The sequence below is a fragment of the Nelumbo lutea genome, chromosome 1 (assembly GCF_056320005.1).
Source record: "Nelumbo lutea isolate HS-2025 chromosome 1, American lotus-T2T, whole genome shotgun sequence".
Classification (NCBI taxonomy): Eukaryota; Viridiplantae; Streptophyta; class Magnoliopsida; order Proteales; family Nelumbonaceae; genus Nelumbo; species Nelumbo lutea.
The window spans coordinates 150211333-150283421 of record NC_142684.1 but is presented as its reverse complement, the minus strand read 5'-3'; the positions used below and the strand labels follow the sequence as shown (position 1 = coordinate 150283421).

Here is a 72089-nt window from a genome sequence, read left to right as displayed (position 1 = left end):
GCTTGCTTGCAGATACCAGACCTTGACCCGGTGGTACGACTCACTACAACAAAGAAAGGTGATGAGGGCAGATTTGGCCCTCCAGTGGAATTGTGACATGTGGCACCTCGTGCCAACTAAGTATGGCCTCCAGGCAGCTCGCCATAGGCAGCTTGCCACAGGCAGCCTTCTATAGGCAGCTTGCCACAGGCAGCTCCCCATAGGCAGCTTGCCACAGGCAACAGATTGCCATAGGCAGCTCGCCACAGGCAGCTTGCCACAGGCAACAGATTGCCATAGGCAGCTCCCCACAGGCAGCTTGCCACAGGCAGCAGCTCGCCACATGTAGCTCACCATAGGCAGCTCGCCACAGGCAGTTCGTCGTAGGCAGCTTGCCAGAGGTAGCTTGCCACAAGTAGCAGCTCGCCATAGGCAGCTCACCACAGGCAACTCGTCACTTGTAGAGAAGTTCGGTACAGGAGTAGTTTGGCATATCGCAGGAAGATCTCCTACCTGACGACCTGACCCAGACACTGACCCGCCAACTAACATAGGCACCGACCTGACAACCTGGCCCAGACACCGACCCGCCGGCTGACGCAGGCGCCACCCTGACAACCTGGCCGCCTGACACAAGCGCCAGCCTGGCGACCTCGAGGAGTTCACCACCGTACCCCGGTTCTGATGGGATGTGATGAGTCTTACCGTTTGGAGGCTTTTCACCCACCTAACCCGCGAGGACTCCGGTATATAAAGACCTCACCCCCCAAAGGGGAGGGGAGATGGAAAAAATGTGAAGGTAATCCCTGCCCTTTAGCTCTCTCGTTTCTCCAATATTATCTTCGAAGCTCTCTACAATCAGAGTGCTAACTTAAGCGTCGAAGAGCCCCCACCGGGAAAATACCCTCGGGTCCTTTGATTTAGTTCTTGCAGGTCCCTCAGCTCCCACCGCCTACAAAGAGGAGGAAAAGATGGAGTTCCCACAGGTCCCTAAGCTCCCGCTACCTACAAAGAGGAGGAAAAGATGGAGTTCCCGCAGGTCCCTCAGCTCCCGCCGCCTACAAAGAGGAGGAAAAGATGGAGTTCTCGCAGGTCCCTCAGCTCCCGCCGCCCACTTCATGCAGAGGGCAGTCGAGTTGCGCTGCACCAGGGAACTCCATCATTCTCTAAGTCACAAGTCACCTAGTAGGGAGTTCGCCACTAGGTAGCTCTATGCCAGGCAGCTCACCACCAGGCAGTTCACCATTTGGGAGCTCGCCACCAGGCAGTTTGCCACCAAGGAGCTCATCACTAGGCAGTTTGCCACCAAGCAGTTCGCCACCAGGTAGTTCGCCACCAAGTAGCTCATCACCAAGGCACGTCACCACCAGGTCAAATAATGAGGTACTTAGCCAAAAAATTTTACATCACAAAACATTGGTACGTGGCCAGAAACGGTTACATCAATTGGCTCCATCTGTGGGAAAGCGCTACAAAAAGCTAAGTTCTCATCCTACAAAAGCTAAGTCCTCTTCTCCCAGAAAGCTAAATCTTCACTTTTTAGAAATCGAAGCTATTGCTTTATAGTTTACATATTTTATGAACTCAAAGACTATGCAGGGAGCTAACAGACTAAGTTAGTTTACATCTTTTACTTTCAATTCAGATAATGCCTCATCAGTCCTCTCTACAAGGTCCCCCCTACAAAGATGAGCTCTTCATGGTTTTCGCGAGTGTTGGCGGCCAACCGACTACATAGGCGTCCTTACCGGTCGAGCCTTCCAAGGCTCCCATGTGAGCTGGCGACCTAAAGTTGGTAGTGCTGCCCCCGAAGGTCAAGCTCCTAGTAGCTTCTTGTAGGAGTGGGTGACCGACATTACGGAGCTAATGCAGCACAATCATAGCTCGACACCTCACAAGCAAAGCCTACGGGCCACATTACTACTTAAGACCCGATTGCCTCTCTGGCATGGGCAAAGCCAAAAAAGAGTAGACTACGAGTCACTCCCAAAGCCTACGGGCCACATTACTGCTTAAGACCCGGTCGCCTCTCCGTCACGGGCAAAAGTCAAAGAAGAGTAGACTACGAGTCACTCCCAAAGCCTACGGGCCACATTATTGCTTAAGACCCAATCGCCACTCCAGCACGGGAGAGTAGACTACGAGTCACTCCCAAAGCCTACGGGCCACATTACTGCTTAAGACCTGGTCACCTCTCCAACACGGGCAAAAGTCAAAGAAGAGTAGACTACAAGTCACTCTCAAAGCCTACGGGCCACACTAGGAATTGGATCAACACTTACTAGCTCGTCGACTTACGGGCCAAGAGAAATCTACTCCCTTCGCTGAGTTACTCTCATCTCGGGAGTGGGGGGCAATTGATGAGGGCAGATTGGGCCCTCTAGTGGAATTGTGACACGTGGCACCTCGTGCCAACTAAGTATGGCCTCCAGGCAGCTTGTCACATGCAGCCTGCCACAAGCGGCCTACCATAGGCAGCTTGCCACATGCAGCAACTCGCCATAGGCAGCTCGCCACGGCAGCTCGCCATAGGTAGCTCGCCACAGGCAGCTCGCCATAGGTAGCTCGCCACAGGCAGCTCGCCATAGGCAGCTTGCCACAGGCAACAGCTCCCCATAGGCAGCTTGCCACAGGCAGCAACTCGCCATAGGTAGCTCGCCACAGGCAGCAGCTCGCCATAGGCAGCTTGCCATAGGCAGCTGCCAGAGCTTGTCACAAGCAGCTCGTCACTTGTAGAGAAGCTTGGTATAGGAGTAGTTTGACGTATCGCAGGAAGATCTCATGCCTGATGACCTGGCCCAGACACTAACCCACTGACTGACATGGACGCTGACCTGACAACCTGGCCCAGACACCGACCCGCCGACTGACGTAGGCGCTCCCCTGACAACCTGGCCACCTGACGCCAGCGCCAGCCTGACGATCTCTAGGAGTTCACCACCGTACCCCGGTTTTGACGGGATGTGACGAGACTTACCATTTGGAGGCTTTTCACCCACCTAACCCGCGAGGACTCCGGTATATAAAGACCTCACCCCCCAAAGGGGAGGGGAGATGGAGAAAATGTGGAGGTAATCCCAGCCCTCTAGCTCTCTCGTTTCTCCAATATTATCTTCGAAGCTCTCTACAATTAGAGTGCTAACTTAAGCGTCGGAGAGCCCCCACCGGGAAAATACCCCTGGGTCCTCTGATTCAGTTCTCGCAAGTCCCTCAGCTCCCATCGCCTACAAAGAGGAGGAAAAGATGGAGTTCCCGCAAGTCCCTCAGCTCCCGCCGCCTACAAAGAGGAGGAAAAGATGGAGTTCTCACTGGTCCCTCAGCTCTCACTGCCTACAAAGGAAAGAAGACCACCTCATGCATAGGGCAGTTGGGTTGTGCTGCACTAGGGAGCTCCACCATTCTCTAAGTCACAGGCTGCCTAGTAGGGAGTTCGCCACCAGTTAGCTCTCCACCAGGTAGTTCACCACCAGGCAGTTCACCACCTGGGAGCTCGCCACCTGGGATCTCACCACTAGGCAGTTCGCCACCAGGGAGCTCGCCACCAAGGAGCTCGCCACTAGGCAGTTTGCCACCAGGCAGTTCGCCGCCAAGTAGCTCATCACCAAGGCACGTCACCACCAGGTCAAATAATGAGGTACTTAGCCAAAAAATTTTACATCACAAAACATTGGTACGTGGCCAGAAATGGCTACATCAAAAGGAATCAATCATAAAGAGTTCAAGTGGCATGTGGTAGCTAACAAACCAAAGGACATCACCGAGTTTCTTAAGTTAGCAAATCAATTCATCTGTACCGAGGAGGAGATCAATCAAAAGATCAAAAACCCGTTGTCGGAAAAGAGAAAGAGAGAGAATGAAGGAACGAGTAATGGGGGGCAGAAAAGGAAGAAAAGCAAATCCCTGAGTAGGGGAAGAAGCAAGTCAAGAAGCCAGTCCCCCTCGCGAAATCGCAAGTCAGGTCGGCGCTCCAGGACCCCACCTGTGGAGAGAACGAGCTACATGCCTATGAACGCTAAGCAAGGAGAGATCTTAATGGCTATTAAGGACTTCACATTCGTTAAATGGCCTCCCAGGATAAGGGGAGACCCATCAACAAGAAACCTAAATGTTTACTGCCATTTCCACCGAGATCATGGACACAACAAAGAGAATTGCAAGAATCTCCGCAACGAGATTGAGGAACGTATTCACCACGGATACCTGAAGAACTTCATCTTGTGATAAGAGAGGGGACAAACAGATTAGCAGGTAGATCAATAGGGGGACCAGAGGAAGATTGGCCTTGAGGTCAACAGGTAGAATGAGCAACCACCGCGACAGTTGCCAAAGGAAAGACCGATCTACGGGGTAATTAACATGATCATCGGCAGGTCCATCATCGTCAAATGTACATCAACAGCCAGGAGGGCTTCGGTTTGCAAGTTAGAAAACAAAGAGGAAAAGCCACCAAATCGTCCTCGACTCAAAGAACCGATATACTTCGCTGAGGATGATGTGCGCGGGATCCAGTACCCTCACGATGATGTCCTCGTGGTGAAGCTAAGATTTAATGACTTCAAGGTAAAGCGCATCTTGGTATACTCAAGCAACTCAATAGATATACTCTTCAAGGAGACCTTCGACAAACTATAGTTACAGTAGAGCGACTTGAAACCGGTAGATACTCCTTTGGTAGGATTCAACGGCGAGGAAGTCAGACCTCTTGGTCGAATCACAATACCCGTGGAAGTCAGCACGTGGCCAAACATCGTGCGATTTGAGCACACGTTCCTGGTAGTCGCAACTCACTCCCCCTACAATGCCAAAGTAGGTCAAGCAACTCAGTAGATATACTCTTCAAGGAGACCTTCGACAAACTATAGTTACAGTAGAGCGACTTGAAACTGGTAGATACTCCTTTGGTAGGATTCAACGGCGAGGAAGTCAGACCTCTTGGTCGAATCACAATACCCGTGGAAGTCAACACGTGGCCAAACATCGTGCGATTTGAGCACACGTTCCTGGTAGTCGCAACTCACTCCCCCTACAATGCCAAAGTAGGTCGGCCCATCATGCATGTTCTATGTGCGATAGTGTCTATTTACTATTTGGCGATGAAGTTCCCAACTGATTACAAAGTGGAAGTCGTGCTAGGTGACCAGCTTGAATCACACAAGTGCTACGTGGATACTCTAAAAGGAAAAACAAAGCTAGCAGAGGATGTCGAGCTTGAGCGACCAGTGGACTATACCGACGAGTGAGCTGCCCCAAAAGAGGAGACGGTCTACATACTAGTCTCTACTGACGAACCGACCAAGACTCTCTAGATCAGTGCCTCAATCAATGAACCACTTCGCTCTTGGCTAGTAAGTTTGTTACTTGAAAATTTAGACGTTTTTGCTTGGTTCGTGGTAGAAATGTCTGTAATTGATTCAAAAATTATAGCTCACAAACCTGATACCGACCCTTTAGTCAGGCCAGTAATGCAAAAGAAGCGGAACCTCGCCTCAGAATGTTGGAGGGTAGTCGATGAAGATGTTGGGAAACTCCTCACGATAGACTTCATCAAGGAAGTCCATTACTCGAGGTGGGTGGCTAACCCAGTTCTGTTGAAAAAAGCTAATGGCAAGTGGCGCATGTGTGTCGATTACACCGACCTGAACAGAGCATGTCCGAAAGATTGCTTCTTGCTACCCAAGATTGACCACCTAGTGGAAGTGACCTCAGAGCGTGAGTTGCTGAGTTTTCTGGATGCCTATTCCGGTTATAACCAGATTAGGATGGATCCTGCTAGCGAAGAGAAGACCGCCTTCATAATTGAGCTTGGGTTATACTGTTACAAGGTCAAGCCCTTCGGATTAAAAAATGCTGGGGCAACATTTCAACGCCTTGTAAATAAGATTTTTGAGCCGTTAATCGGCAATAAAGTAGAATGTTATGTTGATGACATGGTCGTGAAGACCTAGTTTTCAAATTCTTTGTTGAATGATTTAAAGAACGTTTTTCAAATTTTACGAAGATATAACATGAAGTTAAATCCAAATAAGTGCGTCTTCGGAGTCACCTCGGCTAAATTTCTAGGCTATATAGTCAACCGACGTGGCATCGAGGCCAACCCAGACAAAATAAAAGCCATTCTAGATATGAGACCACCCCATAAAATAAAAGAGGTTCAAAGGCTGATTGGTCGGATAGCTGCCCTGAGCCGCTTCATGTCCAAATCAGTAGACTGGTGCTTACCCTTTTTTAAAGCCATAAAAAAGAGTAAGGACTTTGAATAGACTGAAGAATGTCTGCTTGCTTTTGATGAGCTGAAAAGATACATAGGTATCGCCCTAGTTTTAACTCGACCCGAAGAAGGGGATGTGTTAAAGTTATACCTCTCTACGAGCGATGAAGTGGTTAGTTCGGTACTAATCAAAGAAGTAGATCAGGTCCAGCAACCCATCTACTATGTTAGCAAAATTTTGCAGGATGCAGAAACTAGATATCCGGAGATTGAGAAATTAGCATACGCACTAATCATAGCATCTTGAAAACTTCGCTCATACTTCTAGGTCCACACTATTGTCGTTCTCACCAACAAACCCCCAAGGAAAATTCTGCTCAAGCCCGAGGTGTCTAGGAGATTAACAAAGTGGTCCATCGAGCTGAGCAAATACAATATCCAGTATGAGCCTCGGCCAACAATCAAAGCTCAAGTCTTTGCCGATTTTGTAGTGGAATGCACGTTCAGCACAGCAACCTCCGATCTGACCGAGCTCGCTCACACGACGGAAGCTTCAACCAGTGCGGAACTAGTCCCACTCAGAGTGGAACCGACCTAGGACGAGGAGCCATGGATCCTCCATGTCAATGACTCGTCCAACCAATAGGGAAGTAGTGCAAGACTGATATTGTATGGCCCAAGCGAAGTGAAGGTGGAATATGTTCTCTGGTTCGGATTTGATGCATCGAGCAATGAGGCAGAATATGAAGCGTCGATCGCTAGGTTAACCTTAGTAAGGGAAATGGAAGCAAAGCACCTCATCATATCTAGCGACTCACAACTAGTGGTTAACCAGGTCATTGGTGAGTACGAAGCCCGTAACCCCACTATGGCAGCTTACTTGGCCAAAGTCAGAGAGATCCTGTGTAGCTTCGTTTCCTACTTTATCAGACAAATTCCGAGGTTTGAGAATGCTGAGGCCAATGCCTTTTCGCGACTAACTAGCACGAGCAGCAACACCATGCGAAATTACATAGAGATTTACCTCGGCCCAACATTCTCGGGGGGCAGAAGAGCTCACTCCCGTATCACAAGCGGAACCAAGCCGGATTGACCCACTCGTAAGTTATCTACTCCACGGAACCCTGCCTATAGAACACAACGCGACCCGAAGGGTAGAGCGCTAATTAGATAAGTATGTCCTTATAGACGTACAATTGTACAAAATATCTTTTACGCTCCCTTACTTGCGCTGCTTGCGACCCTTAGAAGCAAAGCATGTACTTCGTGTCACCCATGAAGGCTTGTGCGATGGACACTTGGGGGCAGAGCTCTCACACAAAAGTGTTAAGGTAAGGCTATTATTGGCCACGATGAAGGCAGATGCACTCGAGCTCGTCAAAAAGTGTGACATGCGTCAAAGGCATGCTAATCTTCACCATCAATCTGCTGCTGATTTGAAATACCTCACTAGCTCATGGCCCTTCACGTAGTGGGGAATTGGCATCCTTAGTCCTTTCCCGCTAGCAATAGGGTAGAGGAGGTTATTGGTTGTAGCAGTAAATTACTTTATGAAGTGGGTGGAAATCAAACCCTTGGTAACGATCACAGCCCGCAACATACAAAATTTCTTCTAGAAAAACATAGTATGTCGCTTCGGACTACCTCGAGTGCTGATATCCGACAATGGGAAGCAATTCGAAGATATTAAGTTTCAAAACTAGTGTGCCAAAATGGGGGTTCAACAAAATTTTACTTCAGTGGCACACTCCTAGGCAAACGGGCAAGCAGAAGTGACTAACAAAGCGATACTTCGCTGATTGAAAGTTCGCTTAGCCCGAGCCAAGGGATTGTGGGTGAGCGAACTACCCAGTGTCCTTTGTGCCTACCGAACTAGTATTAAGACCGCGACCGGTGAGACCCCTTTCAACCTCACGTATGGTACAGAAGCGGTGATCCGACGGAAATAGAGGTGCCCACATTATGATTAGAAGCTTATGATGAGGAAACGAACGATAACGAGCTTCGTACTAACCTAGACCTAGTAGAAGAGGTACGAGACCTGGCTTACATTCGGACTGCAGCTTACCAACAAAGAGTAGCCTGATACTATAATGCCTAGGTCAGAAAATGACACTTCCGCGTTGGTGACCTGGTTCTTCGAAAGGTTATGGTTCTTGAGCCCGGCGTTGGCAAGCTTTGACCGAATTGGGAAGGCCCATACTAAATAAAGCAGGTATTCGGGAAAGGCATGTATGAGCTCGAGACTTTGGAAGGGAAGCAGATACCCCAAGCATGGAATGTCGATAACCTAAGAAGGTATTACTTATGAACCTATGACATCAGGGCGAAATTTCTCTAAGTCTATGTGAATACCGAACTAGTTGAATAAGACGACTGATTGGAGAGAGGACTGCGAGTCACTCCTAGAAGCCTAAGGGTTATGGTGTCGAGTTAACAAAAGACTTTGACACTACGAAAAGTCCTAGTCACCTCTTTGGTTTAGGCAGATAAGTCCTAGCTGCCTCTTCGGCATAGGCAAACAGTCCTAATCGCCTCATTGACAAAGGCAAGCAAGTCCTAGTCGCCTCTTCAGCATGGGCGAACAAGTCCTAGTCGCCTCTTCAGCATAAGCAAACAAGTCTTAGTCACCTATGAGGCATAGACAACTCAGGTGTAAACCCTACGGTGTCTAATTCACCTCAGTATACAACAACATAAGGTTAATCTCACTTGGAGTCAAGCTAATTAGCTCGGCACTTAGGGATAACCAACACTTAGGCAAATAAGCAACCTAGACATAGATAGATCGGGTATGTACCCTATAGTGTCTGATTGCCTTGGCATACAATGGCAATTAGATCATTCCTACTAGTGTCGAGCTCACTGGCTTGGCACCAACCTATACTTAGAAAAAAGTTCGCTCCAAATTGGTTTAACTCACCAGCTCGGGAGCAACCTATACTTAGAAAAAAGTTCACTCCTATTTGGTTTACTTTGCCAGCTTGGGAGTAATCTACACTTAGAAAAAACTTGCACACAAAGATTGCAAAACATTTGTATTTCATTGATATAGAACTTCAAGTACAAAAAAAACTACTATAACTGAGCTCAGAGGCCCGAGATATACATTGTATGTAGGGGGGTCCAAATAAAGAGGTAGGTCTAAGCATCAGATCTGCCAGAATCCCCTCCAGCAGGTAGGTCAGTTTCCATGTGGTCCTCCTCCACGTCCTCTCGCCCTGCCTCCCCTGACGGCCTTGCCTCGAGAATTTCATCGTCACTCTCCTCTTCGGAGGAGTCGAGTTCCTTGTCAACCTCCTTCGCCATCTTAGGAGTGATGATGGACATGGAAACAGATCCAAAGTCAAGCTCGGGAAACTTTCGCCGCATCAGCCACTTGCAAAGCTTGAAGCTTGACTGGTATGAGTTAGATCCATACTCGACCTAGAGTTCGTGAAACTTAGGGGACTCCTTGAACTCCTCAACGGCGTGATCTATCTCTTGAACTTGCACATCCTAGATGGCAGTGTCGAAGATCTTGGTGTGCTCCTTGATCATCGCCTTGAGGTTCTCATTCTCCTGGAGGAGAGTCTCCTTCTCCCCTTTGAGATTCTTCTTCTCCTCTGCCAGTACAAGGATTAGCTCCTCCTAGCTCCGAGCTCCCTTCTTGGCTCAAAGAACCTCACCCCGAGCTAAATCCAACTCGCGGTAAAGATTTTGAGTGTTTTCTTCAGCCTCCCGAGCTCGCTTCAAATGGATCTTGGACTGGTAGACAAGTGAATGGATAGCGGAATTCACCTAGAAAATAGCAAGCAGGCGTAAAGTACCATTAACAGAAGAATAAAAAAGTAAACAAAGGGGCAGGTTAATCACCACCATACAATAACTTGCTGCTCCTCCTCCAAGCTAACTCGTTGGCATGTCAGCCCATTCCGCGACCTTCGTAGAGAACACGACATCCTTGCTCTTAAGAAGCCCGAGCCATGGAATCATTATGCTCTCATTCGGGGGGTGAGGATCGGGCATTGAAGTACCCTCAAGCTCGTGAGGTGGGGCCCCTTCATCCTGGTCCTCCTCCTGACAGGACCTCTTCGAGGCCTTTCTCTTCTTTCCCTTCTGAACATTCTGCAGAAGGTTAGTTGCATCAACACCCATCATAGCTTCTACAAGAGAAAAGGAAAAAAGTTAGTCACGAACTGAAGTAAGTGTAAAAATAAAAAAGGAAAAGCGATGTGTGTGCCAAGGTGGAGGCCTACTAGGAGGACTTAACCTAGCTCGTACAAGTTTTTCCTCAGCCAAGAAATCTTTCATTTTAAGGCTAAGGTCCCTCTAAGAATTAATGACCGCCTTAGTCTCAGCATCCAGCCTCACTTTGGGGTCCTTAATGGCCACTTGCCAGTGAGTCGGGAATGGCCATCCCTTAGGATTCCGAACAAAGAAGTACCTCCTCTTCCAAGCCGGTACTTTGTTCAGGTTACCGAACAGAACTTTGAACCCAGGGTGAGGGGAAATGTACTTGCTCTGTCAGATGTCCTCGTGCAAGCAAGAAGAGTTATTCTTGATGGAGCAGATCGAACTAAAGATATCTAGGGTAAGAGGTCGGTTATACTCGTGGAAAAGTGAGATTGTGCCAACAATGGTTCAGATAGCGTTCGGGTGTAACTGGTCAATGGTGATGTCAAAGAACTTAATAATTTCTATGATGAAAGAGTGGAGCGGGATGCACAACCCAGCTACAAGCTGCTCCTCAAAAACTGCGAGCTCGTGGTGATCGTGAACCCAAGGGTATTGACCCAAAGGAATACTGAAGGTAAGGGTGTCGGGAAGACGCTAATGGGCTACCAAGGACAACAATCTGTCTGAGGTCATCGTGGAAGGGCCGAAGTCGTCCGGAACCTGACTCCGAGAAGAAGATGGGACCCCCTCTCCGGAGGTCGACCGCTCTACCAGAGGTTCAGGTTCCTCATGCCAAGATGGACCAACGTCGGGTAAAGGTGTTTCCCCTAAAAGGTGTAAAGAGGAGCTCTCTAGCGAAGAGCTTACCTCACTGACGGGAGCCGAGGACCGCACCTCGGCACCCTCGGGCTCACTAGAATCGCTAAATAACCTATCTATGCTAGCACTAGACATATTGGACAGGAAAAAGGAAAGGGTAACAACTAATGAAAGAAGACGAACTCACCAAAAGGACGCAATGACCTCAGACACAAAGGGAAGAGTGGCGAGCTGAAGGACTCCGACGTGATCTCAGGAGAGCTCAATTACACGATTTATGGCGAAGGTTGTGGACCCATCGGCCCCCTATTTATAGTCCACCACATCTAGCAATCAACGACTGAGACCTATATGATCTGACGACTTCCATGAAAACTGGATGCACGCTACCTGAGGACGAAATTGGTTGGCTCCGCGGAATCTATAAATAGTGTGACGTCTGCACGTGCCCAAGATGCAACCTGGGCCATTTTGTGGTTGAACTGGCCCAACCAATGGTTTGCCCTCCAAATTGACTAGACCTCGCGCCAAATCCACCTGGACTCTTCATAAACTCCCCGCACCGGGTTAGGACCCTTGGCACAAGGAGTAGGGGGCAATTGATGAAGGGTGATTTGACATGACCTAGAAAGAAGGGGACATGTAAGCGCGACCTGATCGAAGTTCGGGTATTCATCCAACTCAGCCCAAAAAACCACCTCGGTGTAGACGCACCTCGATACCCAATCCAGTTCGAAACTAAAGAATCGAAGTGCCAGCTCGGAGCTAATGAGCTGAAACGCCACTTAACCGACTCCAAAGGCCTCCCCAACAGATCCCGAATTTCTCGAGATCACTATGGGAACTCGTCCTAGCTCTGCCTGAATCGAAGGTAAACGATAAACCTTATCTACATATTACTCCCCTTCAAAAATGGAATAAACCTCATCTCCACAGCCTAGAGATCTTAGAGATCTTTCGTAAGGCCCACGACTACTCCAGTATGCAAAGACATGAAACCTCAAGGCAAAGGTACATGTGATTACTCTACTCACTAGCACTCAAGCTCTCAATCATTCAGCTCGCATTCAAAGCATATGTACTAACTTAAGCATCAAAGCGACCTTGCCGGATTAACTACCCTAGGTTCTCCGATCCACTGTTTTGTAGATTGATCCAGCTCGCCGCTATATTGGAGTTTGGATTGGCCTTCAGCTAAGAATAGCTAGATTGCGCACCATTAGTAGGGAACCCTTTACAAACCTTGTATAGATTTCCCTTCCTTTCTCTATTTTTTTTCCTTCAAACCAAATACAGCCTTATTAAAAGTATTGCTAAAGCCTAGAGATATGATTGTTTGGGGACTACTTTTCTTTGCCTTTTCTTTCGAACCAAATACAACCTTGTGTCAATTTCTAGAGATTATAAACTTAGAGATTATAAATCTAGAAGGCGAGGTTCAAAATATTGCAATGTATGGGTGTGTATTGATCCATATGCATTGGATTATAAACCCACTGATACACTAAATAAGGGGATTTAGGACATGTGGCCACTTTTGAATACCAAAAAGACGCTATCCATTCCTACCCAAAAAGACAGTACAGCCTTATGTTATATCAGGAGTCATTCAATTCTACCCGAAATGCATTGGAATCAATTTGGCTCACCCTCAAACTGAATTGTCGGTTGGATGTTTAATATTGCAACCAAAATTAAGAGTTTTGTGTCATGTTCTGTGTTTGTAATAATTAAATGGATCAGAAACAGTTGATACAAGTCCATTTATATAAATGGTAAGCATGGGCATTGCTGTGGTTATTTTGCATCTAAAAGTTTTTGGAAAAGTATGAATAGGTCTAATGCAGATTTTTTATTTCCATTACATAATCATAAACATTCAGAAGGTCTAAAAACCATATTTTATGCATCCATATGGTATCAATTTCGAACTGGCATCTACCCCAAGTGTACTTTGAGCCTACAAATTCTGACCCTAAGGTTATCAGTCATTTTCTCAAAAATTTTAGCATATATAATATCAATAAAAGCCCTTAGATTATTTTTTTCTGCATAATGCTTTTCTTTTTTCATGTTTTTCTATCTGCATATTGTTTTTAATACCTATTTGAGTAGTTATCAAACACCCCCTAATTGACTAGATCATCAAATGGTCCCATCTCCACTGGGTTTCTTGCACATTGTCTCGTATCATCTTTTTCTGTCTATCTCTGTGGCCGGGCTCCAGCTATAACTGGGCTATTCTATGATTTCTGAAGTAAATTTATTCTAATTGTGTGATTCTAAGCTCCAGATTCCGACCCCATTATGACCTTATTATATTGAAATATTAGCTACCTTATACTCGACCATTTAATATAAAAGGTAAAGGCAGAAGTGAGTAGACATACAAACAACAATAATAGTAAAAGAAATTCATGAATATCATTATTGTTTGAAAATTGACTAATGCTATTCTTATTGTTCCAGTCATCAGATCAAAAGCTAGAGGCGTATTAGTCAATTATCAGAAACAATAGGAATAACTTGATTGTCAGAAACCCACCCGACCAACCCATTGGTAGGGGCGGTTGGGCGATTGGCGGAGTAAGAGTGTAAGACCCACCCATTGGCCTGGCCACCCGGCCGCAATGTGAGCTATCTATCTGAATCTGGCGCAAGAGAAAAGATGATGAAATGAAGCCCCGTCAGGCCTGGCCCGTCCTGGCCCCAGTCTTCTGTAAATGTAATCTCCTTTTCTTTTTGAGGATTTGCCTTTGCCATCATCCCCCGGTCAGGTCACCTTCTCTCTCTTTCTCTCTCTTTCTTGTTTTGCCAAGGCAAGAGGATTCCGCAACCGCAAATAGAGAGACCTGGGTAGTCTTTCTCTAACATCATGGTTTGTTTTGTCTGCTCCAAGTCCAGGCCCAGGGGATGTCATGTCACCGCACGGAATCCACAGTGTTATGTTGCCATTGCAACTTCATATCATCCATCGTACAACTTTGGATCTTACTTCTTACCCCCTCTCCCCAATCATCTTCTTCTTCCAAGCCCACCCGCACCTCCGGGCAGTGTTAGCAGCTCATCAGTCATCTGTAGGACCCAGGACGAGTCCCTCTGCAGTCATTTCATCAAGTACCTGCGGCTTAGATCTGTTACACACAAAAGACACTTAAATTTGGGATTCCCTTCTCCGGCTAGGAGTTAGGACTTATTAAGTTGCTGAACCAATGGTCCCACTATCCACTTATCCAGCAAAACAATTCATCGTTCGTTTTCTTTGTCTACGCCGCAACCGCAAGTTCTCTCAGCCACTTAGCAGAAATTTTGGAAAAAGCTAAGGGGAGAAGAATGGTCTATGATATCTTGCCATGTGCCCCTATGCCCACATACAATGGGGGAGTCGGGGACTCCCCAAGATCAATTTTGCTTTATCAATATCTGGCTAATCTCTATGATTGAGTTTGTTTTTGGTGTAAATATAATTTTACTTTCAGTCGATGTAAACTCCATTCACGGTAATGTTTTATATCAGTAATTGATATAAAAATAATATTAATAAAATTTATATAAATATTTACATCGATAATCGTACATTTTCACTTTCTACGGTTCATTCATTTAAATTGATCGGTATTAAACTCTGTAAATTACTTTTACAGCAATAAATATTTATGCCAAAAACAAACTTACCCTATAAATTACTTGGCGATACCCAAGACTTTTTCTCACTTACTAGGAAGCAAATGGTTAAAGAATAAATCACCTCTTCATGGCCGAAAGTGAGGTTGGGTTGATTACCATACCTTTGGCATTCAATATTTTATTTTTTAATGACTCAGCTCAGTCACTTCAACTCTTATCAAAAGGCCCCTTACGCCTTAAGTTTCTTTATTTTTTATTTTTATTTTTGAAAGCCCCAAGTATCTTTATAATTTGTATTTATAACTTTACAAAAGGGTGTATACATTTTGATCAGTAAAACAATTATGTTTCATGTATAAAGACGTAAAAAAAATAGCTTCCACTCATAAAAAACGTTGCGGGTGTTCACGAGTCGGGTTGGGTCAATTTATTGGGGTTTTCCCAACCGATTCAACCTGATCGGATTGCCTGAGGTGGAAACCAAAACCGATTCACTGATAGGCCAAATTGACCTGATCGGTTTGAGTCGGGTTGGGTCGGTTTCGGTTTTGTTCCTATACAAAAGGACACCTAATTGAATTCTAATTGTAATTGCCTAATGGGTTGCCTATTTGGTGTAAAAGATTATAGAAAGTTAGAAACTAGAATTGATTGCTTACTCTAATTGTAATTGCCTAATGGGCCTTCTATTTCTAGTAAAAGACTAATTATAGTTAAGTAGGAAATTACTCAAATTAGGAACTACGGAACTAGTAGAAGACTAATTTGGTTCAGGTCGGGTTGGTTTCGGTTTTCACACAAGAAAACCGAAATCGACCCGATATATCGATTTATATATTTTCCCAACCCGAAACCGACCGATACTGATGAAAACCTGACCAACTCGGATTGAATCGATTTAATCGGATTAGGCATTCTTATGAACAGCCCTAAGAAACGTTAAAATCATAGAGAAACATTAACATGCATGATACCATTAGATCTAAAAGTTGGGCCTAGGCCCAGCCTCAATTCATAAATGGGCTTAGTTCTGAAAAATTCAAGACTAAACCTAGTTACCATGTTCAACCAGTCAACCTCCATGTTGGAAGTTGCAACCAGTTGGGTCCATGTAACACCCAGCTCTCTTTCGGGAAAAACTTTTGCTGGGTGCTTTTTAATATTTTTTTGGACTCTTGGTTGCTGCCTTGTTGGCAATATTCTAATTTCTAAAAGGCAAACAAGTTTAGACATCAGCTCGAAAAAATTTGGCCAGGTTGCAGGCTTGGTGGTTAGCATGATATAACTATCAAACTTCAAAAAAAAGCTCAGAACTAGTTTAATTAGTTATTCACCTTATTAGTTCACCTCTCAGATGACAGATTTTAAAATGTAAATCGGAAATAAGATGTCAACTTGTTTCAGATCACAGAGTTAAAATGTAAATCGGAAATAACCTGAGTTCAAATCTTGGTGGAACCTTTTCATCTGTTTTTCAATGATCATTTTAGTCATAAAAATTTATTGAATAAAATATAAAAATTTCCTCTGAAGCTTCGAACAATCGTGAAAAACCTTCTCCCTTTAATTTGACTTTAACAAAAACCTCTCCTAAATTTTTATGGAATTTGACAAAAACCTTCCCTCACTGATCCAGACGGAAATCACATGAACTTACAAAATCGCCCATTAATTGTGAGGGCATCATTAAAATATTTTAAAATGTCAGAATTGCCCTTACTTGGCTAATCTCTCTTTTACACTTTGTTATAGGGGTTTTTCAAATAAAACAAACCCTAATACCAATTGCAGCAGTGCCGGTGCTCGGAATATTCCATTCACCGGAGAATAGTTTCCATTTTCCAGCAATCGTTCTTCATCGGCGACTGTTCTTGTCTGGTGAAATTTCTTTTGTTTCCGTTTTGAAGCTCATTTGTTGATCGACGAGTGTTCTTCACTGAGATAAAGCTTCATTGGCTGAAAGGTTAGTGTTTCATAGGATTTTATTCAATTTTAAATGGATTTTTATTGGATTCAAATATTTTATTGTTTTGGATATGATTTATGCTCTTCATTTTCTTCCATGGTCATTCTTCTAATATTGGATTCGAATAAATCATTCTGCTAATACGATTTATGCTCTTCATTTCATAGGTTAGTGTTTCATAGGATTTTATTGGATTCGATATTCTATTGGAGTTTATTCTTTTGTTTTAATTCACTGTCGCTTTTTAAGTTTCTATTGTTTGTGTATTAATCTCACGGCCAACATCTATATTACTCAGCATTCCAGAGTTACCTTGCACCATAAGCTACTAACTAGCATACCTCAAGAAATGATTTGACAAGAAAGTGAAGTCAGAAGAACTCCATCAACTGCAAGACGAACCTGCATGTGCCCAACACCCCCAAAGAAAGAGAGAAGGATTAGCAACAATTTAGATACAAGCTGCTTATATCCATTATGAACAATGTAAAATGTATAATGATTAATTGAAAGGATGACTTGTATTGACAAGACAAGTAACAACTTAAATAGATAATAGCAGAAGCTTGAACCAAACGTATTCTGAATAAAAAATGCATGCTCATAGCTGTAAGGGTAAAGCTTTTTCCATCATTATGACTAACAGTTTGCATGATAGAACCGGTATTTCCAACAATATTGGGTCAAAATTATTAGTGTAATTTATTTATGAAAATGATTATTAGTGCAATTTGAACTAGAGTAAATAGAATGATTTTCCTTCGCTAAAATAAGAAAAGTTTCACTTACAAATCTAGAGATCACAACAGTTGTTTAAACATTGCGCCTGAACAACATAGGGAACAAAGGAGTTTTTTTTTTTTTTTTTGTATAAAATACTATGTACAGAGGGCCATACTTGTATATTTTTCTTCTCAGTTAATATATTTCATACTTTACTTAAAAAAAAAACAGAGGGAATGATGGCATTCTTGATGCTGTCCTAAACAATTCTAAAGGTAGCAAGGCAAGCTAGGATGGTTATCTCTGTTGCTGTTAATTTGACATTTAATACAACCATGTTTAAAAGTTTCCTGGCAGCCATCCTTTTTAATCAGAATAGGACAATGATATCCCCATCCAGCATTCCAGAGTCTCTATTGTTTGGGTATTTAACTCTCACTTCTTTTGTTTGGTAGAAATGTTTCCTGTGTACAAATACTTTACTCAACAATACTGAGACAAGTTCCTATGTACACACAATTTACCAAAACACTTTACCCAACAATACTGGTCTCCCACTTGTTTGATCATATACCCTTATTGGGAATAGCCTTATGTCAATGTTGTATCCATCCAAGACCAGAGATATGCCAGTCCACAGGTCAAACAATATATGTAAAAGACCCTAATAAATTAAGTAGATCAACCTTTACTTGAATAAGTTGCAGAGGGTAAGACACCCTCAGTTGGATCAAGGGTCAGATAAATAAGTTGCATATTCCTTAGCTAGAGAAGGTGGAAGCGAAGAATAGCTATATCCAAGGCAGCCTTGAGGGGCTAACTGTAGAGGATTTTTTTCTCCTTTTCTACAGTTTTACAAACTCAACTATTGCAACTCTGTCCTCAAGCAATAGAACATAGGAAGGTATAGGGGTGTCAATCGGACTGGATTTGGTCCAATTCAATCCAGTCCAATGTGAGTCCATTACAAATTGACCAGGTCTAAAATCCAATGAATATTTTTGACCATTCCGGACCGGTTCAATTCAATGTCTAGACCATCCAATCTGTTCAAATTTGTTTTAATTTAGATTGGTTTCAACCCAAACCCAGTCCATTGACACCTATATTACTATCTTATATCAATGGACTAGATATTGGCTTAATTCAACCCAATCCAATATAAATTTATTACGGACGGACCATGTCCAATCCAATCTAATAAATATTTTGGTGTTTAGTTGCTTAAATTTACTTGTATTCACTTTTTTGTCATTGTCTCACATTCTCCTTTCTAGGTAAATGGAGTCTCATATTGAACGCCATGTTGATAATGAAGAGCTTGAAGTTATTCAAGATGTTGACTTAAATATGTGGTATGCCTAATGAACATGAAGATTATAATAAATGCAGGGAAGCAATGTTTGATTATGAGTTTAGTGAAGATGAAGATAATGATGGGGGTCATGGTGTTATTGAGGTTGATATTAATGAAGAGGATACTAGGATTCAAATAGAGGATGATAATGGCCTATCAGATTATGAACCTATATCAGAATATGAGAGCCTGGTAGACTCAGATGATGATGATGCAAGACATGCTCTTGAGGTATCATTAACACTGAAGTGCCTAATTTGCAGGTTGGTATGTGTTTTCCCAGTATAAAAGAATTTAGGGCTGCCCTCAAAGAGCACATTATTGTAAATGAGTTTCAAATCAAGTATACAAAAAATGAAAAGTCTCGTGTCACAGCTCAATGTGCATGGGAAGACTGCCCATGGCGTATTCATGCTTCACCACTACAAGATGGTCTCACCTATTGTATTAAGTCACTAATTCTGAGCACAATTGCTCGCATATATATCACAATAAACAAGCAACTAACACTTGGATTGCTGAAAAGATTAGAGAAAAGTTGCGCCAGAATCACCTTGGAAAGCAATTCACAAAGTTCTTTCGCAGTTCCTTAGTTGTGTTAGGTATAATGCTTTTTCAGGTAATTCTATTCGGTTTTGGGAGGACATTTGGGTTGGAGATCTCCCTTTAAAAGACATTGTTCCTTCATTGTACTCTGTTTCCTTGTATAAAAATGAGGTGATCTCAAAATTCCTTCCGTCGAATTTATCCTTACCAACTTTGTCTTGGGATTTTGATTTCCGTAGAGGATTAAGGGATGAGGAAATTGAGTGTTTGTCTACTCTTCTATGTCTCCTTGATAAGGTTTGGTTGGATCCCTCGAAACCTGATAAAAGGATTTGGGCCATTCACCCTAAAGGGTATTTTTCTTGTGGTTCTTTTTCAAGTTCCTCTGCCAATCTCCCTCTCATCAGAGTTTCCCTTTCAAAGAAGTCTGGTGTAGGCCAGTCCCCCCCAAGGTTATGGCTTTGTGTTGGGAAGTGTGGCATGGTAAAGTAAACACGATGGACAACCTACAAAAGAGAAGACCCGTCCTTTGTATTTCACCAAACTAGTGCATTCTTTGCAGATCTCATGGTGAGGATTGTAATCATCTATTTTTATCTTGTAGTGTCTCTGCAAAGCTCTGGGCTTGGCTTCTATCTTTGTTTGGGTCTAGTTGGGATATGCCAGTAGAAGTAAGCACAATCTTTAACCCTTCTTTCTTCTCTTGGCTCCATAAAAGAGGAAGGAAAATGTGGAGATGCTCACGAGCAGCATTGTTATGGACAGTATGGGAAGAAAGGAATGCCAGAATCTTCCAAGAAAAAGGAAGAAGCAATCAAATTTTAAAGGACTGCATTTTGTCTAGGTCTTTACATTGGTTAAAGACTCTAGAATTATTTAGCCATTTTACTTTTGTTGATTGTTGGAAGGATTGGAAGTTGGTAGCAAGTTGTTCCTCCTACAAGGGAAGGGCAATGACTAGTTGGGTCCCCCCTCCTCTTGGTTCTTTGAAGCTGAATTTTGATGGGAGTAGCCAAGGTAACCCGAGTCCCTCTAGGATGGGAGGTGTACTGAGGAATGAGGCTGGAGGGGTTGTCTTAATCTACTTTGGACCTTTAGGAGTTGGAAACTCTATCCGGGCAGAACTGCTAGCTGCAATACAAGGAATACTTATTGCAAAAGAAGTGGGCGTGGAGCAGCTTCTGATTGAAGGAGACTCTAAGACAGTGGTGGACTGGTTAAATAATCCGGAGGATGTCACTTGGGGCTACAAAAATGAGTTAAAGAAATTCAAATGGCTGACAAGAAATATGTCTATGACAATACAATGGGTTGGGAGATCAGCTAATGCTTTTGCTGATGTCTTGGCAAAACAAGGGATGAATAAGGAAACATTGTTCTGGGCACAATTGTAACTATTGTTTTAATTTCAACATTCATGTTTTCTCTGTTGTAGTTTGTGTATTTGCTGTTTGGAGAGGCTGCTCCTCGCGCCTCTAAGGGGATCTTGTATCTATTCATTATTTTAATGGAATTGATGTTATTTATCAAAAAAAAAGTTGTTCCAAAATCCCACTTGGAAGATAGAATCCATAATTATGGAATTGAGAGAAAAGTATGATATAGAAGTTCCAAGGAGCAAGGTATATAGAGCAATGCCAAAGGCAATGAAACAATGCCATAAAGCATGGATGGTTAATTTACCTAACTATTGTGAAGCAATATTGAAAGAAAACCCAGGAAGTACTGTTAGAATATGTGTGGATAGGCCTATTCCCAACTCACCTCCCATTTTTCAAAGAGTGTTTGTTTGCTATGATGCAATGAAAAGAGGAGCATTGGTTGGATGTAGGAGATTGGTGGGTTTGCATGGTTGTCACTTAAAGGGGCCATATGGTGAAATTTTGCTTCTTGTTGTATGCTTGGATGGCAATAATGGCATTTTTCCGGTTGGAATTTCCATTGTTGAGGTTGAAGTTAGGCTTATTTGGACTTGGTTTTTGCAACAACTAAAATATGCTCTTGATATTACAAATGATGGCCATGGATGGTGCTTCATGTCAGATTGACAAAAGGTTAAGTGGTTTAATTTTTCTTTTCTTTTTTTTTTTAAGGTTGAAGATATGATTATGTGTTTATTAAAAATTACTTTTTTTTATTGAATAGGGTCTTGTTGATGCTGTACATGATGTAATGCCCAATGCAGATCATAGGTTCTGTGTTCGACACATGTATTCTAATTTTAAAATAGTACACAAAGGTATTGCACTAAGAAATGTGTTTTGGGAGGCTGCAAGGGCATACACAGTGCAAGATTTCACTAGTGCATTGTTAAAGATGAAGGCCCTAAGCCAATCCGCATGGGAGTGGGTAAAGGACATTCTTCCAAAAACATGGAGTCGGCATGCTTTCAACCCCAGTACAAAAAGTGATAATTTGACAAATAATATGTTAGAGTCATTTATTAAATGGGTTATGGATGCCAGGTTCAAAGCTATTGTTCATCTCCTAGGATACATAAAACGTAAATGGATGAGTAAAATTAAATCTAGACATGATAAAGCATTAAAGGACACAAATGTTCTTTTACCAAAAGTAATTAGGTTGGTTGAGAAGCAAAGACGACTTGCTAGGTATTTATTTAATTAGTTGCTAGCTGTTTTCATATAATCTTTTTTTTTTCTTTGTTTACTCACCTTACATTAATTGTGGAATTGAAGGAATTGCCAAGTCTTGAGGTCTAGGGAGTTGGAGTATGAGGTGCAATATAATGGCATTTGGGAGATTGTTTAATTATAGCATTTTCTTGTAGTTGTCGGGTTTGGGACATTAGTGGTATTCCTTGCAAGCATGCAATGGCCGTGGTGATCCATAGGCAAGAAAGAATTGAAGATTATTTCAATGAATGCTGGAAAAGGGAAAAATATTTGGCAGCCTATACACCAACAATTCACCCTATACCGGATAAAAAATATTGGCCGGAAAGTTCTTTGGGATCTCAATGAAGCACCACCATTAAAGAGACAGCCAGGAAAACCAAGAGTTGCTAGAAAAAGGGCACTGGATGAAGAGCCATTAGCAAGGTAACCTCTATTCCAGTGTAGGAGAGTCAAATGTTCTAAATGCAAAATTTATGGACATAATGTAAGAGGTTGTCAAGGGCCAGCACCAAGGAACAGAGGAAGCAGTTTTGGAATGGCAAGTGGGAGTGGTTCATTTGCCCAATCACAACAACAAGCACATAATTTTCAGGTCCTATTAATATACCAAACTTGAGATGCATTAATTGTAGGTCAAGTGTTTTTTTTTTTCTCCTCAATGTTTATTGAATATTTCTACTTAGTTCCAGGTGGGAAGAGTAAGTAATGGTGGGAGAGCGTCTAGCAAAGCTATGAGGTTCCAAAGCCAACCTCAAGGTGTAGGAGAAAACATTGTTTTAGAGGTAGTAAACCAATACGTATGATATTTATGTACTATTCTTCATCTCAAGTTGCACATATATGCTATGATATTTATATACTAACAATCTTCATGTTTCTGAGAAGTCACTAGAGAAGTCCATCCATCCATAAACAATACTTAAGCAAAAGAGTTAAGTAAACAATACTTTTGTTATTAATATCATTTGAAATATATCTAGTAACAATTCTGTTTTTGTAGGAAACCAATAGAGTTAAGTGAACATTTACCGGTAGCCATACTGACATATTTGAAATACCTCCAATAACAACACTGTTTTTGTTGTACATGTTCCTGTAACCAAGAAAAATTAAGTTATTGCTATATAAATAAGTTCTCTTGGTCTTTAGACCCACTCAATAACAATACTGGAGTCCTGATGTTACATGGAAGAAAAAGAAAAATTTATGGAGCAAACCGTTTTCTCCCAGTTATGAACAAAGTTTTCTCAAGCATTTCCAGTTTTGGTCAATTTGAGCCATTTGATGGTTATTTTATAGTTAAAGTCCTTGTTTCAGCTACACTATGGGTTACCTATAGGTTTGTCTTACTTTTGAGGCAATTAGAATTTGCTTTGGGTTAATTTTTAACTCTTAATTGGAAGTAGAGCCAATTCTCCATATATTGGGTCTATAAATGGTCATTGCTCTGGGGTATTCAAAATTTACTTATTGATAGCCATACTTAAGCAAAAGGGTAGCACTTACTGTAATTTTCATGTTTAAGTTCCTATAAAAAAGACTTGGTCTAACTCTTCAATCACTAATGACAAGAACATGTACAACCTCAAGCTACACCATTGTATTTCGGATCTGTGGAGATCCAAAATCATCAAGTTGAAAGACTTTTTAGTTTACAGGGACAGGAGCAGCCGAGCAGTCAAGATCTACACTTATCCCAACCATGAATTAGGATTTTACAATATTTGCAAGTATATAAGTTTCTACAGGAAATCATCTTGATTACTTGTGTTTTTTTCTTTTTTTAGGCTACTTGTTTTTGTTTGGACTGAGAAAGAAACAAAACATTGACAGTAGGTGATGGAGATATCCATTTGAGTTTATAATATGATTTTTTATGTGATAAAAAAAGTGAAAAAAGAAAAATCCTTTAGATGTATTAGTTAGTTGTTAGTGGGCTTCTTGCTGGCCATGGCCTTAGTTTGTATTTGTATTTGGTACTTCTTATGTCTTTAGTGCAACCAAATATGCACTAATTTGAATGCATGTAAGTGCAAATAATTATGGATGAATTGGACTTGATCCAAGCAAGAAGGGCAATAGGCTTTATAAAGCCCTTGCTTGAAAAGCACTCATTTTTATGTTGCACAGTTATATCCCCAACTCGTAATGTTATTTTAATGAAAAGCACCCATTGTTGTATAATAATTCTAATGCATGGCTATGGATTCAACATAAAAACCATTTTGGATTACTTTTGACGTAATGCATGGCTATGGATTTAATCATAAAGCAACTAAACAATAATTTTCTATGGAACTTTTGATGCAATGCTTGAAGCACCTCATATTCGAACAAACAGTCCAAAATTCTAGAATGTTTAAATTTCCCCTCTTAAGTCCCGCGGTCCATGTTGCTAATGTCCTATCAACGTATTAAACCAAGATTCAAACAAGATGAGATTGTGTCTTCTTACTGTTTTGACCTGTTCACAAACTATTATGAAGAGAAACCTTCCTAGAACAAGCTTCCAATTTAAGTCAATTTTTTCTTACACATGAATAAGTAACTATTGTTTGAACTAGAAATGGAAAATAAATCCCATGTGTAGATGATAAATCATTTCCGCTATTTGACCAAAAACAAAAGGAGCCTCAACCAGAGCATTCCATTAGCACATACAGTTGTTGCTTTAATGTGTTTTGATAAGAAAAAAACCCACTTGCACTTATCTATCTATACACATTTCCTTGGAACTAGAATCTGAATTGGGTTGGCAAAGCCCTTAACTTGACTATATAGCCTGGGTTTAGTTCATGTTAAGTTTGCTTGTTTTTTAATGGAAGATCAAAATGAGTTGTTTAGAAGCCATGTAAAAAGAAAAGTATTTCATAAGTCTTTCACATCAATTTGACCATAAGTTCATTTGTCAAAATGAAGCAACTATTGAATATTGATAAGTTTTATGAGTTTAATTGGAATTCCAAAGAGATCTGATTTCACCTATTTAAACAATTTCCTCCCTGTGACTCCATTTTGGATGGTGAACTGAGTTATAATGTTACCAACCTGAATTGATTTAATTCCGTGCAATGTCATAAATCATAATGCCTCTTATTATGTTCCTGAAAACTTCCCTATAAAATTGTAATACTCTATTTTCCTTTCCTTGGTTTGAATTTTTTGAGCAGGTCCTCCTCCTCCATGTTTCCTACTTTCCCTTACATGTTTGGTACATGAATAAGTTGATTAAGAAATCAACATGTTGATTCATTCAGCAATTCACCCTTAAATCAGAGAGATGAGCATGGGTATGTAAAGTATCTTGAAGATAATAAGTGAGATCTATTAGACTATCAAAAATATCTTTTCCAAAGAGAGGATGTGTGCAGGGGAAAACATTTAATCCTTATAATACAACACTTTGTGCTTATAATTGCCTTCCTTATAAGCAATTAATGATGAAGGGGAAACATTTAATCCTTATAATTGCCTTCCTAGAAGTGAAGTTTATATTACAAATGTCTTACAATGATGCATTTAAATAGAAGAATATTTTGGAAACCTGTGTAGAAAATTCAGGGACTGTTTTGGCACTAGAAATATATAACACTTTGTGCTTTATGATATTTTATCGTTTATATTATCATCTCTCCTTGAACTTTTATTGTTGGAAAACCAAGATTTTTTTCTTAGTATGAGACAAAAATCTGACTTAGTTGAGTGGAGTGGCAAATCACCCCAAGTCTTGGTTTTCCATATATAACATATTACAAGTGTAAAAAATCAATAAAAAGAAGAAAAATATGTAGAAGTGGTAAAAGGGTAAGGTGCCCTAAAATTATTCTTATTTCTACTTGATAAAAAAAAGAGAGCAAAAGATACAAGTTAAAAAATTGTTTGCTCATCCTCAGGGGAAGGTGATCCCAAGAATCTCTTGAGAAAACTCTTGCTTTTCTTGTTACAATGATTGATATGCACAGGTAATCATCCTAGGCAAGAAGTAAATTCATTGGTGATGGACCAAGCATAACTGTAGATGATGAACCCTCATTCCCATTAGGCACGAGCTCCTTGACTTAGATGGTGCGGGTTCAGCATAGCTTCCTTGACTGGTTTGGTTGAGACTGAGTCAGATTTGCCACTTGTATCATCCTTAATGTATGAGCTACTGCATTCCCCATTGTCCCAAGCATCGAATGTTGCTTCTTGATGATTCGAGATCCCCACAGATCCGAAATACAATGGTGCAGCTTGAGGTTGTACATGTTCCTGTAATCAGTGATTGAAGAGTTAGATCAAGTCATTTTTTATGGGAACTTAAAAATGAAAATTACAGTAAGTGCTACCGTTTTGCTTAAGTATGGCTATTAGTACATGCTCTTATTGTGGAGGCTGATAGGTTAGCTAGGAGGGGAGTGGGAAGGATATTTTATTTGCACGATGATAACTATATACCTTCCTATGTTATATTGCTTGAGGACAGAGCTGCAATGGTTGAGTTTGTAAAACTGTAAAAAAAGAAGAAAAAAAAATCCTTGCAAATGGGTCAAAGGAAAGTACCAATACATCATTCCCCATATGAAAACCCTACAGTTAGCCCCTCAACGCTGGCTTGGATATATCTATTCTTGGTTTCCACCTTCTCTAGCTAAGGAATTTGCAACTTATTTATCTGACCCTTGATCCAACTGAGGCGCCTTGCCCGGGAGTGCACCTTTTAAAACACTGGTCCTGACCACTCCCCCAATAAGGCTATCCCCAATAAAGGTACATGATCAAACGAGTGGGAGACCGGTATTGTTGGGTAAAGTGTTTTGGTAAAATTTGTATGCATAGGAACTCATCTCAGTATTGTTGGGTAAAGTATCTGTACACAGGAAACATTTCTACTAAACAAAAGAAGTGAAAGTTAATAATTCCCAAACAATGCTGGATGGAGATATCATTGTCCTATTCTGATTAAAAAGGAAGGCTGCCGGGAAACTTTTAAACATGGTTGTATTGTATTAAATGTCAAATTAACAACATAGATAACCATCCTGGCTTGCCTTGCTACCTTTAGAATGATTTAGGATAGCATCAATAATGCCATAATTCCCTTTATTTTTTTCTTAAGAGAAGTATGAAATATATCAACTGAGAAGAAAAATATACAAGTATGGCGCTCTGTACAAAGTATTTTGTACAAAAAATTCCTTTATTCCCTATGTTGTTCAGGCCCAATGTTTTTAAGAAACTTTTGTGATCTCTAGATTTGAAAGTGAAACTTTGCTTACTTTAACGAAGGAAAACCATTCTATTTACTCTAGTTGAAATTGCACTAATAATTATTTTCGTAAATAAATTACATTAATAATTTTGACCCAAGATTGATGGAAATACCGGATCTATCATGAGAACTGTTGGTCATAATAAAGCTTTCAATGGGCATGCATGTTTTATTTAGAATATGTTTGGTTCAAGCTTCTGCTATTATCTATTTAAGTTGTTACTTGTCTTGTCAATATAAGCCATCCTTTCAATTAATCATTATACACATTACATTGTTCATACGTTTCGTCGTGACAGTTAATACACAAACCATAGAAACTAAAAAAATGACAGTGAATTCAAAAAAGAATAAACTCTAATAGAATATGTTTGGTTCAAGCTTCTGCTATTATGTATTTAAGTTGTTACTTGTCTTGTCAATATAAGCCATCCTTTCAATTAATCATTATACACATTACATTGTTCATACGTTTCGTTGTGACAGTTAATACACAAACCATAGAAACTAAAAAAATGACAGTGAATTCAAAAAAGAATAAACTCTAATAGAATATCGAATCCAATAAAATCCTATGAAACAAAGAGCATAAATTGTATTAAAAGAACGATTTATTCGAATCCAATATTAGAAGAATGACAATGGAAGAAAACGAAGAGCATAAATCATATTCAACACAATAAAATATTCGGATCCAATAAAAATCCATTTAAAACTGAATAAAATCCTATGAAACACTAACCTTTTTGCCAATGAAGCTTTATCTCAATGAAGAACACTCGCTGATAAACAAATGGGCTTCAAAATGGAAACAAAAGAAATTTCACCAGACAAGAACAGTCGCCGATGAAGAACAATTGCTGGAAAATGGTAACTATTATTAGACGAATGGAATACTCTGAGCACTGGCACCGCTGCAAGTGGCATTAGGTTTTTTTTATTTGAAAAATCCCTATAACAAAGTGTAAAAAGAGAGATTAACCGAGTAAGGGCAATTCTGACGTTTTAAAATATTTTAATGATGCCCTCACAATTAGTTAGGGGCAGTTTTGTAAGTTCATGTGATTTCCGTCTGGGTCAGTGAGGGAAGGAAGTTTTTTGTCAAATTCTGTAAAAGTTTAGGGGAGGATTTTGTTAAAGTCAAACTTCAGGGGAAGTTTTTTTGATTGTCAGAAAATTCAGGAGAGGTTTTTGTATTTTACCTAAATTTGTTATTAAAAGAGGTATTTTTGTCACTTGAAAGTTATTTTTAGATGGATAAGTGTCTAAGTAATACCCATGAAAATAAACTTTTGCTGATCCCCACATAAATCTGAAACAAGAACATGTATTTCTTGGTCAATAAAAATTAAAATCCTATTAATCAACTTTTCCTATTCTCAAAATCCAAATAAAAAGACCCTAAGGCTCATCAGAGATGCAAAAAATCTTTAAGTTGCACGAGAATAAAATAACATCGACTACAAGAATTGGACTCTCGACCTACACTTTCATCGCATATTACTTACATGTGGTTAAATTATATGTAGATGGGTCTGATTTTAAATAGTTAAATACAGCAGCATAAGATATCATCTTACTAGATGAAAATGATAGGGTGATCGTAGCTTTAGGTCCGGTCTGCAGAGCTGCAAATATTAGAGAATCAGAATGGCAATTTGTCATACAAGGTTTGACCGTGGCACATCTCAGGTTACAGAGTGGTGTTGTTTTCTGACAAAGACAAAGTGATACATATTTTACACCTTTGTTCATATAAATAGAGTGTAATTTTCATTTATCTAGTGCATACTCCACCTACTAATATACAAAGTAGGAACTTGGATTTAGGGATGGTCATGAGTCGAGTTTTTCATAAGCTATTCGAGTTTGACTTGTAAAAAGTTTAATTCGGGTCGATTTAAATCGAGCCAAATTCGAACTTGCCAACTTTTTAACCGAATTAAGTTCAAGTTCAAGTCGTTAACCCAAATTGAGCTCGAGCTGAAATAGCTAAGCATTCGGCTTGAATCAACCCCAACCTGGATTACTAATTTCCAAGTCATGGTATGGATGTATAAAAATTCACCAAGATGAATGAATGAATGAATGTTTATATTTTCATAAAAAAAAAAATCAAATTCTTCTTCCTCCCCACACGTGGCATAAGTTTCTCTTTTGTTATATTCATTGAGAATGGTTTGATTTGAGTGATTAAACCACCATGGATCATTTTTCACAATCTTTGTGGAATCTTGGTCTTTTATATCCAGGATTCCTTACAATACCACCATCCTCTCTAACTATGATTGATTTGTAGGCTGACTTCATGGAATAACTGCCAACAAAACGTTAAAAGAAATTGGACCAACCCCAACTTAATTGGATTCCAATCCAACTTGACAAAGCTCAAAGAAATTTCCTCTGGAACAATGCTAGAGGTAAAAAGCTCATCCACCTTATGAATTGGAAAAAAGTTTGCACCCCAAAGAGCTGGTGAGGTCTGGGGTTAAGGAATCTTAGATGGGTTAATGAAGCAAGTCTGGCTAAATTGGGATGGAAAATTCTCAATGAGGAGGATAATTTGTGGGTTACAATGGTGAAGGGTAAATACCTCAATAAGGAGAACTTTTGGGAGGCAAGAAAAAGGAAAGGAGTGTCTTTGGCTTGGAGAGGCATCTTGAGTGCTAGTGACCTAAGGAAAGGTCTTAAATAGAAGGTTGGTAATGGCAATTCTATTAAATTTTGGACTGGTAATTAGGTTGGAAAGAATTCTCTTGCTGATTACTTGGCCCCTTTGCAATGCTCTAATGATAATAAGTTGGTGTGTGAATTCATTGGTAAAGATAGAGGAGTATGAAAGGAGTGCCAAATTAGAAATTTAGTCCCTCTAAATATTTAGAATAAAATCAAAGTGATTTTTATTCCCATGAGTCCTAGAGAAGATAAAATGATTTGGGGTTTGAACGCAAATGGCTTTTTCACCATGAAATTGACTTACAAGCTTAAATGTGAGGATGGATCTTGGAAAACAAACACAATCAGTTGGACTTCAACTGAGTGGAGCCTTAAAATCTCTCTAAAGATAAAATTGTTCATATACATGTTGTTAAAAATTAGATTACCTGTGAAGGATATTCTAAAAAAGAAAGGGTATGATATTGATGGTGATTGTTGTAGATGTGGCATGGAAGAAAATACCAATCATGTTTTCCTTGAATGCAATGCTTCTAAACAAATTTGGAATAACTTAAACTTGAATATTGGGAGTCCTAATGACAATAACATTGAAATTAGCAAATGGTGGACTGGAATTCATAAGAAAAATTTAATTGAAAAGGGCCAATTAAAAGAAAGGTGTGCCTTTGTTCTTTGGCAAATCTGGAAAAATAGAAATCAAAATACTTATAGTAATAAAGAGGACCCCCTTCAAATTGTGTTAGATAGAGCTTTGTGGGCTTTCTTTGAATATGAGGAGTTCCTTGAAAAGTCGAGTAACATCAAAGATTTAAGGAGTTGGAAAGCCATTTATTGGATCCCTCCGAACCCTAGAGAAATTAAAATTAATTTCAGTGTATCTACTAACAGTAATGGTGGGTGTTCTGTGGTTGCCATCACAAGGAACCATCTGGGTAAGGTTTTGGACTTCAAAGGTTACTTCTTAGGCACATCCACGATTAATTCTGCTGAAGTGTGTGCTGCATGGGAAACTCACAACTTGGCAGCCAACTTTTGCAACCACCCAATCATTACTAAAGGGGATTCGAATCTAGTCATTGGCTGTCTCAAAGATTTGTCTTCTCCTCCTTGGAACCTAAGGAATATCATTTCAGACTACTTGTAGATGAAGGACAAGATGGAGAGTGGAGTCAGTTTCAAGCACGTGTACAAAGACGCAAGCCAAGTGGTGGACTAGATTGCAAAAATAGCTTTTTCTTCTTTTGATGGTCGATCTCTTTTGATCCTTGTAATCCCCCTAAGGATCTTTCTTTAATTTGTTTGAGTGATGTTTGGGGGCATGCTACCCCCGACTTGTGTAGCACTTCTTGTTTCTATAACAAAAAAAAATCCAATATCTAAATTATCCAATCCCAAGTCTCTGGCACAAAGCAATAGGAGACTTTACTATCAAGCCAGTAGGAACCATTCTCTCTCTCTCATCACTATAATAGATTCATGACTTATAGACTTAGAAGGACTGATCACTTGACAAGACTTGTGTTGCATTTGGCATTCCTTATTTTTTAAGGACTTGTCTCCTTTTTATAATTAAAATGCCCCTATGAACACCGAGTTTTTAACAACAAAAATGAGATGAGTCCTTAAAATAAGAAATGCCAAATGCAACCTTACCTAAGTAGAGCACAACATAACTTAGGCTTAAACCCGAACTAATTGCCTGTTTTATCTATGGCCAAACAAAGACCAAACATACATTGATTTTATAATTTATCTAGAAACTTCCGATGCTATGATTAATGTATTTGGGATTGGGACTTGGGAAGACAACTCCTAATATCATGGGCCACTTCCCTTGGCATTATTTCAGGTTGAGTTTGTCTTCAATGCAAGTTTGGACTAAATGTTTCAGTTTTTCATCTACTCATTTGTGGCTATGATTTGACTCCGGATTGATGCATAATACACATTTAGGTTCAGTTTGGAAGGAATACTAACACAAATATGTATACTGTGAATATATACAAAATAATACAAAATACTAGGTTTTGCACTCTACATATTTGTATTTGTATTCCTTCCAAACTGAGCTTTAGTAGTGCAAACATCTAAAATCTAATGCAAAATTTGTACAAGTTCCTCCTACCTTAATTCTCTCATATAAAGTGAGGATTAGATCATGATCCAGTTTGCACCACTTTGTACCTTTAGGGGTGTTCATGATCTAGTTTGGTTAGGTTTGGAGAAGATCTCATACCAAATCAGTAAATTATAGTGTAAGAATTTCTTAGACCAAACTAAACTATTTTAGAATAAAAACCAAACTAGACCTCACTGTTATAGAATGGTTTGGGTCATTCTATTGGGCTTAACCCAATTAGAACGCCCAAATAACATGCATACCTATATAAATAACAAATATAATTCGAATATCAAATTGAAGTGTTAACAAGTGCCATCTATTACTATTACATGAATTACATTCACACTTTATCAAACATAATCTCCTTGGGAATCAAATTATTGGTTAAAAATTGAAGCAAACAATATCAATGTATGAAATACTTGTATAGTTAAGAGCTATGAAATATTTCTTACCAAAAGAGTGAAATATACTTCAGTGTTAAATGAATACATATGTACATATATACATATATATTTATCATATACATTAATAAATATATTAATAATAATTTAGTTTATGGTTTGATTCGATTTTTGAAATTCAAAAAAATCATTTTTAAGTCTAACAGACCACACCATTAGGGGTGTCAATGGTATTCGAAAATCCGATTTCGAATTCGAGATTTGACATAATCAAATCGAATTTGGATATCCTATTCATACCAATTAGCTAATTGGATTCAAATTCATATATGACCTAATTTGATTCACATCTGAATTCAATCGATTATTTATTTCTTATATATTTATATATTTTATATAAATAAAATATTTATTTATATATATTTATTAATTACCTAAAAGAATTAATTGGTGAAATTTGAATATTATTTTTCAATATCCGTTAGATATCGAATCGAATTGGGATATTGAATTTTCTAATTGGATTTGAATTAAGATATTGCTTCATTTGACCCAAGAATTAGTTGTGTTTATGGGTCCATTTTTTAGACTGGACTATTTAAAAAAATGTTGAATTGGTTAGAGAACTACTGACCCAGATTGTCGAACCACTAAACCATTTGACCCAAACAACAACTTGTGATTTAATAAAAGATATTTATTTTTTTTAAGATTATTAACAGAGAAAAAAGGAGATTGAGAGATGGGGGAGGGACTGAGACAAGATCTCATATATATATATATATATATATAAATAGAGAGAGAGAGAGAGAGAGAGAGAGAGAGAGAGAGAGAGAGAGAGAGAGAGAGAGGGAGGGAGGGAGATTTGAGAGAAAGAGAGAATAGAGAATATAGATTTGAGATCAAAGAAAGAAAGAAAGGAGATTTGAGATCTTATATATGAGATCAAAGAAAGAGAGAGTTACCGCCATTGCCATCGCCATCATCACCACTAGGGAATGTCACCTCCCCCTTCACCTTGTTATTCTTTCTTTTCTTTCTTTTTTCTTGCTTTCTTTCTTGATGCCCACCTACCTCTCTCTTTTTCTTATAAAAGAAAAGAGATATATATGTATTTCTACCCTAGTATTCTAATCTAAAGATTAAACTGCTCGAACTGTTCAACTTGAACAATCAAACCGCTGACCCAAAAACCGATGATCAAAGCGGTTCTGTTTTCGGATTGGTTTTAAAACATTGGACCGAACAACCAATGTCAATTTAGTTTGGTGCGGTTTAACGGTCTAAATCCATATAATGAAACACCAATATCTACCTTTCTCCCTATTAATAAATAAACTTCCTCCTGCCTCATTTCTCTTTTACATAACTTGAGTATGACATGAGAGGCTTTGGGCGACGATCCTTAGATTAAAATATTTAAACAATCGTACTTCTTTATGGAAGGTAAAGAAGAAAGCCTTAGACTCTTTTACATGGAAGTGTTTGCTGGATTCCAGGTGAAACCTGCTAAGAGGAGCAAGAAATCTGATATCCCATGGATTCTAGGTGTTCTACTTTCAAATGAAAATACCCAAATTAGTGGTAAAGTGGCAGAATTGATTGATTTCAATAGGAATGTATGGAATACCAACCTAATAATGTCTATGTCTGATCCTGAAATTGCAATGAAAACTCTTGAAACCGAATTGCCTATATACCCTGATTCCTTGCAAGATAAACTCGTCTAGACTTTAACCCCTCATGGAAAGTTTACAAGTGCTTCAACTGATTCTTTGCTTTCTATGGATCAAGCAGTAGATTTGCTCCTAGTTTTACAAACAAAAATGATGGTTTGTGCTCTCTTTGCTTGAAAGAGGTTGAAGAATTGAATCACCTGTTTATCCATTGTGAAGTTATGAGATCAGTTTGGTTTGGCTTTTGCCCAACTTTATGTATGGAGCTTCACCTAGATTGGGGGCTTGAAAGATGTCTCACTTATTGGTGGGGAAGAATCAGTGACACTCCAGATGAAGATATATCTTTGTTTAGCAAATTTGCAATCATATTATGGAGCTGCTGGAAAGCTCGGTGTAAAAAAGTTATGGAGGGCATAAGCTTTGAACCCACAAAAATCATCTCTATTGCTCACTGCTAGATGAAGGATTTAGTGAATCTGAAACTTCACAGAAGGGAGGCTGCTACTGAAATTTCCACTCTTAGATCCCCTGCGATCTGGACACCTCCTCTGGAGCCTTTTATCAAGATAAACGTGGATGATGCGCAAGGCCCAAATAACTCTGATCTTGGCATTGTTCTAAGGAATCATAGAAGCGACTTTATCTTTGCAAGAGCCATAAAAACAAAATTATCAGATCCTAAACTAACAGAAGTTCACGCCTTCAGAGCTGGTTTGCGGTTTGCACCTGAGCTGAATCTAAACTATATTTGGCTTGAAGGAGATGCGTAGAAGGTTGTCTCTATCCTGTTGAATGTTCAATGTGACATTCCTTGGCCAAATCATACAATTATCGCTGATTGCAGAAGCCTTTTGTAGAATTTTCAAGTTACCAACATCTCCTATGTTCCACGTACAGGAAACAGAGTAGTTCACTGCTTAGCTACGTTTGGTTGTATGTTAAGAGGTCCACTACTCGGTCTTCTGTGCCTGATTTCTTACCATCTGTATTGGATGAAGTTTTAACGAATTAATATGCCCATGGGCTTTCTTCTCCAAAAAAAACAAAAAAAAATGTAAGGCAAAAACTAACCGAGATTTGCACAGATAAAGAAAAGCTAAGAAGACACGGTAGAGAGAATTCAAGATGAACGGGTAAACTGTTTGATGACAATTTGATCGAACCTTGAACTATTTATAAATGATCAGGAAAAGATTGAGTATAATACAGCTGTTAGAGTTTTGAGTTTGTGTACAATACTCAAAGTTAACAGATTATTTTAAGTTACAACAAAACTCCATCACGAGGAAACAATTAGACCTCAAGTTTGTGTTTGGTTTGAAGGAAATAGTAAATAAAGGAAGGGAAAAAAAAAAGTAGGAAAAAGTAGGAAAATTTTTACAAATCTTATATAGATTTCTCTACCTTTTCCTATTTTTTCCTTCAAATCAAACATAGACTAAGTATTCATCGATCGTGGGAATGGGAAGAACTTTATCACGAAATCCGTCGCAAGTCTCTAATATGCACTCACTCCATTGACACTCCTAAGCATTTACACCGAGATAAATAAGATTCGCACCACAACCAAACGGAGCCTAAGAGTCCAAACTTTTGACATAACCGAAGTTAAGATAACCGTGAACGTGAAGCAACTCTTAGCCGCAGCTGGAGGTTCTGGGCTCATAAGCCCGGATCCACACCCTTGTACGGTGAGGATTGAGTCAGCCATAGCATCGACCTCATAACTCACATCTGCAAGAAAAGAATATGCTTGTAACACTGTTAACGTGTGTCGTACATGTAACTAATTGTCATCATCCATGCAGGGCCCACCCATTGGTTAACGATAAATCTGACGAACAAAATTATCGCGCATTAATCAGATGCCGTGACCCTTCACAAATGCAGCATTCCTAATAAAGGTGACAAACACCCACATGAAATACGATGAATAACTCAATGAAAATATAATAACAAGTAACTCGTAACTAATAAGAGAGGAAGAAGAGAGAGAGAGAGAGGCCTAAAATTCTAATATGGAGAAGGAAGGAGACAACCAACACTTGGTGCAAACGTTTATTGAGATCACATCGGGTTCGAGGGACGAGGCTCTCTTCTTCCTGGAGAGCCACAATTGGGATCTCGACTCTGCAGTCTCTACTTACTTAGAGACCACCGGCAACAACAACAGCAGCTTCGATAACATCAACTATCCCACCACCAACGAATCGCCTTCTCCATCTCCTTCCCCCTCTCTCTCTCCGGTTCCATCTCCCTCTCCCTCGCCGTTGGTTCCCACCGATTTTCAATCAAGGGTACCCATGTCTTCCCGGGACAAGAAACCCTCGAAGCCCTCCAGTAGCTGCGCCGGCGGCATCCGTACACTCTCAGATCTGAATCGTTCTTCTAGTCCCGGCTCTGACGATGATTCAGATGCCCCCCAGGAGTACTACACCGGCGGCGAGAAAAGGTACCAATGTGATTTACTGCCCTGTTTCTGTCCAATTTTTGGTTGAAGTTAATTTGGAATTCTTGTTGATTTCTAGAAACCCTAGCCGTGTTTCGGATTGCCTTCATTTTCTTTAGTCAATTGATTGGTAGTATTCATGGTTATCTGGTTCCTTATTGTTTATGGGAATTGGAATGTTGAGGTTAAAGCGCGAAACGACCCTCATGGAACTGAGGTAATTTGATGAGCTGTTTTGTCAACAGAGAGATATCTATGAACCTTGGATACTTAAATTTCAATCATACTTCGTAACTTTCTATCGTATTGCTTAGAACAAAGCGGAATATTTTTCTCCTGTCCTTGGTCCATTCTTACAGGCTCAGGTTGATGGTAAGAATAGCAGATGGGACATCATTTTTAGGCTTTCTTCTATCCAGTTTAATTTTCGTGATACCAAGACATTGGCTTGTTTCCTATTTTACTCAAAACTGATCCCTCCAAAGATTTTGGTCTATAAATATGGGTATATTGCCTATGGGCCTATCGTAATCAAATGTAAGTTTTTATTATATATATAAATCCATGCTTTGGTGCTTAAATTTGACCCAGAGCATGGTAACTCTGGGTGGTACAATTCTATCTAGGGCTTTCTTGAGATACGTGTGATAGTTAGATTCTTGTTCAATGTCTAGTATCCCAATTCACTTTTCTTGAATATGATCTCCAAGTTTTTGAACCTGAGACCCTGCTTTTACTTGGGGTTTCTTTGCTCAAATTCTGAATTTTTGACCTATTGGTTTTCTGTTAAGAGTGGTCCATATCCAAACTCTGGTTGTCATCAAGTGTCAAAACTCCTAATTTTAGCAAATATTTCTGTTTTTGCCCATTGAATCCTTAGTTGATTACTCTGTAGTCATTAAGGTGGCATTTGATAGTGTGTTCATCTTGTGGATGGACCGTTTCGGTCCATGCCACGGGATGAACATACAGTTCTGTTGGGCGTGGACAGGACCAGTCCACACTATATCGTAGACCGGCCCTATCCACACCCCAAAATATCAGCAACGGGTATTTATCGTGGAAGGGCTTTGTCCATAGTTTGTTTTTGATATTGTGTTTCACATTCACAATCGAAACCCTGCATTTTACCGTTAACCTCTCCACCACTGAAGCGCTCTGCCACTATGCTCTGCTGCAAAGGGAGGTCTCCTCCAGGTTTTCTCTGTTGTTGATATTGATTTCGGTGGTGTTACACCCTCTTTTTCCACCGTTGTTTCTTTTTCTTTCCAATTCTTCATCTTCTCTTGTGGTTCTTCTCCCGAACACCCCCACCAAAATACAACTTTGAGTCTCCAAGTTCTGAAACCTTTTTGTCCAGAGGCACAATCAATAACACCTTTCCAATTCCAGAAGTCAGAATTGAATCCTTTGAAGAGAACTCTTATTCGAAGGACAACCCTCTACGAAATACCGGTTCTAGACCCCCCTCCAGCGGAACTACAATATAAAGATTTGTGAAAGCTTCATGTTATGAAAGAATAATCAAAGAACAATTGCAATTTTCTTCATTTTGTTCACACGATCTATGGATATATGTTGTTTTTCCTTTTATTTTTGATGAATAATAGTAAATTTCATTAATTCAAAAGCTGATTTAGAGTTGTGAATTCATACAACATCCTAGGGAGAGGTGCGAGCTGCAGCCCCTCCTTGAATCTTACAAGTAAACTAGGAAAGAGATACATGAATCAGAGCTGAGCCCAAAACAGTTCTTCCCTATTTACCCCTTGCTTGGCTAACACATCAGACAAAGTATTTGCTGATCTCCCCACCCACCGTAAAGAGACCAATATATTCCTTGTCTACCAACTGAATTTATTCATTTCATTCTTGTAGCGCCATATAGCATCTTCAGGACTTTTCAACCAACGCACCACCACTTTGGATCCCCTTCAATTATTAGATGTTGTACCCCCAACTGGTTTGTTAATTGCACCCTTGGATTACCCATGCTACTTCCACCAAAGTCCAGCTTCAGTGAGCCTTCAAATGGAGGAGACTAGCTTGTAATTGACTTGTCCTTTAAGGGTGAACACCTCGCTACTGCTGACTAGTTTCTCCAAGAGAATTGATGAAAGATTTCCAAAGTCTTCAGCCAAAATATTACCCTATGCTATTGATCGAAAAAAAGTATTACCCTATGCAATACACAGTCTTTCAATTCCTGACTGCTCATTTCCTTTTCTTGAAAGATTTTAGCATTCCTTTCTTCCCAAAGAGTCCAAATCAGGGCAATGCGAGCACATCTCCACATAAGTCTCCCTTTTTTTGTAGGCCAAGAGAAAGTAGAATGGTTAAACTTGGATAAAAATAAATCAGAAGCTGATTGTTTTCTGATACAAATTCAATAGAAAAATAAGAGAAAGCAAGGTCACGAATAGAAGAAAAGGGAGAAGAGAAGAAGAGAAGAAGGAGAGAAAGAAAGGGTGCGGTTCAATCATACTAGCCGCCCCACTTAATCTTATTTATAATTATAACTTTACAAGGAGAAGAGTTACTCTAATACCCTTACTTAAAATAAAAAGAAAACAAACATGACCCAAATGACCCAACTACCATAACTGAAATATAAAGAAGTAAACAGTAAAAATAAAGTGTGGGGCTGGGACCACACACACATTAGTCAGCTATCTCTACACTCCCCCTCAAGTTGGGAGTAGATATTTGTCATTCCCAACTTGCATAAATCTATCTCCAACTTGATTTTTGTGACTGCTTTAGTAAAGAGATCAGCTAGCTACATGTTTGAGGCAATATAGGGAAGACACACTTCTTGAGATGTAACTCGCTCTCGAATAAAATGTCTGTCCACCTTTGTGTTTAGTCCTATCATGCTGTATTGGGTTGTAGGCAATGTTAATTGCTACTTGATTATCACAATACAACATCAGTGGTTTCTCATAGTTGATTCTCAGTTCATCAAACAAAGATTTCAGCCATAATACTTCTGCAACACCATTGGCCATGGACCTATATTTCGCTTCACCATTGAAGTGAGCAACAACATTTTGTTTCTTGCTTCTCCATGAAACAAGGTTTCCCCCTACATAGCCTTGTCCTCAAGAAGTTCTCCACCTTCTGCACTTATTTTATGGTTCAATTCAATGGGTGTGTCAGCAGGCTTTACTCCTAACTTTCCAGTTTCTTCCAATAAGTGAAGGACATACTTTATTTAAGAGGTAAAAATGCCATGCTTAGATTGAACTACCTTAATTCCTAGGAAATAGTGCAATTCCCCCAAGTCCTTCACTTCAAATTCTTTGTAAAGATGCTACTTAAGGGAATCACCACAATGTCATCCACATAGATAGCAAGTAAGGTCAAAGAGGAGTCTGTCTTCTTAAAGAAGAGAGTGTGATCTAACTGACTGCATGTAACCAAACTTTTCCAAGACTAGTCTAAACCTATCAAACCAAGCTCTTAGAGATTGTTCCAACCCATATAAAGCCTTCTTCAACCGGCAAACTTTCTTTCTTGCTTCTATACTCTTAATACCTGGGGGTCATTCCATGTACACCTCCTCTTGCAAGTTTCCATTGAAAAATGCATTCTTGACGTCCATCTGAAACAGTGGTCATGAGAAGTTTGCAGCAATAGATAGTAGGACTTTGATAGTGTTCAACTTGGCAACTAGTGCAAAGGTTTCCATTATAGTCCATGCCACAAGTTTGTGTGAATCCCTTTGCAACCAATCTGGCCTTATATCTCTCTATAGAACCATCAACATTATATTTCACTATAAACACCCATATGCATCCAATAGGTTTCTTCCTCTCAGGCTAGTCAACTAGTTCCCATGTATCGTTCTTAACAAGAGCATCCATCTCTATTTTCATCGCTTCCTTCTACTCAGGTATCAAAAGAGCTTTTTGCACTGTTTTGGGTATATGAATAGTAGCAATAGATGCTAGGAAGGATCTATAGGATTTTGAGAGACAATCATAAGAAAGAAACTGTGGGATACAGCGAGCAGTAGATGAAGTACAACGTCGCTTCCCTTTACAAATTGCAATTGGGAGATCAAGGCCATCTGAAGGAGGAGGTTGAGGCTCAACAGTGGCAGGAAAAGTGTCTACAACAGTGGGAGTAGTGATTGGATCTGAAGTTGTAGAAGGTGTTGGGATTGGCCTGGACTATTGAGGATGGAAATCAACCTACCTCCACCACTATCTGTGATACACTCTCAACTCCTTGCACTTTTGACAACCCTCTTCACGACATTCCCTCTCAATAATTGGGATAGGTAATGGAACTTCTCGGGCTGAAATCCCTTCATCACGACTCTCCCCCTAAGGAGAAGCCCTATGATAGTAGGGCATATCCTCGAAAAAGGTGACATCTATGGACACAAAACGCCTCCCCGAAATAGACTCATAACAATAATATCCTTTTGATTTTGTGCATACCCAAGGAAAATACATTTAGCAGCTTTGGGATCAAATTTTGAGCGATGAGGTCCAAGGATTTGAATAAAACAAGCACACCCAAAAGTTTTAAGGGGAATAGTGAACAAGTCCTTATCTGGATACATAAGGTTGAATGGTGTTTTCATGTCTAGAACTCGTGAAGGAATTTTGTTAATAAGGTAAATAGCAGTACGGATTGCATCCCCCAAAAGGGTATTGGAACATTAGAGTTGAGCATGATGCTTCTGGCTATCTCCAAGTTATGTCTATTTTTTTCTCTCAGCAACCCCATTCTGCTAAGGTGTACGGGGACAAGTGCTCTGATGAATAACTCCATGATCTAGGAGATATGATGCCAAGGATTTTGCAAAGTATTCCTTGGCATCATCAGATCTGAGAGTTTTGATCTTGATTTCAAATTGGGTCAGTACCATCTGATTGAAAGCCTGGGCCAGAGAAGGACCTCATCTCGAGAGTGCATAAGGTAAACCCATGAGAAATGGGTATAATCATCGACAAACAACAAGAAGTATTTGTACCCCCCCTAGCAGCAATATGATATGGCTCCTAAAATCTGTTTGTACAATTTCAAAAGGAAGATTGCTTCTTTTATTGCTCAAAGAATAAGTTGATCTACAATGTTTTGCAAGTTCACAGCTTTCACACCTCAAACTAGACACTTGGATTGACTCAAACAAATTTGGAAATAGACTCTTCAAAGACCCAAAAGATAAATGACCTAATATGTTATGCTAAAGAATAATCTGACCCAAAGACTGAGAAACAAATAATCTCCCAACTTCACTCTCCTTCCCTTGTGGATGCTCAAGCAGGTAAACTCCATTCGTCTCACGGGCAATCCCAATCACCTTCCTCGTTTCCAGATCCTAAAAAACACAACGATTAGGCCTGTTCATGGGTCGGGCCAGGCTAGGCTCGGGCCGGGCTTTCACTTGTCATTAATGAAAATATACTAGGCCCGAGCCCGAGCCCGAGCCCAGCCCGACCAACAGGCCTATAACTTGGGCCCGAGCTCGGCCCTGGTAAAAAGCCCGAAACCCGAGCCCAAAGTCCGACCTAATTGAAAAAAAAAACAATTTTCCCTATTCAAATTAGAATTAAAAATTCAGATAATAATTTTTTTTTCTATTTAAATGAACAATGGGCCTACAAGATGGTATTTTTCCCTTTCTTTTATATTTTAAAACACAATTTTACATTCTTAAATAAAAAAAATTATTCAAATGGACATAATCACATAACTAATTTTAAGTTAAATATTAGGTCGGGCCGGGCCGGGCTATTTTGACAAAACCCGAGCCCGGCTCGAATTTATTGCGGGCCAGGCTTTTTGGCCCGAATTTAAGCCCGCAGGCCTATAAGCATGTTCAAGCCCGTCCAGGGGTCGGGCTGGGCCTAGCCGGCCCGTCGGGCCACCTGGCCCATGAACTGGTCTAACAACGATTAGGGAAAAAGGTTATTGAATAGTTTTGATTCTTAGTAATACTACTAACTGAAAGTAAGTTAGCACTAAACTTAGGGATATGCAAAACTGATGACAGGGAGGTGGCATCAGACAATTTGATGTCTCCCTTGCTAGAAATAGGTACAAGGGGGCCATTAGCAATAGATACTTTGTCTCTGCTAGAGGATAAAGAATAGGTGGTAAACAAGGTGGATAAACTATTCATATGGTCAGAAGCACCTGAATCTATTACCCAAAAGGGTCTAGTGTTACTTGGGGCTGAAGTATGATATGATGTAGCTCTTGTACTTAAGTGAGCAAAGGCTGAAGTAGGATTAGCAGAAATAGTAGTTGAAGGCTGAGATGATGACCCAGATATACCAGCTTGATTCTCTAATTGTGTCAAGGCAGCCTGGGCAACAACTAAGGCATCTAAGGATGTGGTCCTTGTGCTGGAAGTGGATGTCTGTAGTGGCTGCCACATTAGCATTTCCCTTCTTATTTCCAAGTCTAACTGGAACAAGATGAGACTACAACTTCCAACAAGTGTCCTTAGTATATCTTGGCTTCTTACAATGATCACAAAAAATCTCCTTTTTATCTTCCTTCTTCATTTCCTTTTCCTTATCTCTCCCAAATTTTGAATTCAGACCAGCTAGGGACTCAAAAATTCTGTTTGTTTCAATTAGCTTGCTATAAGTTGTTGCATCTCTCTGACTCTCCCACTCAATTGTCTCCAAATGGTCAATTTCATGCAATAGAGATTTCAAAGTAGCAAATTTAACGGAGATTGGCTTCTCCCCCTACTTAAGATTATTCACTTCACACTTCAGTTCATAATCCCTAGCAACATTAAGGGGTTGGGAGTAGGTCTCTTTCATATTATCTCAAATTTCCTTAGCTGATTTTGCCCATAAATAATTTTGGCTAATGTGAGGCTGCATTGAATTGCACAACTATGTTATCACCAAATAGTTCTCTTGAACCCATTTGGCATGTGATGTGTCTTCCTTGGTTGGCTTCTTTATATCCCTAGTCACATAGCCTAATTTGCCTCTACCTCGAATAGCCATCATGGCTAATTGGGCCAATTCCAAGTAATTGGTTCCATCAAACCTAACAGTAGTAATCTAAAAGGAACTTTTGGTCATACTTCCAGCCCCCAAAAGACCTTCCCCTTGAATCTTTATTTCACTTTCCCCATTTTACATGAGATGTTAACAGTCACTACTTCAAACAAAAGACACTTGAACTCCTTTTATGCAAAAAGAACTTAGCTGATCGAATTCAGCCACCCAGAAATCACTCACAGTAAGGACTTTTCATTCAGAAATCATTCATAGTCGAGAATCACCACCAAATAATCACTTTTCAGCCAAGAATCATCACCCAGAAACCATTTACAGTTTACTATAATTGTCCAAGGATCAACCACAGTCAAAGAACAATTCTGGAAGCAAGAACTGATCATGGGGTTTTGAAAAACCTAGAAAATATAACAGGGAAAACAGAGATCTGTCAAAAACCCTAAAGAAATGAGCAAGGGAGACAGAAATCTGTTAACCGTTGCTTCCAGAGTGGTTTAAACTGATCTTATTTAAAATCAGTCTTGATAAAAAAGGGTTATTTCTCAAAAGAAGTTGATTGCCACCTTCAATCTCCAGTTTAAACCCTAAACTTGCACTTACCTAATTTCTCTGATCTTTCCTGGTTACCGAGCACTCTCCAAAGGTCATGCAGTCCTTTGGGCAACAACTCAAGACTCCAGTAATCCTCCAAGAATCAGGCGATGAGCAGAATTTCCAGACTTAGAAAGCTCTCATGCTGCCGACTGGATTAGGTTCACATGAGAACCCTAATCTGTCCTAGTTTGGCTCTAATACCAACTTGGATAAAAATAAATCAGAAACTGATTGTTTTCTGATACAAATTCAGTAGAAAAAGAAGAGAAAGCAAGGTCACGAACAGAAGAAAAGGGAGAAGAGAAGAGAAGAGGGAGAGAAAGAAAGGGTGCGGTTCAATCATATTAGCCACCCCACTTAATCTTATTTATATTTATTACTTTACTAGGAGTAGAGTTACTCTAATACTCTTACTTAAAATAAAAAGAAAACAAACATGGCCAACTATCATAACTGAAATATAAAGAAGTAAACAGTAAAAATAATGTGTGGGGCTGGGACCACACACACACTAGTCAGCTATCTCTACAATTAAAGATCATGCAAACTTCTGCTGGTAGACTCCAACTACTCCCAAACAACAAAAGTAGCCAAGCCCAACGAATGGCATTGCCCTATGTTGTATTTCCTTGAAAAGAGAAAAAAAGGTGATGGGCATTATGAATGAGGTCAGGGAAGGCTAAGAAAAACCTGGATTTTAGAAGCGAGAAAAAGATTTGATAGATCTTGTGTTTTGTTTTCATTATTTAACAGAAGGTATGTCCCTAGATTGTGCTGAATGGAGGAATAGGACTTCTGCCACTTACATCACTTGGGTGAGATCCAACATGAGCTGTGGTAGACAAGGTGAGGAATTTCTATTTCAGGAGAAATTTTAATTCTTCAAAATGAGAAGTTTCATTAGAAATTCTGAGATGGAGGAGAAACAATAGGGAAAATGGAATGCTTTCTAAAAATAAAAAATTTGTTAACATATGCAAATTAAATGCTTAAAAATACTTAAAAACTAACACAGTAACACCAAACAGCAGTCAAGGCAAGTGCCTTTGCTGAAGGGTAAACAGAAGATAAAAATAATAATTTTTTTAAAATTATTTTATTACCAATTTTGTTGAAATTAATATTCAATTGCCAAAGCCTGTTTTTCAATTTATTTATCATATAAATTATAAAAATTAGACATTTATGATCAATTATGTATTACTTCATAAATTGTATATGTGATAAGTAGAATCAAAAAGTGTGGCGTGGACTGGTCCACACCATGCCTACAAAATGCCACTATGGGTGTGGACTAGTCCAATCCACACAGACTGTCCACAGTTCAGAACAGTTGTGAACTGTGGGTGTGGTGTGGACTGGTCCACACCACCCAATTTCTCATCCATACTACAGAACACCCTCTAAAATTCATGTATCTTATTGTACCCCAATCAGTTGCATAGGCATAGATGCAGGAGTTGAAGTCTGACATGGGTCCAAGAGTTTGACCTGGCAAGATGAAAAAACATGGACTTGCAAACATGTCTAGAGAAAAGCATTTACTATTAAAATAATTTATATTTTTTTTGATTTCTAATTTCTAATATTGTATACCTACAAAAAAGGATTAAAATTTTGAAACATATTGGAGTGTATTGGGCATATCACATCGTTCTGGTTACACCCCAATACACTAAATACTTGTTTGGAGTTTTTGAAATATTCAGAGGGAAGGCAAGCCTAAGACTGACCTCCTGTGAAATTTTGAAAAAAAAGAATTTGGAACGTGTGGGAAACACCCGATATTCACATTTGTGCATATTGGGGTGTCTAAATACTTTGAACCTTGCCTACAAAAACATGTTGCCTTTGTTATTAAGTGACATTTGATATTAAAATGGACTCATCTTGTAATTAGCTGTTCATTTGTGTTAAATAAGCTAGAAATGTTATGTAGAAGTGCCCTCAAGAATCCATGGAGTGTCAGATTTAGGAAAGCCATGAAACACTGATTCCAAGTTCTAGTATCTACCTTCTATGCACTGAAATCGAAGACAAATGTGCAACTTTAGATTTAATAATGCAACATTATTTTCAGTTAGAGTCAACCTGTAGCACCATGTATCACGTCAACACAAAGTGATATAAGATGAAACAAACCATATCAGCATTCAGTGCCCCGTTTATGTTGAGAATGTTTTAAAACGTGGAGGCCTGATGTGAGCGTTCCACTACCTAGAGGCATGGGACATAGTTCAGAATGTAAGAGGTGTAAGCCTCCTTAAGAGGAGGGGGATGAGGAGGAAGGAGATGAGGAAGAAGAGGAAGGAGGAGGAGGAGGAAGAAGAAGAGGAAGGGTGATCTCATTTTTCTTTATTTTTAATAAAAACCTTTTATATCAAGAAGAATGAAGATGCATAGCACTAGTTGAAGGGGGGGGGCTAAGGTCTCTAGGGGGCGAAGCCCCACTTTCCTTCCCCTTGTCTTTTTTTTTTTTTTCCTTCTCTTTTTTTTTTCTTTCCCTTTCCCTTTCTTTTCTTTTCCTTTCCATTCATTTTTTCTTTTTTTTTGTCTTTTTATATAAAATGTGCATGAGGCGTATGGCTCTAGCACGTCTCATGAGAAAGGCATCTGAGGCGTACGCCTCACAGGTATCATTGCTTCTGGCATACGTCTCAAGGTGTTTTGGGGGCGCTTCACTTGGAGGTGTACCTCCAGGCATATACCCCCCATGCCTTTTAAAACACTCATGACTCATGAAATATACTATGGATGGGTTGAGAATGAGGGAGAAAAGAGGGGAGGGGGGTATTTATTGTTGTTGCAGCAATTGCTATTGCTACTACTACTCTTCTTCTTTACTTTTTTTAGATCAGTATGTTCTTCTTCTTTACTTGGCTATTTAAGTTGAGCATTAGTTGAGTTGCCAGTGTACTATTGATATTAAATAAGGAAACACATGCTTAGGTGTTGGGCAATAGTAACTTGGTTGTGTATAGGACAACTAAAACTTGCCACCTCTTACTTAGGACCACTATTATTCCACTAAAGTGCTCCACTTAATATATTACCTATATAAAATACTAACAATTTTAGTACAAATTTTAATAATCTGACTTCTATCAATTTTCTAAATTATCTTAAAATATTTCGCCATCAAATTAAAGTAAAAATTGCACATTTCAAGGCATTTTCAATAACTTTTCACGTTAATCTGCATGGTAGGGTGAAAGGATGAGAGATCCATCCCATGGACGCCCAAAGATTGCGGAATAAGGAGCGAATTTCAAAAAAAAATTTCTCTCCCTTCAACTGGGAATCACATTCCCTATTTAGAAAATCATATTTTCAATGATCAATCTTGAACCTTAAACTGAGCCAGATCTGAACCAAAAGGAATGTGAGAGAATAATACCTAATATGGAGAAGTAATATCTCCCAACGAAGGTGTTCACGCCCAAGGAAGGATCCGAAGACTGCTCCCACTGAAGATGGCGCAGTGCAGGATGGAGCAGAATCAACAGTGTTCTTCCCCAAGAACTCTGTCCTTCGCAAGAAACAGTAGGATGGAACGTGAGCACAACTTCCTTTTCAATCCTTTCTCAAAGAACTGATGTCAAGATCTAATCTTGACTTCTCCCACAGCTGGAGATCGAACTGGCAAACAGGGCGACAAGAGCAGGGAGGCGGCAAGAGAGTATTTGCAGGGTGCAGAATTCTCTCTTCTTGATTTCAGCACTAAAGAAGATCTGATGTGTTTCTTGGTCTCTCTCAAGGCTGCCGCCCCTTCCTTTTTGTTACCTTGAAAAGATCAGCCCCTAATCCCATTAGGAGGTGCTTATCCAAATCATATTTGGATCAGCCTTCTCTTCTAGTGATAAGGATAAACCCTTATCTTATCTGCAGATTAGATTAGCTTTATCCTAATCCCATTAGGAGGTTTCTAGATCTGAATCACATTCAGATCTGGACTCTCTGAGTGGATAGGATTAAGACCCTATCTTATCTGCTAATCCATCTCAGAATTCGCCCCTTTAATTAACTAAATAAATAGCCCAGTTCGAAATGGGCTTTAGGCCCATTAAGCTTATGTGCTCACTCAACCTTCCTAACTGCCGCCAAGTTGGGCTTCTTTGTATGGCGTGGGACCCAAGCATTGATCTACACATCAGCCACATGGGTTCGGCCCAGACTGTGTATGGCGTCGAATACACTGTTAAAGACAGTGAACCCCCTGAAACCCATCGAATGGGGTCTATGGGCCCAACACTTACCCTAAGTGGTCCCTGGGCCAAGCCACCTTGTAACACCCAGGGACTGTGGGCAGATGCAAGATTAGCCCATCAGGTATTATCCTCAATGGTCTTACACTTAACCTCTCAGCCCTTAATGATCATACACTGCCCGACAAGAGAGGACCTCTCCCTCGGCTGCAAGGAACAGTGTTGCACTCTCCAATTATATGGATCCCGGGAATTAAAACCTTTTGCAAACATTTTAGAAACCATAATATATATACTTTTATATCTCATATAAAATATACTTTGCAAAACAAATCTCAACAGTTGAAATCGGCTGTCGGCAGTCTTGGTTTCCAACAGTGAGAGCGCATCCCCGATCATTACCTTTGTCCGACAAAGGGGCTGATCCTGTCACTATGATCATCCACTCAGATGAATTCTCGGATTGTCCCAACATACCCAGGTTTTTGACCCCCGCTAAGGATCTCACTGATTGGTACATTAAAGACACCCCGATCCGACACCTAGTGCAGTATCATAATCGAGTCTAGGGGTCGGGTGTAACTTTCCAGTTTTGCCCATCAATCTCCAAGGTCCAGGGCAATACTGAAAATCTGGTCCAGTTCAAAGATTCAATTAATCCCACACTGTATGTGCCTAGGGTCTCACCCCGGTAGCTGAGACAAGCCACCCCAACCGACTTGGTGGCACCACAGTGTCAGCCTTGTCAGGATAGGTCTCCCCAGACCGACTCACTGGCTGTGAACATTCTAAACTAATACGAGTTTCAATAAGTGTCCAGTTTAAGGGTATTACACAGAAACATACCAAGGGAACATGAATCAAATATGTACTTTTATTCATTTACAATAAACTCATAAAGTACATCAATTTTGATTGAAGCTAAGGGCATACAAAACTGTCCAACATAGGGACCATTGAGTGAACTTTGAAACACTACCATTTGGCAAGTTATTGGGTAAAAACCTTTTTTCAAGGCCCGTCGCCTTGTTTTGTCGTGCAAGGAAAATGGTTGAGAAAATAATAAGTGGGTTGTTTAAATTAAAATTTTCCACTATAAAAAGCAGATAAAGCATGCAATTGAAATAAATTTTGATTGGTAATTGAAAGATTTTTTAGGTATTTGAAGGAATGTATATGGTCATTTACAATGTCACAACATCCACAATCATGGTCAAGCCAAAGGCTTCCTTCTGTTTCTCCTATATGCATTGCAGTTGAGTTCAAAATAGTTGTTACCTATGAACCACTTGCTTAGCGGAAGTATTGGCAAAACACTTTGCCAATCTATGTGTTAGAATTCAGGTCTGCCTTAGAGTTCGGCCTGACTGAGTTCAGTTATGTAGAAGAAGAAAGGGTGATAGAGAAAGAGAGAAAGAGAGAAAGAGAGAATTCTGGTTCGAACTGAAAAAGTCAACATGACTTCTCCCAGTCGGCCAGTAAGTATTTATATTATTATTAAAACATAACTAAAAAGACCTATGTGCCCTTACTTAAGTTAAGAGCACATGTTTCAACACAACATTGCAGATCAGCAACATCAATCAAGGTATAAAGACAGAAATACCCCTATGCTAACACTCCCCCTCAAGCTGGTGAGTATATATCATATACTCCCAGCTTGTTACATATGTAGTCCACTCTTCCCCGACTCAAGCCTTTTGTAAATAAGTCGGCCCACTGATTTCCTGTATTAACATGTGTAGTGTCTAGCTCTCCATTCAGCACCTTCTCTCTCACAAAGTGACAGTCAACCTCAATGTGCTTGGTTCTTTCATTAAACACTGGATTAGAGGAGATATGAACTGCAGCTTGATTATCACAATAGAGCTTCATTGGAGTGTTATGTTGTACCCTACTTCCTATAGAAGGTTCCTTAGCCACACTAATTCACAAGCGGTATGCGCCATAGCCCTATATTCTGCCTCTGCACTGCTTCTTGCCACAACTGTCTGCTTCTTACTTTTCTATGTCACCAGGTTACCTCCCAGAAACGTGCAATAGCCTGTAGTAGACCGCCTATCAGACATAGAACCGGCCCAATCAACATCAAAATACCCTTCTATTTCAAGTTTCCCCCCACTCTTGTATATCAGACCGCGACCCGGGGCCCCTTTTAGATACTTCACAATTCTCAGAACCGCATTCCAATGAGGAGTTAGAGGTTTTTGCATGAACTGGCTTACCACACTAACTGCAAATGAGATGTCTGGTCTGGTAATGGTTAGGTAGTTCAGTTTGCCCACAAGTCGTCGGTATCTGCCAGGGTCTTCAAACACTTCACCCATATCACTGCTTACCTTGGTATTTGTGTCCATGGGTGTTTCAGCTGGTTTGGCACCCAACAAGCCTGTTTCTTCCAGCAAATCAACCACATACTTCCTCTGGCACAGGTTAATCCCATACTTGGATCTCGCTACCTCTATCCCCAAGAAGTATTTCAGTTTACCCAGATCCTTTGTCTGAAAGTGATCCTGCAGATAAGTCTTCAGCCTATCAATACCAATGTTATCATTCCTAGTAATAACAATATCATCTACATACACCACCAACAGTATTTTTCCTCCCGGAGAGTCATGACTAAATACAGAATGGTGAACTTTGAATTGTTTCATGCCAAACTTCTTTACCACCTCACTGAACCTACCAAACCATGCTCAAGGAGACTGTTTAAGCCCATATATAGCCTCCTTAGTCTGCACACCTTACCATCCTCCCCCTGAGCAACAAACCCTGGAGGTTGCTTCATGTAGACCTCCTCGAGTAAGTGACCATGCAAAAAGGCATTCTTGATATCAAGCTGATATTAGTGGCCACTCATACATGGCTGCAAGAGAGATCACAACACAAACTGACCCATCAGGCAGATACTTAACCGTATAAACCCACTTACAACCAAAAGCTTGCTTCCCAGGAGGAAGAGCAACAAGGTCCCAAGTATGATTATGATGAAGGGCTGAGAGTTCTTCCATGGCACGACACCACTCTGGAGAGGCAAGGGCTTCTTGGACATCTTTAGGAATGATAACAAGGTAACAAACTGGCGATGGGAAGCGGAAAGGTGAGTAAGAGAAACATAATTAGAAATGGGATGAAGGGTGCAAGTACGTTTAACTTTCCGCAAAGCAATGGGTAGATCAACCTCAGATGCCAAGTGGGGTTCTGGTGCCGAATCCGTCGACGGAGATGTAGCCGGAGGAATAGTAGCCGGTGCATGTGGGCGATGTGTATACACATGACGGATAGGTGGGCGTTCAACAGGTGGTGGCACCAGAGGCAAGGATTTAGTTACAACTGGAACAAAGGGAGGAGGATCGACAACGGAAAGTGGAAGGGGAGGAGGTGATGAGGAGGAAGAAGCATCACCAGACCCCAAAAAGAACGGAGTAGACTCAAAGAAACTGACATCAGCACACACAAAGGATCGTAGAGAACCAGGATGGTAACACCTATATCCTTTCTGGGTCCGAGAATAGCCAAGGAAGATGCACTTGAGAGAACGGGCATCAAACTTGTTGTTCCCAGGACCCAGATTATGGACAAAATAGACACACCCAAAAACTCTCGGCGTAAGAGGGAACGGAGACAAAGAGGGAAACAAGACCTGAAACGGAGTCTAACCATCAAGGATGAACGTGGGCATCCGATTAATCCGAAAACAAGAGGTAAGAACTGCATCACTCCAAAAAGGTTTGGGAACATGCATGTGATGCATTAGGGATCTTGCTGTTTCATGGAGATGGCGGTTCTTTCTCTCAGCCACCCCGTTTTGTTGTGGGGTGTAGGTACACGAGGTTTGATGTATAATGTCGTGTTGGTCCAAGTATTCCTAAAATGACGAGGATAAATATTTGCGGCCATTATCAGAACGAAAAACTTTGATGTGGGTACCAAATTGGTTACGTGTATACACATGACGGATAGGTGGGCATTCAACAGGTGGTGGCCCCAGAGGCAAGGATTTAGTCACAACTGGAACAAAGGGAGGAGGATCGACAACGGGAAGTGGAAGGGGAGGAGGTGATGAGGAGGAAGAAGCATCACCAGACCCCAAAAAGAACGGAGTAGACTCGAAGAAACTGACATCAGCACACACAAAGGACCGTCGAGAACCAGGATGGTAACACCTATACCCTTTCTGGGTCCGAGAATAGCCAAGGAAGATGCACTTGAGAGAACGGGCATCAAACTTCCCGTTCCCAGGACCCAGATTATGGACAAAATAGACACACCCAAAAACTCTCGGCGTAAGAGGGAACGGAGACAAAGAAGGAAACAAGACCTACCTGAAACGGAGATTGACCATCAAGGATGAACGTGGGCATCCGATTAATCAGAAAACAAGAGGTAAGCACTGCATCACTCCAAAAAGGTTTGGGAACATGCATGTGATGCATCAGGGATCTTGCTATTTCAAGGAGATGGCGGTTCTTTCTCTCAGCCACCCCGTTTTGTTGTGGGGTGTAGGTACATGAGGTCTTATGTATAATGTCGTGTTGGTCCAAGTATTCCTGAAATGATGAGGATAAATATTTGCGGCCATTATCAGAACGAAAAACTTTGATGTGGATACCAAATTGGTTACGAATTTCAGCATAAAATTTTTGGAAAATGGTAAACAATTCACTTCTTTCTTTCATTAAATAGAGCCACGTCATCCTTGAAAAATCATCCACAAAAATGACAAAATATCTGTATCCATTATATGACATTACTTTATAAGGATCCCAAACATCTGAACGAACTAAAGAAAAATGACTCGACACACGGTTATCAACCTTAGAACTAAAGGGAGCACGATGGTGTTTCCCAAACTGAAACGACTCAAAATCCAAAACAGAAAGCTAACTCAAGGACGGAACCAACGACTTCAAGAATTTGAGCGACGGATGACCAAATCGGCAGTGCCACTATAGAGGAGAAAGAGATGACTGGAGAGCTGTTGAAGTTCTACCACCACCACCGTCAAGATAAATACAGTCCACTTGCTTCATGCCCTTCACCAATCTTCATCCCCGTCTTGAGATCCTGAAAGACACACATAGAAGGATAAAAGGTAATGGAGCAGTTAAGTGATTTGGTCAGCTTACTAACAGACATAAGGTTAAAAGGCAATTTAGGAACATATAGAACTGATGAGAGGGATACAGGATCTAGGTCAACATTACCAATACCACAAATTGAGGATGTGGAACCATTAGCAAGGGTGACAGGTTGTGATGTTGAGCAATGAGATAAGGAGGAAAACACACCTGGAGTTCCAGTCATGTGATCGGAGGCTCCAGAGTCAATGATCTAGGGATTGGGTGTAGATGCCAAACAAGCCATACCTGAGTGAGCAAAAGTCGTCGTGTTCTGCTGTGATTGGATAAACCTCTCATATTCATCACGGGGAGCACTCACCATCTCCTTCATGGGACCATCTGTGGATGTAGGAGGCAACTGGTTAGATGAATGATTCTCCTGTTTAAAGTTGGAACTTGAGTCACCGGTCGCGATATGATTGGCCCAGGTTGAGGGAGGACCATGTAAATCATAACAATAGGTGATGGTATGTCCATCCATACCACAATGAGTGCACTTCCTCGGGCCTGAGCTACGTCCTCTACCACGGGCTCCACTTGAATCTCTGCTCCTAGTACGACCACCACCACGATTATAAGTAGACCCACCATTGCCACTTCGGCCATATGCAGAACCACTACCAACAACACGGCCAGACTGAGCTCCCCGAGCTCCACCTCTACCACCACGGCCTCTCGATGCAGTAAAGGCGGATCTATCTGAGATATTAGAGTTCTCAGTAGATCTGATAGAAATCCTCCGAAGTCGAGCAAATACCTCTTCTAGGGATGGAAGAGTTGATCCCCCTAATATCTAGGCCCGTACTGGTTCATACTCAGACTTTAGTCCCACAAAAAATCTAGTCACATCAAGCTGCTCTCTCTGTTGTTGCTGAATCTTGACATCAGAAGTGAGAGGATGATAGACATTCAACTCATTACGTATGTTCCTCATGTTGGCATAGTACTCTTCAAGACTCTGATTGCCCTGTTGCAGATTAAAGTACTCTTGATAAAGCTGATAAACTCTGGTTGTATTGTCCTGCCCCGAATACAATTTTTTCGCATGGTCCCACACGTCTTTGGCAGTATTAAGGAACATGAAGTTCACACTAATCCTGGGTTCCATACTATTCCACAACCAAGTGATGATCTGAGCGTCCTCTTGCTCCCAATCTTCATACTCGTGAGAGTCATAAGAGGGTTTCTCCTCTCTGATATGTTTTACCTTCTTCTTTGCATTTAGAAAGACTTCAACGGATTTAGCTCAAGGCACATAATTCTCTCCATTTAACTTAATGGAGGTCATCTGAACATTCAGGTAGTCTGTAGGCACCATCACACTAGGTTTATAATCATTACTGTCTCCCATTATGTTATCACCAATTCTGCACACTTGCTGAATTCTATTATCACTGAGATCTGCACACTACACACAACTAGGTCACACCTGTTACACTGGTTGCAGCAATAATTGTTGCTGGAATGTGTGCTCTTTACACCACAAACCCTGCTCCTACAACTACCTGAAATCTCACCACTATATGATCATATCTCTTCCTTATCGCTGAAGTAACACCCATGCGAGCATGAGAGCAGTCCACACACAACAGCCGCTTCACACACAATAGCCACACATAGTTCGGCCCTCCATTCTTCCTCTACTAGGAGAGGGTGATCTCAGAAATCACAGCAATCGACCACATACGACCTGACTGGAGGCATAGAGACCCCCAAGGGAAGAGGGCGATCACTCCTTTTCAGCCCTTTCCCTTATCTCCAATCGAACACAGAAAAAAAAGAGGAAAACCCTAGATAGGGTGTGCAGAGAATGAACCCTAGGCAAGCAGAAATCTAGGCAGATTTAACCTGCTCTGATACCATGTTAGAATTCAAGTCTGCCTTAGAGTTCGGCCTGACTGAGTTCAGTTATGTAGAAGAAGAGTGATAGAGATTGAGAGAAGAGAGAATTCTGGTTCGAACTGAAAGAGTCAATATGACTTCTCCCAGTCGGCCAGTAAGTATTTATATTATCATTAAAACATAACTGAAAAGACCTATGTGCCCTTACTTAAGTTAAGAGCACATGTTTCAACACAACATTACAGATCAGCAACATCAATCAAGGTATAAAGACAGAAATACCCCTACGCTAACACTATGTATGCAATTTGTAGTAGCATCCAATTCTCCCATCAACTGTTATCTCCCTCATTTCCAATATGTGCTGCCATAAACTTAGGTTGCTGTTTTCCATCCATCCACTATGATTTTTGTGTCTCTCCACCATTTCATTTTTACCAGTTCTAAGCAATGTTCTAAAAATAAAAAATTGTGTACATAATTGTAAGGTTGTTTCTTTTTTCAGCTCTTGTGCAATATTTTAAGTTTCAATACACTTAAGATTGATTCTGTTATTTTGGAAACACATGTTTTAAAAATATTTGCTGGGGTGTTAGCAGATAATAATCTTGGTTGCTATGTTTGTTATTGAGTTATCTTCAAGGTTATTTCCTATTTTAATTTAGTTAGAATTATATTTACTCTATGTTAGACCTTAGGAAATATTTAGGGAAGTAGAAGATCTTAAGTGATTTTGTTTCTTTTTTTAGCAAGTGCATCAGTGATATAGTTGTCTTGTCTAGGAGCCCAATTGAACAAGATGTCATCTGAAAAGAAATTTAGCCTCTCTTATAAAAAGTCTAAAGCTGCAAGGGCTTTCTGTTGTCACCCTTATCCATTCTCACAATATGGCAGTCTTTTTCAAACTCCAAAGTCCTCCAACCTAATGTGTGCACCAGTTTTAAAGCATTGATAAAACCCATTTGATAGCAGAACATGAATTTCTCAAGTGTGTATCTCAAATTTTCAGTGTATCCCACCATTATCTCATATCCCCATTAAAAATATCAATTCAAATGCAATAGCAATGTTTTGAACTCTGGCCATAAATAAAGTACTTTATCTTGCATTTGCGGCTATAATTTTCTCTTACTAAAACAATATTTTCCTTAGAAGCACAAGTTGAATCATAAACTGAGGAAACTAGCATTGAAATTGTCACTGTGGTTGGATATTTAAGCACGTGTAGTCATGTATTCTTGTGTGTATAGATGTTTCCCATGCATGGTTTTCTTTTGTTTCTGCAAGGGAGTATTTTTATCAAAAATATCATTATTTACCTTGTTTGATGTTGTGGGAGTTACTAGTATGGGCCTCAGCCCATTTGTGTTAGGTGGTGGTGTGTATTTCTTGTTGGGCTTTATTATTCTGTTTTGTTATTATGGGTAGATGGGCCTGTGCCTTCTTATTTTTTGAGTTACATCACCTCTTACTAATGGGGGGTAATTTTGTCAACATATGTATTATTGTTGCCCTAATATAAATAACAATTTGATGGGCTCAAAGGAAGCTGCTGAGTGACGACCAATTCTGAATTTAAGAAGGTGCCAACCAATATAAATAACAACTTGAAACAAGCATTTGACAAACCAGGGTTACCCTGGAATTCCTGAATTTAAGAGGTGCTTTCTTGTATTTATGGTACTAAATTCGACTTATTAATCATACAATCCACCTTGTTGATATAAGTTTTTGGTTTTAACATTATTCTTTGATCTTTTAATGCTGCTTTCTTTTGCACAATCATTAATAGCTGACTGATGTTACTATTATTGTTAATTTTCTGTAGTGGAATGCTTGTTCAAGATCCTTCTAAAGGTAATGACGTGGATGCAATATTTAATCAAGCTAGGCAGATGGGGGCCATGGAGGGACCCATTGAAAACCTCCGCCCATCTTCAAGTTCAAGAAGCTTCACTGGAACTGGGAGACTACTCTCTGGTGATACTGTGCCATCTGCTCCTCAACAGCCTGAGGCTGTCACTCACAACATTACTTTTTGGAGTAATGGCTTCACTGTAAATGATGGCCCTCTGAGGAGGTTGGATGATCCTGAAAATGTGCCTTTTTTGGAGGTAATATCTAATTAGATTCTATGTTAGAGGTGGAGTGATAGTAGGGGGCTATCATTTTCAACCCAGCCCACAATGCATGTTATGTATATATTACTATATATTATATATTATACAATATAAAATATTATATATTTGTGACTATATAAATTAGAATATATTAATAGTGTGAAATCCCTATTCGATTCTAGGCTAAAGTAGAGAAGAAGAAGAAGAGAAAGAAGAAGAGAAGAAGGGTTCAGCCAGATTAGGAAAAATCAGTCCACCTCTAGCCGACCCACTTGTATTTATTTCCAATAACATAGTTACAAGAAAGACCATATTGTCCCTCATAAGTGATGGGACACATAAACTTAAATAAAATAGACCTTTCACTCTCAAATAGATAAACCCAAATGACCAAAATACCCCTGATTTGTGTATTCTAACACTCCCCCTCAAGCTGGAGAGTATATATCATATAGTCCTAGCTTGTCACAAATATAATCTACTCTACCCCGAGACTATCTCTTTGTAAAGAGATCTGCCCACTGATTTCTTGAGCTCACATGAGATGTGGTTATCACTCCACTTTTCACTTAATCTCACAAAGTGACAATTGACCTCAATATGTTTGGTTCTGGGTTGGAAGAGATGTGAACAGCTTGGTTATCACAGTATAGTCTCATGGGTTTGTCAACCGAGAATCCCATCTCTTGTAGCAAGTTCTTCAACCATACTAGTTCACATGTGGTATGAGCCATAGCTTTGTACTCAGCTTCTGCACTACTCCTTGCCACCACTATTTGTTTCTTGCACTTCCAAGTTACAAGATTGCCACCAAGGAAGGTACAGTACCCTGTAGTTGATATCCTGTCTGATAAAGAACCAGCCCAATCAGCATTTGTATACCCTACTATTTCAAGAGTCCCTCCACTTTGGTATAGCAAACCACGACATAGAGCACCTTTCAGGTACCTAACAATCCTTAGAACTACTTTCCAATGAGGAATCTGAGGATGTTGCATAAACTGACTCACCATATTCACAACAAATGATATATCTAGTTGGATAATAGTCAAATAATTCAACTTTCCCACCAACCTCTTGTATCTTCTAGGATCATCAAACTCTTCACCTGCATCAACACTCAACTTGACATTAAGTTCTATAGGAGTCTCTGTTGGTTTAGCACCTAACAATCCTGTTTCTTCAAGTAGGTCAAGAACATATTTTCTTTGACATAAGTTAATTCCATGCCTTACCTTGCAACTTCAATTCCCATGAAGTATTTCAGTTTATCCAAATCTTTCGTATTGAAGTAGTCCTGTAGGAATTTCTTCAGCCTGTCAATCCCGTTACTATCATATCATCAACATACACCACTAGCAAGATTTTCCCATCTTTTGAGTCATGGCTGAACACAAAATGGTCTACCTGACGCTGTTTCATCCCAAATTCTTTCACTACTTCACTGAACCTCCCAAACCATGCGTGTGGAGATTGTTTTAGTCCATAATTTGCCTTTTTGAGTCTACAAACCTTACCATCCTCCTCCTGAGCAACAAACACGGGCAGTTGCTCCATATACACATTCTTAATGAGATCATGTAGGAAAGCATTTTTGATGTCCAGTTGCACAAGAGGCCAATCATACATAGCATCTGATGAAATCAACACCCGAATTGAACCAATTTTAGCCACCATCAAGGTAATACAATCCACCTGCCTCATGCCCTCCACCAATCTTCATCCCCGTCTTGAGATCCTGAAACACACAAGAAGAGAGATAAAAGGTTATGGAACAATTAAATGACTTGGTTAATCTACTAACAGACATAAGGTTAAAGGGGAACTTGGGAACATATAAAATAGATGATAAAGACAAGGAGGAGAGATCAACATCACAAACACCACAGATGGGAAATGTAGAACCATTAGCAAGAGTAACTGTTTGAGATGTGGAGGACCGAGAAAGAGAAGAAAATACATTAGAAGTCCTAGACATATGGTCCGAGGCTCCGGAGTCAATGATCCAGGGTGAAGGCTTGGAAGCCAAGCAAGCCATATCTGAATGGGCAAGGGTAATATTCTGCTGAGATGTCTGAAGGAACTGCTCATATACTGCACGGGGTACACTCACCATCTCCTTCCCAGAAGCACCAGTATATGTGGAGGGAATTGGGTCGGTTTGCTGACTTTCAGTAATTGTACCACTACCCTTAGTCACAACATGGTTGGCCCAAGTGTTGGGTGGACCATGTAAATCATAGCAGAAATTAACCGTGTGCCCCTCTAATCCACAGTGTGTACACTTCCTAGGGGCATTATTTCTTCCTTTACCATGACCTCCCCCTGAGTCCCGACCTCCACTCCGGCCACCAGTACGGTTAAACATGGGACCACCACGGTTACCTAGAAGTCCACGACCACCACCACCACCTCTATTTCCACGGCCTCCCCCTCTAATCACCACAAAACCAGATATGTTTGAGAGAGAAGAATGCTCTATAGACTCAATAGATGTCTTCCTGAGACGGGCAAAAACTTCTTCAAGTCAGGGAAGAGCATACCCCCCCCCGGTATTCTTCAAGTGATAGACTCATATTCAGCCTTCAAACCCACCAGGAACCTTGTCACATCAAGTTGCTCACGTTGTTGCTGAATCTGAGCATCCTGTGTCAGAGGATGATACACATTGAGCTCATTTCAGATATTCCTCAAACTTGCATAGTATTCCTCTAAGCGTTGACTGCCTTGCTTCAGATTAAAGTACTCTTGGTACAACTGATACATCCTAGTTGTATTGTCTTGTCCGGAGTGCAGTTTCTTAGCATGATCCCATATTTTTTTAGTTGTATCTAGGAACATAAAGTTCACGCTAATTTTTTTGTTCCATGCTATTCCACAGCCATGTCATCTTCCTGTTCCCAATCACTAAACCCCTGAGAATCAGAGGATTTACTTTTTTCTTGGCCTTTAAAAACACCTCCACAAGTTTTGCCCACAGCACATAATTCTCACCATTCAACATAATAGATGTCATTTGAACATTTAGGTAATCTGGAGAAATCATAATGCCTGTTTTGTTGTCATTCCCATCTTCAATCGATGTCATCTTAACTAATTCACCTTCAAATATTCAGCACAACTTCATGCACTTCCACAGAACATATCTCACTCTCAGCACCACCAACTTCTTCAAATACACATTGCACATCAAATACAAAAAAAACAGAGAAGAACAAGGCTGATATGCATAGTAATCACTTCAAACCTTCACAAAAAAATATTTTGAACCAAAACACAACATTTACAGTCCACTATTTGGGCAAAAAAACAGAACTGCTCATACCTGTCCACAAACAGACCTCTTCGTACCACAGAATAGAGGGCATCTAGTACACAACCTCAACGACTGCCACCACAGTAACTGGAGGCATACTCACCTCCAAAACCACAAAACGACCACTCCTTTTTGGCCTCTTGTCGAGCTTCCACTCAGGCTAGAAGAAAATCGAAGAAAGCTGAAATAGTTGGCGGCGAACCCAGGAAGAATACAAACAGTGAGGAAAGAAAAAAAAGGGAAAAGAGAACTAGGTTTTATTTGCTCTGATACCATGTGAAATCCTTATTCGATTCTAGGTTAAAGTAGAGAAGAAGAAGAGAAGAAGGGTTCGGACAGATTAGGAAAAATCAGTCCACCTCTAGTCAACCCACTTGTCTTTATCTGCAATAACGTAGTTACAAGAAAGACCATATTGTCCCTCATAAGTGATGGAACACAACTTAAATTTAAATAAAATAGACCTTTCACTCTCAAATAGATAAAACCCAAATGACCAAAATACCCCTGATTTGTGTATTCTAACAAATAGTATAATGATTGCAAATGGTGTCTTGTCCAAAATTTTTAATCTTTATATTTAATCGCTTGAATATGATATTTGCCAGGCCAGCATGGTCCTAGACTAAAGTTCTTAGCGCAGGTGCTAAGCCTGGCCTGGCCCATAATCACCCCTAAATGATGGTTATTACCTTAATGTGTTTTGACAATAGATTGGTTATAATATAAAATTTGCACCATTTCATAATATTCACTCCCCCCCAAAAAGGGAAAGAACAAAGGGGATATATTGCATTTTTTTTTAATTTCCTCGTTTCTGGATGACTGTTTTACGGCACTGTGATGTTGACAAAATGTGAGTGATTTTGAGTTGAAATAATTCAATACTTTGATTACTTTCTTTTTTTTTTTATCAATGAATAAGTATTTTATTAATCCAGAAAATAAGAGTTACAGGTGACCCAAGGAAAGGCACGGGATGCAACCTTTCCTTCAAGATTGATTACAGCATTACGAGATCAGATGAACATGATTACAAGGTAGCCCAAAATAAAGAGTCCTGAGATACCCCCTGTTCAGCAAGTGAATCAGCCATAGAGTTTGCTGATCTGCCTACCCACTGGACTCTAACCGTCATATTTCTTGTTAGCCATTTGACTTTTTTAAAGAGGTCTCTGTAGCCCCAAATCACAGAGTTCGGATTCAGCAGCCATCTCACCACCACCTGAGAGTCCCCTTCAATAAGAGCTCTATCCCTAACTGGTTTGCAAGCTGGATACCTTGTACAGCATTCAAAAGGTTAAACATTAAAGTTGTTACAAGGAAGCCCAAAAGTCTATCAGACTACCTTTTCTTGCTATTTATTTTATGATTCTTTTTAGTGAATATAGCTACATCAGTAGGAACTTATTTAAACCCCCCACCCCCCCACAAAAAAAAAAAAAAAAAAAAAAAAGAAAAACGACTTACTTTCTTGTCAAAATGCAGAGCATCAGAAAGTCGGAGTGTCCAAAGGAACTTGAACCGGAAGATAGGAGGTCTCCTGTTAAAGTTAATCTCATAAGGAGGGAGGAGAAGTGCCCTGTAAGGCCTTTCTTGACTTTAATTACTAAAGCTGCTCTTTTTCCAAACTGGAATTCTTCCTCTTTATTATTGTCTTTCCACCCCATCCCCCCAAATTTTCCTTGCAGGAACCAGAGAAGCGCCATGTTCCTTTTCAGGGTGTGGGAAGAACTCTAGGTAGCAGCTCCACTTCTCTAGCAGTCTCTGAACCAACTGTTGCTGCTTCTGCTCCATCCCCATTTATGGGTCTGGTTGTGGATGAAGCATTGCCGTCAACCTCAATTCAGCTCAGATTGGCTGATGGCACACGTATGGTTGCACGCTTCAATTACCATCACACCATCAATGATATCCGTGCCTTCATAGATGCATCGAGGCCTGGAGGGGCAAGGACCTATCAGTTGCAAACTGTGGGTTTCCCTCCAAAGCAACTCACTGATGTTGCCCAGACCATAGAGCAGGCAGGCCTTGCTAGTTCGGTTATTATCCAGAAGTTTTAGGGTAGCCGCACAGAGGTATTCCAATCTCTAGGCAAATACAATTTTTCCAACAGAGCCAGTTTTATATTGTCCTTAACGAGATAAAGTAATATGTAAGGAACTCTTGTGGTTCATTTTGAAAGCCTCTCTCTAGCACAATATGATTCTAGAATGACAATTCTACATACGATTGAGTGCAGGAAGTTGATACGATTGAATGCTTTCATGTTGACTCTTGTTTTTTTGAGGTGAATGATCAAACACTTGTTATAAAACTGCATGCGATGCTAATAGTTTAAAATGAATGGAAGCATTTTTGCCATTTCATTTGAGAAATGAATCTATTGACAGTGTTTCAATGAATATCTGGTTATATGCCAGTGCTCTTTAGCTATTCAAAATTCACAGATAAACGTACAAAACGATTCAGGGGGTGCTCGCCAATGCGTTTGATTTTAGTTTTGAAAGCAAAACTGCTACGAGTAGAAACACGTTTGCAAAACCCTCTTAATCTAATGGTAGATTGGTGGATCAAAATTTTGGTCATCAATGATGACCAAAACACGGTCTTGTTTCATATTTGTTTAGATAAATGCTAGGCCGGCCGGAGGACGTCATTTGGGAATTTGGGCCAGCCCTTAGTTTTTAAGCAGGATGTCTATATTCTCTGATGTGAAAGGTTCCAAGTGATCAACGTAAAACTACCCTTGGGATCAAACGAGTTAATGATTCATGGTTTTGATAGCCTATCAGAAAAATAAAGTCGTGGTTTTGATATATTCCTGTGTTAAGTGCTTGCGGGCCCAGATTTCGTCTAGGTTTGAAAAAAAAAATCTTATTTATTCATTTTGATAGATAGACTACCATCTGAAAGAACAGCAACAGATCATTTCTCTCCAGAAATTAGGCAGGCTTTCCAGCCAAGGACCAAATGCCTTAGACCCACTTCAACCCTCATTCCGAGAGTAATGGGCGGCATTTTGATGCGCAAGCTGGTTAGCAATCCTGCTAATCCGTCTGTCTAACACTCTAACTTGCGTGGTGTTCAATGGTGTGGATGGGCCACGATATATTGCTTTTCAGTCTATATCACGTTAGTGCTGTGCGTTCGGTTGGTCTGTGATGTGGACCAATTCATGCTATCTTGTGGATCGATCCATACCATGGCCTATTTTCTTGACTACGGGTTTTTATTGTGGAATCATCTATGCTACCCCATATTACCTATTGAACAATTGCATGGGATGTTTTACGCTAATACACGACTTCTTTTCTTTTCACCGTTGCAACACCTCTCATTGTGTTTGCAGAAGTTGTATCTCATCTCCACTTAGAATTCCCCCCTCCCCACCCTCCTAGGTAATATAACACAATCTGTTTGTTAGTTTAGAAACAAGTTTAGGCTTAACTAAACTATATGTTTGTCTATGATTTTATGTAGGAAAGTACTATGTTATAGATTCTAGATTTCCTAGTGATGATGATTACATAATACCTTTTTTTCTGTAGAGCAATATCATTTGAATGATTTTAGAGGACATGGAAGGTTTTAATTGAAGAAGGAATTATTCAATCACAGACATTCTTCACTAAGAAACATTATAGAGAGGTGTTTTAGTAATTGAAAGAGAAGTTTTCTATCCTACAAAACATGATGTCGTTTGACTTCGTCATGGCTTCCTTCATCACATATAATTTCATTAAGAGATAAATTATTCATGATAAGGAAATGGATACGTGATCAGAAGGGGACATGATAGTTGTGGATGAAGACTAAGATGATAATGAACAAATGTACTTTGAAACAACTAATGTTAGAGATAACATAGTTGATAGGATGTAGGAGTAATATCAATCGTACCAGTTTGATGCTTGGCTTTTATGTTGTGTAATTGACTTTGTTTAACATTACATGATGTTGACTTTTGGCTTCATTGAAAGGAACTATCTAAAGTAGTAGTAGTATAAATTATGGACTGTTAAACATGGTTTTATCTATCATATGTCATCACACATGGATTTTGTGTAGTTGTAAGTTGCTACAAGAATGTTCAACAATATATGAAAACCGATGTGCTTGTGAGACAGAGGGCCAATGGAATTAGATATGGCAAAAACTATTGCTAATTATGGTTGGTGGTTTTTCTATTGCCCAAAATGGGAGTATCACACCAATTCATTCTTTTGGGTAGATGAATTTATTGAACATGAGGCACAATAGAAGCTTTGCATAAATTATACACCTCATTATCAAATATTATTAATATTGTTAACATTTTTTATCAATAATTAAGTTCAATATTATTTTATTAATAAAAATAATTATTTTTAATATTAAGTATTATCAATATTATTGCTAATATTGTTAATTATTCATGATATTATTTTATTAATTATTAAGTTTTGAATATGAATTTTATTAATTTAACAATTAATATTAACTATAATTGATATCATGGTTTTTGAACTACCGTTAACTCGGGCGGTTGGACCATTTGGCTCAGGAACCGTCCAAGCAACCGGTTCCATTTTACCCAAACCCAGTCCCTAGTCAAAAACCGTTGAATCAGTCAACGAATCGTTGATATCATGGTTTTGGCCATTTTTTATTTTTAATTATTATTATTATTATTTCAATTTTTTTTGTTAGAATGGGTTGTCTATTCAAGCCAGACGGTTGAACCATTGACCCAAAAATCGGTGGCTAGAACGGTTCTATTTCTGGGTCATTTTTTAAAACCATAATTGATATTATTAAATATTATTATTGTTGTTGTTAATATTATAAATTATACTAAATATTATTAATCTTATTTTTAATATTATTAATATTATTTTTATTAGTTATTAAAATTCTTAGCAATTTACTAATAATTTTCTATTGTGTATATTATTAAAGATAAAATATTATTTTTAATAATTAACGACATAGATCTTCTCAAATGTTGTAATTGATATGCATGGAATCAAACATAGGGTGTGGATTCAAATGGACAACACTTTGGAAAACACTCTTGTAGGTGTAGTATGGATTAGTATATACATCTTTGTCCACGGTGCAGAACAATTACTCTGTTGAGGTATAGTATGGATGAAATCACACCACCCAATTTCTCATATATGCTACAAAACACCCCTTCATCAGAGGGGGAGGGGGAGTTGATATCCACATCTAATCGCCTCGGTTATGCCTCTTGATCTTATTGTCATTGCTTTTAGAGTCAATAAAGAGGCAGGATGAACTTCCCCATGCTTTGCTTTAGCCCTTTGACACCATAACTCTTGACATGACCTCAGGGGAATCTAGCAAATTCAACTGCTCCATCCACAATTAGTGAGTTTTAACTTTCTCAAATATTTCCTAAGGGTTGTGACTTCCTTTAGTTTTCGTATCGGTATATCATTGCAGACATACTACAACCATTATGCATTTAAAATAAGGATTATTTATCTCAAACACCCCATTACTAACTTAACTTGACTTCTTCATACTTTCATTTCATTCGGGGACCCTCCTGTAAGACAAGATCAAATTGGTGCCCCACAAGCACCCCCACAGCATCTCCCACCCATGTATTGACTCCCTATGACAAGTACATTAGATGTTCTCAATACATGTTGAGATGTGCATGTAGGGCGTTAAAAGTCATTTATTAGATGCTTGTAAGATTGATGCCCCTACTACCTAACCCCATTCTTTAAACCATAATATGTTTATCCATTCACTCAAATTCAAATGTTGGTGGATAAATTGAATTGTTGGTAATGAAGGGTGATTTGGCTCGACCTAGCGAAAAGGGGACACGTGGACACGATCTGACTAAGAGATGACAGCTCAGCCCGACAAGATTAGTTCACAACAATTGAGCTCGATGATTCTGTCACCTCGGCACAAGGCTCACCTCAGCATGGGGTCACCTCGGTGCAGGATCACCTCAGCGTATAGTAACCTCGACATCGAGGCACCTCGGCACTCAATCCAGTTCGGAACTAGAAGATTGAAGTATCAGCTCGGGGCTATCGATCTAGACCATCACATAACGATCCCGGAAGTCTCTCCAATAAACTCCAAACCTCATGGGATCACACCGCGTAACAGCAGGCCTTATCTTCTTCCTGCCCGGTTCAGGCAGAATTGATAATCTTTATTAATTGATAACGTTACTCCCCAATTAAAGCGGAAACGGATCCCATCAGGACGAAGATCCTGGAACCGATATGCAAAACCCATGAGGGCTCAACTATATAAAGGCACCAACCCCAATGACACAAGGTACGCGTGATTTTTCTACTCAGCTCTCTAGCTCTCTAAGCTCTCAAAGCTTTTCAGCTCGCATCAGTTTACTGACTTAAGCATCGGAGCGACCTTGCCGGGTTAGCCACCCCGGGTTCTTTGATCCTTTCTTGCAGATTCACCTAGCTCGCTGCCCGACTGGAAGCTAGATCATCCTCCAGTAGGGAGTAGTTAGATCGCGCTACATCAATTGGCGCCGTCTGTGGGAACTCGATCAAAAAGTCATCCCTCTTACAAGCTATCAACCTTCTGAATCAATGGCATCTTCTAGTCACGCTGGACAGAGCAGCGAGATTAATGTCTCCGGGGGGCAACCTCAACTTCCTTCAGTGTACATTGGCCAGTTCACCATCCCGCTTACTGCGGTTGGGGTTCCAACATTGACCATGCCACCAAACACCACACAGGTGAATGCCCCACTTCCCCTAGTGGTAGGTGCAACCTTTTCTGAGTCGTCTGTGGTTCCCCCGGAGTTGGACAGTCACAGTTTGATGACCTGGTGTAGTGTGTGCGAGCCATTTAGGTCCAAATGCAACAGGTTCAGCAATTCCAACATTACCAGCAGCAATACATGTTCTACCAACAATACTAGCAGTAGTTCCCCCTGCCACAAAGCTAGCAGCCGGTTCCACCTTGGCACCCAGGGGCCCAACAAAATCAGAACAGACCTCACGTGAACCAGGACATCATTCAATCTCCCCATCGAGGCGAAGATACTTCACAAGTCCCAGTTCCTCCCAGGAGTCAGATCTCACCCTGTAGAAGGAGAGATGGTCAGATCACCCCACCTTCTTCGCAAGGGAACCTTGGAAATAGATCCAGGGATACTCAGCCTAACAGGGCCAATCTTCCTCGGCATTTGCAGCAAGAAGGTGGGTCGCTCGCAGGTAATCGGTTCGGGGTTTTGGGTGCGAACTCAAGGCAAGGCCTCTCCATCCATGATAGCCAGCCCCAGAATCCCACAAGGAACCATGAGCTACCTCACAGCAGAACAGTACCGGAGCATACCGAGATCAGCAGCACCAATTCCGAGCCGATAAAGAAGCAGCAATGGAGGTGTCGCAAGGCACGCTGTACTTTAGCTCAGAACAGTTAGTTAGTGAGACCGAACCAACAACAAGAACATGCTAAAGGTAAGGAGGAATATGACGGGTCTTTTGATCATAATGATCATAATGATCATGGCAATCCGATGCGCAAAGATTTCAAAATGCCTCCCCTAGACAAATATGACGGGTCTTTTGATCATAATGATCATGTGGACTCCTTCCAGTCCCTACTTTCCGAGTCGTCTCCCTTGTCTCCCGAGCTCTTGGTGATCCCGATGCCCAAAGATTTCACAATGCCTTCCCTGGACAAATATGACGGGTCTTTTGATCATAATGATCATGTGGACTCCTTCCAGTCCCAGATGCACCTAGCTGGGGCTGACGAGTCTTGCATGTGCGTGACTTTCTCCACCACTTTCAAGGGGATAGTTCGGACATGGTACTAGAACCTCGCGTCGGGTTCGATCAAGAGTTGAGCGCAATTCACTGAGTTGTTTACCTCGCATTTCATCACCAGCAAGAAATGCCCGAGGTCGCAAGAAAGTCTCCTCAACATGGTTCAGAGAGAAGGGGAGTCGATTAGAAGCTACATCAAACGCTTCAACGACATCTGCTTGCAAATCTCCGACTTAGACCCGGTGGTAAGACTCACGGCAAGCATGAAGGGAAAAACTCAAAGAGAGTTCAAATGGCATGTGGTGGCCAATAAACCTAAAGACGTCACAGAATTCCTCAAGCTAGCCGACCAATTCATTGCAACCAAAGAGGAAATGAACCAGAAGACTGACAACCCGACAGAAGAAAGAAAAAGAGACAGTGACAACGCAAGTAATGACGGACACAAAAGAAGAAAGAGTAAGTCCTCGAGCAGAGGAGGAAACAAGTCTGGGAGTCGATCTCCTTTGCGATCTCATAAGTCAGGTTGGCACTCCAGGACCCCACCTGTTGAAAGGACAAATTACACACCTCTCAACGCTAAGTGAGGAGAAATCATAATGGCCATCAAGGACTCCTCCTTTGTTAAGTGGCCTCCTAGGTTGAGGGGAGATCCTGCAACAAGAAATAGAAACGTCTACTATCACTTCTATAGAGACCACAAGCACAGTACGAAGAATTGTAGAAACCTCCACGATGAGATAGAGGAGCTCATCCGCCGTGGGTACCTGAAAAATTTTGTACAGCAAGAAGAAAGAAGCCAGGTAGATCGGAAAGTAGACCGGCAAGGGGGCCAAAGAAGGAATGCCCCCGAGTCTAGTAACAAGCAGAATGAGCAGCCGCCACGGCAGTTGCTCAAGGAGAGACCGATTTGTGATATAATCAATATGATTACTGGAGGGTCCATCATCTCATGGCTTACTTCAGCAGCCAGAAAAACCTTAGTTCGTGAACTAGAAAATGAGTAGAACCCGCCAAAGCGACCTTGGCTGGAAGAGCCAATTTACTTCATGGAGGATGATGCACGCGAGATCCAGTATCCTCAAGATGACGCTTTGGTGATAAAACTAAGGCTCTACGACTTCAAAGTCAAGTGCATCCTGGTGGACTCGGGTAGCTCGGCAGATATATTGTTCAAGGACAACTTCGACAAGCTGCAACTCTAGAAAGCGACCTAAAGCCGATAGATACTCCCCTGGTAGGCTTCAATGGCGAGGAGGTCAAACCTCTTGGGCGAGTATCAGTACCTGGAGAGGTCGACACGTGGCCAAATATCATGAGGTTTGATCATAAATTTCTGGTGGTCGCAACTCCCTCCCCTTACAATGTCGTAGTAGGTTGACCCATTATGCATGCCCTACATGCGGTAGTATCCACCTACTATCTGGAAATGAAGTTTCCAATGGACTATGGGGTAGGAGTTGTACGAGGTGACTAGCTCGAATCTTGCAAGTGCTACGTAGCCGCCCTCAAGGGGAAAGCAAAGCTAGTGGATGACATCGAGCTTAAGCGACCAACGGAGTATGCCAACGAGTGAGCTGCACCAATAGAGGAGACGATCCACATCCCGGTCTCAACCGATGACCTAGCCAAGACTCTCCAGATTGGCACTTTGATCGAGGAGCCACTTCACTTTCAGCTGGTAAGCTTCTTACTACAAAATTTAGATATATTTGCTTAGTCCACGGTAGAGATGCCCTGAATAGATTCCAAGGTTCTAACTCATAAGTTAAATACCGATCCATTAGTTAGGCCAGTTAGACAGAAAAAACGCAACCTCACCCCATAACACTAGAGGATAGTCGATGAAAAGGTTGGGAAGCTCTTAGCGACAGACTTCATTAGGGAAATCAATTACCCGAGTTGGGTAGCTAACCCAGTTCTTGTAAAAAAGGCCAATTGCAAGTGGCGCATATGCGTCGATTAACACCGACCTGAATAGAGCCTTCCTGAAAGACTTCTTCCCATTGCCCAAGATCGACCGCCTAGTGGACACGAGCTCAGGGCATGAGTTGTTGAGCTTCCTCGGCGCCTATTCTGGTTACAACCAGATTAGGATAGACCCCATCAATGAAGAAAAGACTGCCTTTATAACCGAGCTTGGGTTGTATTGCTACAAGGTCATGCCCTTTGGACAAAAATGTCGAGCAACCTTTCAAAGACTTGTAAACAAAAATTTTGAGCCGTTAATCAGCAATAAAGTCAAATGCTATGTTGATGACATGGTCGTGAAGACCTAGTATTCAAATTTTTTGTTAGATGATTTGCAAAGTGTTTTTCAAATTTTAAGAGAATATAATATGAAATTAAATCCCAAAAAGTGTGTCTTTGGGGTCACCTCGGGTAAATTTTTGGGGCTATATAGTCAATCAACGTGGCATCGAATACAACTCAAAAAAAAATAAAGGCCATCTTAGATATGAGACCACCCCGCAAACTAAAAGAGGTTCAAAGGCTGAATGGCTGGATAGCCGCCCTGAGCCGTTTTATGTCCAAGTCAACAGATCACTGCCTACCCTTTTTTAAAGCCATAAAAAAGAGTAGAGACTTTGAGTCCACCGGTTCTGACCTGACCCAAGGAAGGAAATGTATTAAAGTTGTACCTCTCCGCGAGTGACGAGGTGGTCAGCTCGGTACTAATCAAAGAGGTAGATCGGGTCCAACGACCCATCTACTATGTTAGCAAAGCTTTGCAGGACGTAGAAACTAGGTACCCAGAGATCGAGAAACTAGTGTACGCGCTAATCATAGCAGCTTGCAAGCTTCGTTCATACTTCTAAGCCCACACTATCATCGTCCTCACCAACAAGCCTCAAAAACAGATCCTGCTCAAGCCCGAGGTGTCTGGCAGATTGACGAAGTGGGCTATCGAACTAAGTGAGTATGGCATCCAGTATGAACCTCGGATGGCTATCAATGCCCAAGCCTTGACCGACTTTATGGCAGAATGTACATTCAGTACCGCAACTCTCGAGCTGGCCGAGCTCGAACAGACGATGGAAGCATTAACCAATGCAGTACCGGTCCCGGTCAGAGCAGGTCCAACCTGGGACGAGGAGCCCTAGATTCTTCACTTTGATGGCTTGTCCAACCAACAAGGAAGTGATGCAGGAATAATTCTGTGCGGCCCAAGTGAGGTGAAGCTGGAATACGCACTCCGGTTTGGGTTCGCGACAACAAACAATGAAGTAAAGTACGAAGCATTGGTCGTCAGACTCACCCTAGCAAGGGAAATGAAGGCAAAGCACCTCGTCATATGCAACGACTCTTAGCTTGTAGTCAACCAAGTCAACGGCGAGTATGAAGCCCACGACCCCACCATGGCTGCTTACTTGGCCAAAGTTAGAGAGATCCTGCGCGGCTTCATTTCTTACTTCATTAGATAGATTCTGAGGTCTGAAAACATTGAGGCCGATGCCTTGTTCCAATTATCCAGCACAAATTGCAACACCATGCGGACCA

At 40.5% G+C, this 72089-nt stretch overlaps 1 protein-coding gene across 1 annotated transcript; it reads left to right on the top strand.

Moving 5' to 3' along the window:
* The first annotated feature begins 36024 nt into the window (after positions 1-36024).
* On the top strand, positions 36025-63185 carry LOC148878339 (plant UBX domain-containing protein 4-like). The gene is made up of 4 exons (XM_088953210.1): positions 36025-36609; positions 57200-57485; positions 62296-62391; positions 62499-63185. The coding sequence occupies exons 1-4, from the start codon at positions 36176-36178 to the stop codon at positions 62868-62870; spliced, it is 1188 nt and encodes a 395-aa protein (XP_088809336.1). The 5' UTR covers positions 36025-36175; the 3' UTR covers positions 62871-63185.
* The last annotated feature ends 8904 nt before the right edge of the window (positions 63186-72089 follow it).

Bases quoted from the DNA above. Each gene is read 5' to 3' on its own strand.
- LOC148878339 (XM_088953210.1), top strand. From the start codon at position 36,176: ATGGAGAAGGAAGGAGACAACCAACACTTGGTGCAAACGTTTATTGAG. The intron at 57,486-62,295 runs GTAATATCTAAT...GTCAAAATGCAG, and splicing joins AAAATGTGCCTTTTTTGGAG to AGCATCAGAAAGTCGGAGTG. The intron at 62,392-62,498 runs GTAAGGCCTTTC...TTTTCCTTGCAG, and splicing joins GGAGGGAGGAGAAGTGCCCT to GAACCAGAGAAGCGCCATGT.